At 53.1% G+C, this 69,668-nt stretch overlaps 2 protein-coding genes across 3 annotated transcripts; both read left to right on the forward strand.

Moving 5' to 3' along the window:
• The first annotated feature begins 241 nt into the window (after positions 1-241).
• Positions 242-10,832, forward strand: CBX6 (chromobox 6). 2 transcript variants are annotated; one of them, XM_074391240.1, is made up of 5 exons: positions 242-437; positions 614-657; positions 801-866; positions 1,011-1,077; positions 5,256-10,832. In XM_074391240.1, exons 1-5 carry the CDS (start codon positions 369-371, stop codon positions 6,192-6,194), a joined length of 1,185 nt encoding a protein of 394 aa, XP_074247341.1. In that variant the 5' UTR covers positions 242-368; the 3' UTR covers positions 6,195-10,832. The 2 variants fall into 2 exon arrangements, with proteins under 2 accessions (XP_074247341.1, XP_039318975.1); XM_039463041.2 differs by having other exon boundaries at positions 243-437; positions 5,202-10,832.
• A 3,047-nt stretch (positions 10,833-13,879) lies between these two features.
• Positions 13,880-55,913, forward strand: NPTXR (neuronal pentraxin receptor). Its single transcript, XM_039462979.2, has 7 exons — positions 13,880-13,937; positions 28,617-28,789; positions 28,869-29,687; positions 46,286-46,511; positions 48,013-48,260; positions 51,136-51,315; positions 51,557-55,913. Exons 1-7 carry the CDS (start codon positions 13,880-13,882, stop codon positions 51,779-51,781), a joined length of 1,929 nt encoding a protein of 642 aa, XP_039318913.1. The 3' UTR covers positions 51,782-55,913.
• Positions 55,914-69,668: the final 13,755 nt, after the last annotated feature.

The raw sequence follows: 69,668 nt of genomic DNA on the forward strand, positions 1-69,668 counted from the left end.
GTGTCAGCGATCCCGCTCCCGCAAGATGGGAGAGTGGCAAGCGTAAGGCCGCAGCGCGCCCGCTAGCCGGGCACCCACCCGGTCTGCCGGCCGCGGCTCCCGCCCCTGGCGCGGCCCCTTTAAGAGCCAGCGCGCGCCCCCGCCCCGCGAGCGCCGACTTTCCCTGGCAACCGCCCCGGGGGAGGGGGAGGTCCTGGCAACCGCGCGCCGGCCGCGAGGGTCACGTGACGGCCCGCAGCTGGAACGCGAGCGCGCGCCCCACCGCGCGCCCGCCCGCCGGGGCCTGGGCGCTGCGGCGCGTGCGCGAGCGGTGCCGCACCGGCCGCGGGCGCAGGGAGTATTATGGGCTGTGGGTGCCGCTGAGCAAGATGGAGCTGTCTGCAGTGGGCGAGCGGGTCTTCGCGGCCGAATCCATCATCAAACGGCGGATCCGAAAGGTGAGCCGCCGCCCGGGGCGGGCCTCCGCTGTCCGCAGCCGGGGCCGGGGCCGGGGGCCCTCGGGGCGAAGCGGTCCCGCTAGCCGGGCTCCCTCGCCCAGCCCCGCGCCGCCGCCTCCTCGCGTCCCCGCATCCTCCCCACCCCCATCCCCCTTTTTCTCCTCTCTGTTTTTCAGGGACGCATCGAGTACCTGGTGAAATGGAAGGGGTGGGCGATCAAGTGAGTGTCGCGGGGTCCGGGGGCGTCGCGGGAGGGGAGGCAGCGGGCACCGGGGCCTGGGGTGGGGGTGCGCGCGCTTGCTCTCGCCGCGTGCTGTCCCTCTCTGGTCTTCATCCTAATTTTGTGCGTGTGTGACTCGGCAGGTACAGCACTTGGGAGCCCGAGGAGAACATCCTGGACTCCCGGCTCATTGCAGCCTTCGAGCAAAAGTGAGTTGTTGGGGAAGCTGGCAGGGGTGGCGGGGCCGAGGCTCATCTGGGGCGCCGCACGGGGAAGCGGGAGAGCCGGGGAAGGCAGCGCGAATGGGGCCCGAGAAGGGGCTCTTTTTAACCTCTCGTGTTTTTCGGCCACAGGGAGAGGGAGCGTGAGTTGTATGGACCCAAGAAGAGGGGACCTAAACCCAAAACTTTCCTCCTGAAGGTAACCTGGCCCAGCCCCAGCAGCATCCCCCTCTCGGGCCCCCAGCCCAGCACAGCACGGGGCCTGGAAGGGAGGGACAGATCGGCTGCCGCCCAAGCGGGCGGGCCTTTCCAGAGAGGCCCCAGCTGGGCAGGGGGTGGTTGTGAGCCCCCCAAGAAACCCCTGATGGCAGGCCTTAGCCAGCTTCAGCTTCAACAAGAGGGTCCTGAGACGGGATAATCCTCCCTCTTGAAAGCAGGGTCTGGGGGTGCCTGCAGGGCTCCAGGAAGGGGTTGCTGAGGCAGGTGGGTGATGGCGTGGGAGGGGGGCGTTGGTTTGAGCTATTAGGTCTGTGCTGGGAGTTGGGACCCAGGGGGAGAGTGAGTGGGGTCTCACTTCTGGGCAGGGCACAGGGAGAGGACTTGGGAGGACTACCTGCCTCCCTGCTCCTAGCTTCCCCCAGTCCCTGTCTTTCAGGATTTGTTCCGCCTGGCTCCCCTCCTTTCTCAGAGATCCAACTTGAATTTGACCTCAAATCACTTTAAGTTTATCGCCCAGGCTGGGCCACTAACTTTAGGACTCTGAGCCTCATTTTCCCCCCACTGCCAGCCCAGCCATTTCTGGAGGATGGGGGTGTGGGAGCGAGAGCATAGCATATTAGCCTCCGCTAGGGAGGGAAGAACTTCCAGAGGAAGCCATCTTGGAGGATCTGGGTTTTTATTTTATTTTGACAAGGAAAAGCAGAGTCTGGGAAAGGAAGGGCAAGATGACCCCAGGTGACAGGCAAGGCTGCAAGTGGGACTCACTGGGCCACCTGTCTCCCTGTAGTGCTACGGATGCCTCAGGCCCCCTCCCACCCGACAGCTGATGACTTTGTGGGAGGACTCCTTTTCAGAGAAGAGAAGCAGAAGTGAAGGAAATATTGGTTTCCAGAATTCCGTATTTTTATAATCCCCATCCCCAGGCGACGCACATCCTAGGGGATCCAGAGAGTAACCTTAACCCTGATGCTTCTCCTGGGGAGGGATGGGCGGAGCAGCTGGAAGCCTGATGGGCTGTGTGACAGCCTCTTAGTGCAGCTGGGGCACCCTCTAGCGGCGAAGCGACTATGACCTCGAGCATTGATAGACAAAACGCCTTTTTTCTTGATAGTTCTTTTCGTTCCTGAACTGGCTGTGGGCGTAATACAGTGCTGAGCTCCCTACATGGATTATCTTCTTTAATTCTCTCAACAGCTAGAAGAAGTAGGGAGTTTTATGTCCATTTCGCAGATTGAAAAATCAGGGCCCAGGAAGGGAAAGTGACATACCTGAGGTCCAACTTCCTGGCCTCATCCTGTCTCCTTTTCTTCATCTTGTGCCTTGAGGAGTCCATGTCAGGGTGAGGGGGTGAGGCAGACACACAGAGGAAACTAGGAAAGCTGCAGGGTTGGTGTGGCAGGGAATGGAGACGCAGATGGGAGGAAGGACATTTTTATCTGGACCCTAAGAAACAGGCAGCCTGAGAGTGACGTGGATATTTGTGAGGGGCTGTGGAGATTAGCTTGGGCCAAACCCATTGCTCTGCGACTCCCTGAGAGGCAGTATGGCAGAGTCAGCAAATTACACTCAGTGCTTTCTGCCAGGAGCTACTCTGAAGTGAACAGGAGCCCACGAGATAGCTTCCATCCTCCGTTTTATGCATGGGGGAAAAAGGCCTGAGGTATTCAGTAACTTACCCACAGACATGGAGAGAGGCCATGGTAGAGTCCAGGTGCTTGAACCTTCACAGCTTCCACAGTGCATGCCAAGCTGTGCCTGTCACCTGGTCAGAGTGCAAGAAACGTGTTGGCTACAGTTATTTTCAATTCACCAGGCCAACTTAGGTCCCTCTTTCAAAGAGTTCTCCATGTTGGGAGGAAGAGGAAGGGTGAACCCTTTTAAAATATATGCATATATAGAAAGTATAAAGTAAGGGATGTCCATGTAGGCAAAGCATACATTGGAAAAAGATCACTGCTTATCAGCCCACCACCCATGGGTAGGTCTGTTCAGTTATTTGCTGCATACCAGGCACTGTGCTGAGTGGGTGCCACGTACCCTCTGATCATCACAGGAGTGCCGTGGCAGGCCCTGTGATGGTCGTGCACATAGAGAAAGGAGACGCACTGAGCCAGGGTTGCTTTCCGGGCCTGCTGTTTGCCCCTCCCCCGGGACTGTCTGTCACCGCTGGACTCTTGGAAGCATAATTGCAGAAGTCAGGAAGCTCAGGCAGTATGCAGAAGGAGTAAATCCTAATCTCCAGAGAGTCACAAATTGTGGGGGTCCCCTAAGCTCCTGTGGGGTGCACCTGCAGAATGTCCTGTTTACCATGCCAAAAAAGTGTGGGCTTTTCCCTGCCTTTGTGTGGGAAGGGTCTGGGGGCCCAGTCCCTGGGAGCTCAGCTGGCAGCATTGGCATGGGCAGGTCTGGCTTCATGTGCTGCCACCTAGTGTCGGAAGGGACCGATAACCAAGCAGCCCCTGGAGGCCCCAGGCTGGGCTGGGAGGACCACGTGGAGTCACAGTCCCTTCTCCCATGGCGTGAAGGCCACGTTCTGAATGAAGACATCCTTGCTTACCCAGCAAACACCTCTCCTGGGAGTTGTGGTCAAATGTAATGTAGTCTTGTCTGAGGGGCATGTGGGCTAACTTCAGGTACTGGTTAAGTATCCGGTGCTGTGGGGAGTGAAGTCGAGAGACCTCAAAACAGATCCCACCGTCAGGGACCTCACAGACCAACCATGGGGATGTGGTCTTCTCCTTGGTCCCCACCATCTCCCACCTGGATTGAGGGCAGCCATCCCCTAACAAGCCTCCCTGCCGCAGTAGGAGCCAGAGTATCTGCAAAACCCACACCCCTTGTGGCACCACCCCACACACATCCCAGCCTCTGTCCCCAGCCCTTGCTTTCAGTCCCAACTCCTTGGCATCTTCTCACACCACTAGGACATTGCCCACAGGACTCTCTACCTGCATGCTCTGTCTCTGTCTTAGCCAGCTACCTCGGCCTCTGGAACTGTCTGAGGTGCAGTCAGGACTCTGTAAGGACCAGGATTTTCTCCTACTTATGTGTCAGGGCCAGGCTTCGATGTTTCATTCTCCAGGCCTGGGGTTTGTAGTTCTGTGGGCTCTGCAGTTCCTTTGCTGCAGCAAATTACTTCGTGTTCCTGCTGCCGGCCATCCTCCCTGTAATAGGGCGACTCCCTAGGGGAGAGGCTGTGTGTGTGCAGCTGTAACCCCAAGCAGCTGGTGCCTGGTGCTTTAGCACCTTCCTTAGTAAAGGAAGGACTGCCATGTAGATGGTTTACATTGCCGTATGAGTCCCTTACCCTCTCTCCATTTGGTGGCATCTGACAGCAGGTGGGTTGTACTGGAACCTGGGGTCTCTTGAGAGCCCTGCAGCTTTAGAGAGATTTCATGCCTGAAAGGACAGTTGGGCCTAGGAGCCTGGGACAGTATGCCTGGCTGCCCATAACCTTTGTGCCACCATCCTGCTCCAGACCATCTTGGCACAGAGAATAGGGAGTGGCCGGTCCTACCTCCAGCCCTTTTCCCACCAAACTCATGTCTGACTAGGTTGGATTCCAACCCAGGCTTTGAGATGCATTGGCACCAGTTCACTCTGAGCCAGGTCCTGGACAGACAAGTAAATGAGACCCACCCAGGGAAGCACAGCGGCTGAGAGGCTGGCCAGCTGGGGAGGCAGGCTGGAGCTGGAGCTCAGCTTGCTCAAAGACCAGAGAGTACTGGGCACTGTGGACAAGGTGGCTTAGCAGGTTTCTGAACAAAGGTCTGCCCTCCCCATGCTGTGTCCCAATTGTCAACACGGGAGCGTCAGCACGGGCAGCCATGGAGTGGCCCGGGGCCCTCTGTGGAGCTAGCATAGGTAGTAGGTCATAGAAAAACACTGAGTTTTGGAGTTCCGCCTGGGCCAGGGTGTCCTGACTCTGACCTTAGAGTCAGGCAAATTGCTTCATCTCTGAACCTCTGTTTCCACCAGGGCTTCTCTTAAGTGCCCTCAGGATCATTAGCTGAGAGCCTCTACTTAGGGCAGGCTGGTGCAGGGTATCCAGGGGAGGTCAGTGGACAGCCCTGAGGTCCCACCCACCCCTCCCTCTGCCCGCAGGCGCGGGCCCAGGCCGAGGCCCTCCGCATCAGTGATGTGCATTTCTCTGTCAAGCCGAGCGCGAGTGCCTCCTCGCCCAAGCTGCACTCCAGTGCAGCCGTGCACCGGCTCAAGAAGGACATCCGCCGCTGCCACCGCATGTCCCGCCGTCCCCTACCCCGCCCGGACCCGCAGGGGGGCAGCCCTGGCCTGCGCCCACCCATCTCACCCTTTTCGGAGACGGTGCGCATCATCAACCGCAAGGTGAAGCCGCGGGAGCCCAAGCGGAACCGCATCATCCTGAACCTGAAGGTGATCGACAAGGGCGCGGGTGGCGGGGGCGCCGGGCAGGGTGCCGGGGCACTAGCCCGCCCCAAAGTCCCCTCGCGGAACCGCGTCATCGGCAAAAGCAAGAAGTTCAGCGAGAGCGTCCTGCGCACCCAGATCCGCCACATGAAGTTCGGAGCCTTTGCTCTGTACAAGCCCCCTCCCGCCCCCATGGCTGCCCCGCCCGCCGGCAAGGCCGAAGCCTCCGCCCCCGGCCCCGGGCTGCTCCTGGCCGCCCCAGCCGCCCCCTACGACGCCCGCAGCTCGGGCTCCTCCGGCTGCCCCTCGCCCGCACAGCAGTCCTCTGACCCTGACGACACGCCCCCCAAGCTCCTCCCTGAGAACGTGAGCCCATCTGCCCCCGGCTGGCGCGAGCCAGAGGTGCTCGACCTGTCCCTCCCTCCGGAGTCGGCAGCCACCAGCAAGCGGGCGCAGCCAGATGTCCCTGCCGCTGCCGGCCCGGCGCCGCCCACGGCCCCTGAGCCCACCGGTGCCTCCTCCGAGCCCGAGGCTGGGGACTGGCGCCCCGAGATGTCACCCTGCTCCAATGTGGTCGTCACTGATGTCACCAGCAACCTCCTGACGGTCACGATCAAGGAGTTCTGCAACCCTGAGGATTTCGAGAAGGTGGCTGCTGGGGTCGCAGGCACAGCTGGGGGTGGTGGCGGCAGTGGGGCCAGCAAGTGAGGGGGCTCCACCAAGGAGGGGGTTTGGGAGGCCTCCTGCCGGAAGTCATACTCTTGCTCCCACCCCGCCCTTGCCCCCAGCCCTCTCTCCCTGTGCTTTGCTTGTTTCAAATGGCTCAGTGTTGACCCAGGGATGGGGCTGGGCAGTTGGGGGTCCCAGAAGGCCAGGGGGCAGCGGCCACCCTGGAATGGGGCAGGGGAAGGGCACATTCCCTACCCATGCATGGTGGGGCCCACTGGGTGGTTTCTGGAAAGCCCCAGAACCTAAAGTTCCCCTGCCCCTTCCACATCCCACCCATCTCTCTAGCTTGCTTTCTGCTCTCCTGTGCCACGTCTGATTTCTCGGTGCTAACCTGGCAGCTGTGGGGCCCTTAGGAGACCCCCACTGAGGGTGGGCACAGTCCTTTGCCTTCCTGCAGATGCGGAGGCAGGAGGAGGGATTTCCTGCCTGTTTGGCAAAACCCCAGACAGAGGCCAAGGATGAGGCCAGACTCGGCCCCTCCTTCCACATCAGCCAGGGCATCGGAAGTTGGGCCAGGGCGGGGTCTTCACTGCTTGATTCTGGATGAGGCCCAAGCAGACCCCCTATGCCCTGCCCCAGCCCTGTGTCCTTCCTAACCCCCTCAGCGGTGGGAGGAACTGGCAGAGGATGCACCTGGCCGCAGTCTCCCAGCATCTAAAGGCCCCTTCAGTTCTTGACCAAAGGTGCTAGAGAACCTGCCGTGGAAACTTCCGATTGTGCGTGTGCGTCCGCCCCACTTGGTGTGTTTGTCCATGGGTTCATACGTGCATTGGGTACTAGGCCCCAGGCTGTCTGGGTGGCACCCTTTACAGTTCTTTTGAATGGGGCATTGAAGGTCTGGACCTTCCATTGCCTCAGTGGGCCTGAGGACCAGGCTCGGGTCTGGAGGTTTTCTGTAGAAGTCACCAGGCCTCCCCTCCTGGCCCGGAGTGCTGGGGGCACCATGCCCCCCGTCCCCCTCGGGGTGGTCAGCCCAACCTGTTGGGCCTTCACAGCATGGTGGGGACCGAGATAGAGAGGGAGACCCACTCCAAGTTCTCCCTTCCTCCTGGGGTTAGGGGTGGGTGCCGAAGAAGCCATTCCCCCAGGGCCTCCCGGCTTCTCCCAGCCCTTCTTTTGCTTCTGACCACTGAGGCTTTCTCACAGCCCAGGCTGGACGAAGCAAAGGAGCCTCTAGTGCCCTGGAAGCTTCCATTTCCCTCTGCTGCCAGGGAGCCAAGGCACCCATGCCAGTGGCAGAGGCCACAGCCCCAGCCTTAGGCTGGGCCCTAGGAGGGCAGGCAGGCAAAGACGAGAGACCAGAGGGGCTGCTTTCTCCAGGAGAATGAGGGTGTTGGTCCCAGGATTGGGACCAGAAGCTCTACTGACCAGCCTGGGGCCACTTCCCGGGTCCCCACTGTGCATGGGTGGCATGTTCCGGGCGTAGCTGAAGCTGGCTTCCTGGCTGTGCAGCCATGGGCCCCTCCCTCAGAAGCACGTTGGCAGGAGGCCGATCAGAACATGAGCGCCTTTGGTCCTAAGAATGGGGAGGCCGCCTTCCTTCCCAATCTCCATGCCCAGGCCCATAGCATCGCCCTAGCCCTCCCCTCCCCAGGATGTAGAACGGGGACCCTCGCAGGGTCGGGGTGGGGGCTGGTACTCCTCGGCCCCTCCCTACCCTGCCCTGTGTGTTGGCTTTGTGGCCGTCCAAGTGCCAATTGGCTTTCCCCCCAAATAAGGGCTGGCATTTCTCCTCTGTCCTTGGAGGTGATTTCCCCCTGACACCCTCCCCCAGGTGAGCGACCACCTGGGTGCCAGTTACAGGTGTTTCCAGAGACCATAGAAATGTGTTTTCCTGAGAGTTTGTGTCATTCGTGACTTTTTTGTAAAGAAGTTGTGTTTTCAGAGGTGATTTTATGACAGGAAAGTGAAAGAATTAGTTTTGCAAAAAAAAAAAAAAACAAAAAAAGAGGAAAAAAAAGAAATAGAAAAAAATATTGTGGGGTTCCTATGGGGGGGTGGGGGGGAGAAAGAGATATTTAAAGAAAAAATAGTAACGCAGTGATTGCACAGGTGAGGTGGCAATGTCAGGATGGAGAGGAGGCCTGGGACCAGCTGGCAGCGCCCCCAGCGTCGCAGGCACTGTGGAGAGGGTCTGAACTCAGATCTCCACACCATTGCTCGCTCAAAGGGAAAGGCAGCAGCGGGTCCCTGGGGAGCTAGCCCAAGCTGCGGGTCTGAGGTTTGGGAGGTGGGGTTGTCACTGGTGATTTTCTCCAGGAGGCTGGTGAGTGGGCAGTTTGGTTTTTTGCTCCCTTCTGTTCCTTTGCCAGTCAATGGGCCATCTGGTTCCTACCACCACCACCCCATGGGGGACACCTCCCTCCCTGTCACCCTGAAGCCCCCAACCCCTCTGAGCCTCCCTGGTCTGAAAGGAGATGCAGGCTTCTGGAGGCAAGAAGCTGGGCCCTAGGGGTGGCTGGGGGAGGGAATTCATTTCCCTTCACAGGTGGTCTGCTTCTGCTGGCCTGAGCTCCAAGCGGAGCAGCCCGAGCCCAGCCTCGGTGCATGAAGAGGCATCAGGCACACCACCTTGAGTGCCCCTGGGGGCCCGAGTGGATGGGACCAAGGATGAGCGGAGGCCTCCTTCCCTCCCTCTCCGGCACCCCTGCCCCCCACACTTGCACGGACCGGCCTCCATGGGCCCCTCCTCCACCCTTGCTGCTTTCCATTTGCCTAATTACCAAGCAGAAGTTGCAATCTGGTTTGCTTTATTTTTATATGTGAAATAACCCCCAAAGCCTGATCTCCTCCCATGTTCAATAATGGTTGGGGCATCTGTCATCTCCCCTTAAGTGCGCCCCCTCCCCACCCAAGTATCAGAGGAAACAGGTGAGGTCTAGTGTGTCTGGTTTCAGCTGGAAACTTGGGACCCATCCCTGGCTCCGTCCCGGCTCTGATCTTTAGTTTGCTCTCTGTGAAATTGGTGTATTAGGCATCAAGGCCTCTTCACAAAGCGCTGCTGATGTCAGAGCAGCCACCAAGTACCAGGTGGGGGTCAAGGTTGCTGGTACTAGGACCCCTGGCTGCCCACAACCCCTCTTTGTTCTCACCCGGCAAAGGGATCAGGGTCAAAATGAGCCTCATCCTTCCTATGATCTGGGAAGAGGTGATGATCCGGTCCCCAACTTCAGCGTGAGGTGGGCAGAGTTGGGGGGATGGCCCCTTTTCAGAGGTGGAAATGGTTTTGGAGAAGCCCAGCTGCTTCACTGGAGGAATGCGGCAGGGACAAGGGTCCAGGATGCTTTCTTTGGCCTTTGGGGAAAAGCCCTTTAAAAGGTAGGGTGCAGGCCCTGGAGACAGCACCAGACTGGCAGCGAGCCCCTGAGCCAGGAGGTCCTGGAGGAGAGCCAGGCCAGTGCACCCGCCCAAGGCTGGAGGGTCAGCCCCAAAAGGGAGCTGGGTTGGCCAGGGGACTGGGCTGCTACCAGCCTCTCTGGCCTCTGGGGACCCGAGAGGACACACCCCCACTTTGCTGTGTCATTTTGTTTCGGTTTGTGGTGGTTTTTTTCTTTTTCTTTCTTTTTTTTTTTTTTTTTTGCACTTCGCCCACATGGGACAGTGGAGCCCCACCTGGTCAGTTCCACTCGGGCTCCCATGCACTTGCCCAAGGCAGCCTCTTTAGGGCTGGTATGGTTTGAGGAATCACTTTTAAAGAAAAAAAAGATGTTGAAAGGTTTTAGTTTCTTCCCTGTCTGCATGTCCTCTCATATAGAAAGCCCAGAATTAGGGGCCGGAACTCCAGGAGAGGGTCTCCCAGACTCATCTCTTGCTGACAGTCACCAGGATGCAGAAATAGGAAGATGGTTAGTGGGGTCTAAAGATGGCCCCTCCCAGACCTTCGCGGTTCCCTCCTCCACCCTCTGTGATCTTTGGAGGAGTCAGTGCCTCACTCCAGCAGTGAGTGCCTACTGTATGCAGGAAGTCAGCCAGGCAAAGGGGAACTGACAGTCTCATGGGGGAGCCCACTTGCCGCAGGCCAGGTAGCGGAGCGAAGGCTGCCCTTGCTGCTGGGTGGAGAGGGAGACTTCTTTTTGTTGGTTTTAATTTAAAAACACAAAGGCCTAAAGAAATACGTATCTTATAATTTTTTTTAATTTTTGAGAAGTTCATTTAATGAATTGTGCACGAATGAATTCTATATATATAAAATATACATATATAGCTCTATATTTGGGGAGGGGCACTGTCTCTTTTTTCTCATTTTTAAAATGAAGTGTTGTTGCCTTTGTATGTGGTTCAACCATCCAGCTCCCAGCTGGCTAAACTTTGCCTCCAGTGGTCAAAGATGGGAAAATAGTGGGGTTGGCAGGAGATGGGAAATGGAGGTGCTGCCCCGGCATGGGGGGCAGGTCCCCCAGTCCACCCTGCCCCTCCTCCGATGGAGAAGATGCCTAATTGGGGGTGTGGGTTTGGGCTCCATCCTGGATTCGGTGGTTCCGGGGGAGGGGTGGGTCTGTGCCGATTACTCTGTCTTGTACGTTTGTTCTGCTGCTCTTCAATATTGTATCAACGCCAGGAAAGGGGGGTGAAAAGCCTCTTTTACCCCCCAAATAAATTGTCACATTCCGAAGCTGAGGCCTAGCCCCTAGGTTGGGGTGTGTCTGTCTCTTCTTCCAGTTGTGACTGGTTTTTCAGAAGCAGCAGGCCTGTGCCCCTCTAGTGACAGGTGAAGACGGGGAAGCCCTGTCCCACCACTGGCCAGAGGTGGGCCAGCACGTGCCTGCTTCCGATTCCCATTTCCCACACTCCACCAGCTCACACGTGCCTCAGCGGGAGAAACAGATGCCTGCTGCTTCTTGGACCCTTGAGAATAACTAGTAGGGGCAAGGAATAAGGTGGAGGTCTCACCACTGCCTGATCCTCAGTGGGAATCATAGCACCCGAAGAGAGGAAGGGGCCTCTAGGGTCATGGTCCCAGAGCCCAGGAGAGAGAGCAGGCCAAAATGAGGACATGGGCTGCTTTTGCCATTGGATCCCACGGTTTGGCACCACATGTCCCAGTCATGAGAATGTGGTCTTTGGGTTTGTTTTCTGGGTGTCACGTGCCTTCTCTCATGAGATGAGGCACCCTCTCCCCACATAGGTGGGCCCAAAAGCAGCAGCCCCAGGCAAACTTCTCTCCCTGTCCCAGGTGCCTGGCATTCTACCTGCAAGCTCCCGATGCCTCCCGTGGCCGCCTGTGTCCCAGGCCTGGGACAGGGGGTGCTCTCGTCTCCCCTTCCTCACCACCACACCGCCTGTCTGGCCTCTCTAGTGTCTCCCCGCCCTGCACCCCAGGGTCCTGAGCGCTTCTGCTTTGGCAGCGGCTCCTGCCTGGTCCACTGGTCTCCATCTTGGGCTGTACCTGGCCCCTGTGTCTTCCACACCAGTACCATAGGGGTCAGGGAGCCCACCGCCTTCAGGATCATGCCCCGGCACCACGGCCTCTGGGCAGGCAGGAATGTGATCTGTTTCCTTGCCACACCTAGTCCTGGTGTTGGGGATATTCAATGCAGACAGACACTGCTGTTAATTTCCAGGCTGCAGTGCCCAGAGCCCCACAGCCTATGTGCCATCTGCAAATGGCTGAGGTGCAAAGTCTCCCCCAGCCTCCACCTCCCTGCCCCTCTCCTCTTTGCCTCCCTCTGCCAGAAGCCCCTCCCCTGCCACCTGCCTGCCCTGGCACTTCTGTCAGTATTGACCTACAGTTTTGTCTGTCCCCCTCCCCAAGGACAGGGCTGAGTCTTCGTCCCCTCTCTGCCCACACCTCAGTGCCTGGCACATGGGAGGCCCAGATCATCTCCCTTATCAAGCTCAGTCCTCCTCCTATACTGACGGGGACAGTGAGGCTTGGGAGTGGCTGAGAGGTAGACCTGAGATAGTGCAATCAGCCAACTGCCTCTGAACGCTGCCAGTGGGCCTGGCCCGGGCCAGCCAGGGGCCAGCAGGACAAACGGGAGTGTGTCCCTGTCTCGGATAAGGAGCTGCCACTGGGCAGGCTGGTGGAAAGGGACCTACAGTGAAGCACTGACAGGGTAGGGGATGCCAGCCAGTAAGTCAGGACTGGTCCTGCTCAGTGGCATTGCTGCTCCTGGCCACCTCCTAGTCATCTTGAGCACCTACTTCAGTGTTACGCTCCCAGAAAGCCCTCATTCTTCCTTTTTTTTTTTTTTTTTTTTTTTTTTTTTTTGAGGCAGAGTCTCGCTTTTGTCCCCCAAGCTGGAGTGCTGCAACCTCTGCCTCCCAGGTTCAAGCAATTCCCCTGACTCAGTCTCCCGAGTAGCTGGGATTACAGGCACCTGCCACCATGCCTGGCTAATTTTTGCATTTTTAGTAGAAGCAGGGTTTGGACCATGTTGGCCGGGTTGGTCTTGAACTCCCGACTTCAGGCGATCCACCCGCCTCGGCCTCCTAAAGTATTGGAATTACAGGCATGAGCCCATACTTATTATTTCAAAACCCTGAATTATCAGCGCACCTACTATTGGCCAAGCTCTGGTGAGCACGTCACTGGCCCTAGTCTGTGTCCCTCACCCATGCCCAGTAAGCCCATGAGTTATAAGCAGACATCATGGGGAGGAGGAGGCCAGAGAGGCGATATCATCAACTTGTTCATTTGCCCCAGGGGGCACGCTTGTAGAAGGGGAGTCGGCATTCACCCCAGACCCATCTGTTTGCACTGAACCCCAAGCTCTTGGGAATGTGAATACGAGGCAGCCCATGTGAGGCAAGCACATGCCAAAATTCGTCACTGTGTCCCTGATCACAAGTCCTACCATTGCTAAGCAGGTAAGTCTCCTTATTAGTTGAGGGTTAATGAGTGAGGAGGCTGTGGCAACTTGAGGAATTAAAAGAGTTTGTGATGAAGACTGGGTAAAACCAAGCAATTGCCTGAGAGCGAGCTGACTCAGCGAGAGAGGAGGGCTGCCCAGCCTGGCCCCCACCCCTTCCTTGTCCTATTCCTGGACCTCCTCCCAGGGACTAAAGGGCAGCGTTGGGGTGAAGCTAAGGGCTGGGGCAAGCTAAGGAGTGGGGGATGGGATGGGATGGGATGAGGATGACTATTTTTTCAAAATTACTTGGTTGCTTTTTAAAAGCAAAAAGTTGAAATTTTTTGGCCCATGTCAAGCCATGCCTGGAGTGAAGAGGGAGGTGACAGAGGCCGCATCAAATCGCCCAGTCCCCCCGCCGCTCCCACAGGCCAGCTAATAAGCCTGCAAGCTGATTCTGTGCCCTCTTTGTTCAGGCTGCTGGCTTCTGAGAGGACAGACTTCAAAAAGGCCTGGTGGCCTGCAGAGGCCAAGCACAAGGACACCTGATCCACAGCGGTGGGGTCACAAAGGAAGCAGCAGGGGAGTGGCCCTGTCCTGGCCTCCAGACATCCACATGCTCTGAGCATCAGCCAGGGAAGCTGTGAGCTCAGGAGGGAGTCGCAGGAGGGACAGAGGCCACTCTAGGGTGAGAGGCTCGAAATGAATCTGGTGAGGATAAAGAGGCCTGAGGCAGTGGGGACAACAGGAAGTGGCCAGAGCGGAGGGATGTTTGGAATATTTAGGATTTGGTGAGGGACTGCCTTTTGAGAGCTTGTGAGAAAGCCTCTTGGAAGAAGCACCTGGGTATGTGGTGCAGGCAGAGGGGTAAGAATGCACTGCTCTCGGATGGAGAACCTGGTGGAGACAGCTCGCAGAGAAGATGAGTTCGGTTTGGGACACGTTGGGAGTAAATCAGCCATAGGATCCTAGAGGGATTTTCACTTACGGATTTGAGGCTCAGAGAGAGCTCCTGCCCATCCAGGCACTGCTGGAGAAATCTGTTGAAGGGTCTTGTCCCTGAGTGCACCTCAGCTCTGAGATGACTGGTCACCAGCCTTCCTGGAAGCACCACCAAGGACACAGGTGCTTAGCTGTGGAGGCCACTGGAAATTCCGGGGGTTAATGTCCAGTCCCTTATCTCCCACCTCTACCTCCCCAATCTCATTACTTTTATCTCCATGAGGCGAGGCTGGGGAGTGAGCAAGCCCATCGGATAAGTGCAGAGGCGAGACCTGAGAGTTGTGGGGTGGGGATGCTTCACATGCTTTACAAAATCACTCAGAGGCAGAGAGAATGGAACCCAGATCTGGGGTATGAAAGGATAGATCTTTCTGTCCTGCTAACCTTCTGTCTATACTTAAAGACTGGATAGGCCGAGTGTGGTGGCTCACGCCTGTAATCTCAGCACTTTTAAGGCCGAGGAGGGCGGATCACCTGAGGTCAGGAGTTCAAGAGCAGCCTGGCCAACATGGTGAAACCCCTTCTCTACTAAAAATACAAAAAGTAGCTGGGCATGGTGGTGGGCACCTGTAATCCCAGTTACTCGAGAGGCTGAGGCTGGAGAATCACTTGAACCCAGGAGGTGGAAGTTGCAGTGAGCGGAGATTGTGCCACTGCGCTCAAGTCTGTTGACAAGAGCGAGACTCCATCTCAAAAAAAAAAAAAAAAAACAGAAAAAAGGCTGGGTAAAACAGAAACATTACTTCAAATACCCAACTGAGTTTCCAATATTAAAAAAAAAAAATTCCCAGAGGCCAGAAAACAAAGATAAAAGCTAAATATCAGAGTGACAAGCAGATATTTATTCTCTGACTGTCTGGCAGGGTGGACTGATGGGTGGCAAAGGGAGGCAGGAGATGGGGGTGGGAGGTGGTGGCCTTTGCTGATGTTGGTAACCAAGGAGCTTGGGTTTTATACCTGTGGAGGGAGGGATAAGAGACAAGGCCTGGAACCCTTGCCAACAGAGGGAAGCAAGGCACCGGAATAAAACTGAACCCATATCCTCAATGAAAAAGCGAATGGTGGGGAAAGATCACCCTTCACCCTTTTTTTTTTTTTTTTTTTTGCTCTTGTTTCGCTCTTATTTCCCAGACTGGAGTACAATGGTGCAATCTCAGCTCACTGCAACCTCCACCTCCCAGGTTCAAGCAATTTTCCTGCCTCAGCCTCCCATGTAGCTGGGATTACAGGCATGTGCCACCACACCCGGCTAATTTTGTATTTTTAGTAGAGACGGGGTTTCACCCTGTTGGTCAGGCTGGTCTCGAACTCCCGACCTCAGGTGATCTACCCACTTCAGCCTCCCAAAGTGCTAGGATTACAGGCATAAGCCACCATGCCCAGCAGATCACCCTTTTACAAAGGGAGAAGAAAAGAAGTTGTCTGTTTCATTTCTGGCTCTGTTGGAAAAATTTTAAAAGAATTATCTCTTAAGAAATTTTAACTCTAGACCTTCACTAACTGAAATTTGAGGTTTGAATTTGTACTATCCACATGGTCCGAGGACTCCCAAGTACAGAAATTAATATTAGAAAAAAGCCTGGGGTGGGTTACACCACAGGCATGTGGCTACTAATAGCAAATGCAAGCCTCCGTGGCTGGTCCTACCCACAATAAAGGCCACACAAGATTCTCATAGATAAAACCCTTGTAAATGTGAGTTCACTATCCAAAATTACAAAACACACAAGCCACAAAGGCAAACAGCAAAACAACAAACGGCACATACAGAATCCTGCACCCAACACATTATTTTCAAACATGCATTGAAGATTTCCTAAAATGGCATAGTGATGTGTACCTGTAGTCCCAGCTACTCAGGAGGCTGAGGTGGGAGGATCGATTGACCCTGGGAGGTCAAGGCTGCAGTGAGTCATGATCATAACACTGCACTCCAGTCTGGGTGACAGAGCAAGATTTTGACTCTAAAAAATAAAAAGAGTGGTTAAGATGGTAAATTTTGTTATTCAAATATATTTTACTATGATTTAAAAATTGAAAAACAGAATAAAATCAATAGTGAAAAGATAACTAAAACCCCAGACTTCATCTATCCGTATAGCAACCCAGCGCTGTCTTTCTCCTGCATCTTGCTTCCTCCCTAGCCTTCTGAAATCTTCAGGACAATGAGATTAAAGGATGAATGTGAACATTCCTAATGGTGGGTAGACGCGGGGGGCGCACAGCCAATCTAATGTAAAGCTGGATGGGAACAGGTCCCCCTCTGATCCCTCTAGAGGGGATATGGTCTTCATTAGAGCAAATTGGTACCAAAGGCTTTTCTGTCTTTTCCAAAGGATGAGTGAGCTCAGAGCTTGACAAAGACATGAGCCTCCATTTAAATGACAGCCGCCAGCAATCAGCCTTTATGAGCACAAGGGCCTGGGAAACATCGGTGCAGAGCCAGGGTAGGCTGATGGAAATAGAACAAAGCCGGGTGGCAGGGGTCCTCAGTCCCATGAAACAAGGACAAGCCCCCCACCAGCTTCTCCTGCCCATCACGCCTCAGGGTCTGAAACTGCAGCGCCAGCAACAGGCTCTTTCAGAGTAGATCTGGATATCCCTAGGAGTTCTCAGTTCAAGCTCAGATACTCCCAGCAGTGAGCAAGCAAACAGGACACAGTTTGGAAAAGACATATGTGGACCTTGTCCCCCAAGAGGACTCATTAAAATGATCGTTACTCGCTGGGTCCCTTGGCCATCCCTGCTGGCAAGCACAGCTTGGTCTCCATGCAGCGGTGTCCTCATGGAAGGCTTCTGCTCTTATCATCTCTGGTTCCCTCGGGGAAGCTCATCTGCTGCCTTTTCTGCCTGCCTTTATCTGCCTGCCTTTCAAACTCGGGCACCATAAAGAGACCCTTGTCCATGAGACCGGTGGCCTGGTTTGAAGCCTCTCGGCAACTTCTTCTCCTCAAGCCTCAGTGCTCCTCAGCTGGGAAGGAGACTAGGACCCCCTACTTGGCAGGCTTATTTGGATTAAAGGAGGTGATGGGTAAGAAGAAATACCTTCTAGATCTGTGTCCAGATGTGACCACAACTCTGACTTCCAGTATGGCGTCCCAGCTATCTGCTCAGTAATTCTCGATGTCCTCCTCCCATGTAACAGCTTGAGGTGAGAAGGAAAACAGTAGCTCAAGACCCAGCTCTTCCATCTGTGTGACCTGAGCCTGGTCAGTCACCCTCTCTGGGTCTCTATATCATCTCCTGTAAAGTGGGGGAGGGGGCTCCCTCTATCCTTTCCAATTCATAATTACTCTCAGGATAGCTAACACATACAGAGTGGACTAACTGATTCATTAAATCCCCACAACCCAGATATCTAGTCTGTTTTCTGTTGCTTCCAGCAGAATATCCGATATTGGGTAGTTTGTAAAGGAAAGGGACTTATTTCTTACAGTTATGGAGGCTGAGTAGCTCAAGGTCAAGGGGGCTGTGTCTCATAAGGGCCTTCTTGCTGCTGGGGACTCTGCAGAGTTGTCTGCAGGTGGCACGGGGCATCACAGGGTGAGGGGGCTGAGAGTGCTACCTCATGTCTCCCTCCCACTTCTTATAAAGCCACAGTCCCATGCCTATGATAACCCATTAATCCATTCATCTATGAGTGGGTTAACCCATTCATGAAAGCAGAGCCCTCATGACCCAATCATCTCTTAAGAGCCACATTTCTCAATACCCCTGCATTGGGGATTAAGCTTCAACATGAGTGTTAGACAGGAGAACTATTCTAACCATAGCACCAGAGAACACAGTACCCACAATCTACAGATAAGGGAAGTGAGGCTCAGAAATGTGATTACCTGCTTAGAAATTCTGGAGTGGGAGAGCCAGGATTTAAATCTACACATCATCCTTAACCACCACGCCAACACCCTTCTGTGCATAGCATGGTGGTTAAAGGCACAGTCACTGGAGCTGGACAGCACAGCTGTACAGGGCCCTTGGAATATACGCATATCTGTTCTGTGCCTTAGTTTCCCCATCTATGGAATGGGAAAGGATAGTAATACCCCCTTCCTCTTGGGACTGCAGGGAGCTCCGCTGAGCGCTCCATGAGCCAGGCTCTGAACTACACACACACTTGCATTTCACTCTTGCATAAATCCTCCCATGGTGCAGCCAAAGAAACCAGAGAGAATGGCTGAATCACTTGCTCCTGGTGACTCTATTAGAAGGTTGTGCCGCTGAGATTAAAATCCAACTCCTTGACTTCAAAGTTCCTATTTCAATTACTCCACTCCACCTTGATGCCATGCCTTCAAACTCCACATTTAAAACCAGTCTCCCAACTGCAAAGTGTGCCCCCTAATGAGTGTCTGACTCATTTCCTTCCCCTGATGGGGCCTGAACCCCAGGCCTTGTCTTTGACTCATTCCTTTCCAGCCAGCCACCAGAATTTGTGACTAACTGACCCCTGCATGGAAATGTCACTCAGATCCATTTCTTTCTCTCCAGCCCTGCTGTCTGCCTCCAGCCCAGACCCCTAAAGCTGAGAACAATAGAGACCAAGTATCCATTCCAAAGGGAACACCAGAGAACCAGAATGCATGGTGCATGTCCGCTGGAATTTGGGAGATAAGGCAAGTAAGGGACAAGGCTGAGAGTCTGCCCCATGTCCCTGAGGCAGAGCCTGGGCATCTTTGGGACCAGCCCACACTCCCAGCATTTTGTGGGGCTGGGTTGCAAGAGTGTTCCCGCATCCCCCGTGCGAGCCTTGCAGAATGTGTCTGGTTTGAGGGTTATTTTGAGATAGGAAAGAGGCTCATGAGGCAGGAGTTGGGGGAGAGATAGACAGGGAAGGAACAAGCAGACGTCCCCCTCCCAGAAGAAAGGTGCTGAAAGAGAGTTGTAAGCAACAAGCCAGCCAGAGGAGGCTCTACCCAGGTAAGAATTGCAGGTGGGAGATGCCTAGTGATGGGGGTCTCGGAGAACCTACAAAATGTCCCCAGGGAGAAAGCCAGTTCCCAGGCACTTGGCCTATCTGAGAGCATCAACCCTCCTGAGAACACCCGAACCAGCTAGGTCAGACCTACCCTGCCTCTTCTCTCTCCTCCCTCCCCAACACTCCAACCCTGGAGGATCCAGACATACCTAGCAGGGGCTGGGAAGGAAATCAAGCTGAAGTCTTAGAGGAAAAGCCCACTGTGTCTCCTTCCTCGTGACACCCGTCTTTGAGCCTAAGGCAGGCTTGAGCAGGGGAAAATGAGAAGCTTCTATTCGAGTTTAAAGCTTTGCTGTCAGAATAGACTATTGAAATAGCTAAATATCAGGTAAAACCCAAAAATGACTGAAAAAGCTATGAGATGTGACTGAGATTTCACCCAGAGGTGGGAGAGATGAGATCAATAGAACAGGCTAAAGAAGTGGCCACTCAGATGCCTGTAATCCCAGCTACTTGGGAGGCTGAGGCAGGAGAATCTCTTGAACCCGGGAGGTGGATGTTGCAGTGAGCTGAAATCACACCACTGCACTCCAGCCTGGGTAACAAGAGTGAAACGCCACCTCAAAAAAAAAAAAAAAAAAAAAGAACCAAGCTGGGAACGGTGGCTCACGCCTGTAATCCCAACGCTTTGGGAGGCTGAGGCAGGTGGATCACGAGGTCAGGGGACGGAGACCAGCCTGGCTAACACAGTGAAACCCTGTCTCTACTAAAAACACAAAAAATTAGCCGGACATGGCGGCAAACACCTGTAGTCCCAGTTATTCGGGAGGCTGAGGCAGGAGAATCATTTGAACCCAGGAGGCGGAGGTTGCAGAAGCAGAGATGCCACGCCACTGCACTCCAGCCTGGGCGACAAGAGTTAAACTCCATCTCAAAAAAAAAAAAAAAAAAAAAAGAACCGGACACCAGGAAAAAGGAAGGGATTTCTGCCAGCAGCCTGCCAAGCACAACTTACTCTGTGTCTGTGGCTGCTTCAGCCTCCTAACAGGCCCTCTTAACTTCTATCTGACGTTCCTGGTCAGCCCTCGAATCCCATTCCAGTCCCCCAGGGCTCAGGCCTGCCACATCAGCCTTCCCTGCCCTGGACTGCCATCTAGAGAGACCGTCTATCCTGCAAGTCACAAGCTTGGATGTCTGGCTTTGAATCTCAGCTCCTCTACTTCACCACTGAATGACCTGAAGCAAGTTGCTTGGTCTCTGTGCTTCAGCGTCACTATCTGTAACATGGGGTGGGTGGTAACAGCACATCCATTCCATCAGGGTTTGCAGAGGCTTAAGTGAGTTACATGTAAAGCACCCAGGAACAGTGCCCAGAGCACAGTAAGAGCCATCTCAGCAGCAGCATTCATCCTTGTCACGTGACCCCTCCTTGCCGTGTAATCTTAGGACAGTCCCTTTGCCTCCCCACTTCTCAGTTTCCGTATCTGAAAAATAAATTGTATGTGGGTTACTGACCCCTGAGTGGAAATGTCACTCTGATCCACTCTTTCCTCTTCAGCCCTGCTGTCCCCCTTCAGCCCAGACCCCCAAAGCTGAGGACAGTGGAGACCAAGTACCCATTCCAAAGTGTAGTCTTGCAAAAGGGTTGAGCAAAATAAAAAATAAAAATGCTCCTGGTCCCTCACCCCTTCAAGGCTGAGTGGCTAGGGAGCCACGTGTGTGCTGGGAGGCTGGGGAGGGAGGGGTCTTTGTGAGTGGCTGTGGCCAGTGCTGGTGACAGGCAAACTTCAGAGAAGAGAAAGAGCCAAACCTGGACCTGGCCCAAGGTGGGCCTGCGGGCTGGCAAGCTCAAGGGGCAGGAGCAGGGAGGGGCCCAGCTGGCAGCACTGCCCAGCCAACCCCAGCGTCATGTCCAGTCCCTTCTTCCAGCCTGCAGAACCTCTCCACCTGCCCCCCACTTCTATGGCTCACCTTGTGTACTTGAGCTAGACCAGGAGACAGATGGTATTTGAGGTGGAGCTGCCAGTGCCAGGCACCCTTGGTTTCTCGCTGGACACATACAAATGGCCACCCAGGTGAGATCCCAAGTGCCCCTACCTCCCTCTAGGCAGGATAGTTCTATGTGTACCCATTTTACAGACTAGAAAAGAAAGTTTCCCTGAGCCCGAGGACTCAGCTTCCCTGCCTCCAAGCACAGTGGGCTGCAGAACCCTAGGGGCCGCCTGACAATGCCTCTTCTTTTTTTTTTTTTTTTTTTTTTTTTTTGAGACCGAGTTTCGCTCTTGTTACCCAGGCTGGAGTGCAATGGCGCGATCTCGGCTCACCGCAACTTCCGCCTCCTGGGTTCAGGCAATTCTCCTGCCTCAGCCTCCTGAGTAGCTGGAATTACAGGCACACGCCACCATGCCCAGCTAATTTGACAATGCCTCTTCTAGAGGAGCTGCAGAGGAGGCCACCATTCCTTAAGGTCCACTGGGCAGGAAGCAAATGTACCCTGGACATGCCCTGGGCACCAGTGACCCACATATGAAGAACATAAGGTTTGAGGCCTTGAGGAATCCACAGCCTCATCGGGGAAACACGAGTTACAGACAGTGCAACAGAAACTGGTGCTGGGACCACTAGTGAGCCAAGGAGAGGCCGTGGTGGCTGTTTTGAGATGCGATCCAGAGGTGGAGGGGGAGAGTACAGGGAGGAGGGGGATTTCCAGGTGGACTTGGCTACCTCCTTACTCAGCAGAGGCCAATCCATGGACCCTTGGAAGGGGAGCATCAGAACATAAGCTGGGGAACTTCAGAACATAAGCTGGGAAGCCTGGGAATGACAACTTCTGGGTTGAAATGCCAGCGGTACCCCCACAGACCAAGGGGCTCAGGGCAAATAAGTGAACCTCCCTGAGCTTTGATTTTCTCATCTGTGACATGGAAAGACTATACTGTAGAGTTCCAGGGCTACCATAGTTGAGAGCCCAGTAGAGTAAGAAGCAGCAGGAGGAATGGACCAGCAAACAGGGGCTGCAGGAGGCCCTTGAGTCAGCGAGGGCACCCCCACCCCGCCCATGCAGCATCCTTGGCTGGCCACACCTTCTGGTCTTTCTTTCCTGGGCCTGGACTCGGGCACGCACTTTCCAGCCAATTCCAAGGCTCCCTGCAAGGAGGACACACGTTTCCTCCTTGGTTATCAGCCCCTCCTGAGCCTGTGTGGGAACAGATGCCCTTGCTTCCTGCCCAAATCTGCAAGCTGGGTTGGCTCTGTTTGCTGCTTCCAGGGAGGCAGAAACTCTGGATGGAAATCTGTGGGCTTCCCCAGAAAGGAAAGCTCTATTTTCCCTGGCTTCTGCCCTCCTCTCTGGTCCGGGCTCCCAATCCCAGCATCCACTACCAATATGTGAACACTTCTGGGCCCCAGCCAAGCCCTGAACCCCGCTTAGTCAGACTGGAATGTGTTGATTGAATACACATGTGAGCCCAGTAATCCTGGCACTTTGGGAGGCCGAGGTTGGGTAGCTCACCTGAGGTCAGGAGTTTGAGACCAGCTCGACCAACATAGAGAAACCCCGTCTCTACTAAAAATGCAAAAATTAGCCAGGCACGGTGGTGCATGCCTGTAATCGCAGCTTCTCAGGAAGCTGAGGCAGGAGAATCTCTTGAACCCAGGAGGCGGAGGTTGTGATGAGCCGAGATCGTGCCATTGCACTCCAGCCTCAGCAACAAGAGCGAAACTCCATCTCAACTTTAAAAAAGAAGAAGAAATGAATACACATGTAAGCCTTAGTCTGAATGATTCCCCAGCTCTGCTCAGAATGGGGGCGGGGGAACCAAACAAGGGCAGGGCAACTAGGGAGTAAGCACAACAGGCACCTGGGAAATCAAAGGCAAAGACATTGAGAAGGGAATTAACATTTATTGAGCACCTAATATCTGCCAGGAATAAGAAAGGTATAGCAAGTACTGGGTCTTGCCCTGGTAATACACGGTAGCATGGTAGGAAATGGTCCCCATCTTGAATTCCTAAGAGAGATTTTACACACACCTCACCTGGCTTCATTTCTTTCCCATTGCAATCCTATAGATAGGTACCACCACCATACACAGTGGCTCACGCCTGTAATCCCAGCACTTTGGGAGGCTGAGGTGGATGAATCATGAAGTCAGGAGTTCAAGACTAGGCTGACCAAGATGCTGAAATCTCATCTCTACTAAAAATACCAAAAAAAATTAGCCAGGCATAGTAGTGGGCACGTGTAATCCCAGCCACTCAGGAGGCTGAGAGAGAGAATTGCTTGAACCTGGGAGGCAGAGGTTGCAGTGAGCTGAGATCACGCCACTGCACTCCAGCCTGGGTGTCAGAGCGAGACTCTGTCTTAAAAAAAAAAAAAAAAAGATACCACTGGCTCCACCTTACAGATAAGGAGACTGAGACTGAGACCGGACCTAGATGGAGACTTCAGGATGGACACAGACACTCTGTCCTCAACCTTTTTCCCACCCCCTGGGGAAAAGAACCTTTGTTCACCAGCAAGCCCCAGAAAGTACAACGTTTTCTCAATAAATGTTTTTTGAGGCCAGGCGCAGTAACTCACATCTGCAATCCCACCCATCTACCCAAACTCCTTCACTGGGAGTTTGAGCACCCACAAGTGCCAGCCCTGGAGTCACAGAGAGGAGGGTGCTGCAGCTGGTCCCTTACTTCAAGGAGCTCACAGTCTGCAGGCAGCAGGGAAAGAGGGAGATGCTAGAGGGGAGGGAAGGATGGGGGCCGAGGGAAGAGAAAGACAGGTGTGTTTCATTGCTATCTGATATATACCAGCACTGAGAGTGTGTGGTGGGAGAACGGGTTTGATGATAGCCAGCGTGACCAACTGTCCCTGTTTGCCCAGGACTGAGAGGTTTCCCAGGATGCAAGCACTTTAGCGTTGACACTGGGAAAATTCCACGCCAGCTGGGATGAGTTGGTCACCCTAAGCCTGTGTTCAAATCCTGGCTTTGCCACGTGCCTGGTGAAACCACCAGTTACCTAATTAACACCCAATCACCCACCTTTTAGAAATGACTTGATTGCCGTCTGAAGGCCTTCCCTGAGCAATTCCACTTTCTCCCTCCTCCCGCTTTTAAAAGTGTATCTCAGTTCAAAAAACTTTTTTTTTTTTAATTGGGACAGCGTGTCGCTCTGTCACTCAGGCTGGAGTGCAGTGGCATGATCACAGCTTTCTGCAGCCTCAACTTCTTGGACTTAAGAGATCCTCTTGCCTCAGCCTCTCGAGTAGCTGGGACTACAGGTACGTGCCATCAAGCCCAGGTAATTTTTGTATTTTTTGTAGAGATGGGGTTTCACCATGTTGCCAGGCTGCTCTTGAACTCCTGGGCTCAAGACATTCTCCTGCCTTGGCCTCCCAAAGTGCTGGGATTACAAGTGTGAGCCACCGTGCTTGGCCTCAAAATCCATTTATTGAGAAAATATGTTGTACCATGGGCTTTCCTAGACTCCATGTTCTTCCCCCTTTTATCAGCAGAGACAATGACTGGGAGAAAGGTTAGATGGACAGAGGAAGAATCCATGACACCAACTGCAGCAGTGGGGCAGTGGGGCAGTGGCGGGGGGGTTGCGGGGTGGGGTTCTTCCCACTAACCTCCCCTTCCAAGTATCTCCTCAGGAAGAGAGGCCTCGGGCATTTTGGAGGAGCTACCCCCCCGACCATATAGGAGAACTAGATCTTGGTGTAAGGAATGGACCATGGCAGCCATGGAGGGGCTCCCCCAGCTCTCCATTCAACAACAGATTTGCCTCTCAGCAGCAGGTGGGGCAGTTAGCAGATGGCTCTCCGACTTCAGGATCCACCCCAGCTTCTGAGCTGAAGCCCTGCTCTTCTGGGGCAGCTCCTAGCCAATAACTCAGGGTGAAAAGGGCGTCATAGGGACAGGCCACTTGTGCCTGACACAAAAGCTCCCTCATGGGCAGTCTCAGCCCCAGAGCTCCCATATTGCTGTGCCCAACACTTTGTTCGATCAGCACTGAAGCTGGCAGCTCTCCTTGCCTGATTCTGTTTCTAGCCCTCTTATCTTTCCCGGGACTTCACCCCCAATAAAGCACTTACATTTCCAACCCCATCTCAGTGTCTGCTTCCCTGAGGACGCAACTGACAAAAACTACCTGTAAAACAAACCACAATCTATTCACGTCTCTCCGCCACCACCAACTCCAAGTCCTCATTCCTTGGAGAAGCACCTGGATGGCGCATACCCCTCAGTTGAGCCCCCCACCCTGCTTCCTCTTGTTTTTGTTTGTTTGTTTTTGTTGTTTTTCTTTTTGAGACAGGGTCTCACTCTGTTGCCCAGACTGGAGTGCAGAGGCGCCATCTCGGCACACGCCACCACGCCCAGCTAATTTTTGTATTTTGAGTAGAGACAGGGTTTCACCATGTTGGCCAGGCTGGTCTTGAACACCTGACCTCAAATGATCCACCTACCTTGGCCTCCCAAAGTGCTGGGATTATAGCCAGGAGCCAGAGCACCCTGCCCTCTTTTATCGCTTTGTAACCCAGTCTCCAGACAACTGCCAGAGTGGTCTTTTAAAAACACAAACTGGGCCAGGTGTGGTGACTCACACCTGTAATCCTAGTACTTTGGGAGGCCGAGGTGGGTGGATCATGAGGTCAGGAGTTCAAGACCAGCCTGGCCAACGTGGTGAAACCCCGTCTCTACTAAAAATACAAAAATGAGCCAGGCGCAGTGGTAGGCGCCTGTAATCCCAGCTACTCAGGAGGCTAAAGCAGGAGAATTGCTTGAGCCTGGGAGGCAGAAGTTACAGTGAGCTGAGATTGCACCATTGTACCCCAGCCTGGGTGACAGAGTGAGATCCTGTCTCAAAAAAAAAAAAAAAAAAAAAATACAAAACCCAGGTGAGACCACTTTCCTGCTTAAATCCTCCAGTTGGGCTTTGAATCAGACCCACTCCCTTACTGGAGCATGTAAATCTCTACATGGCCCCACCTACCTGTCCAGCTTTCTCCCTCCCCTACATCTCACTCTGCTCCAGCCCCACTCTGTTCCTTCTGTTCCTGAAACATACCATGCTCCTTTCTGCCCCAGGGCCTTTGCACTAGCTGTTCCCTCTGCCCAGAACATACCATATTTCCCCAGACTTCTGCATGGCTGGTTTCCCAGGTCATTTAGGTCTGAGCTCCAACGCAGGCCTTTTCTGACCCCCTTATGAATAATGCCCACCTCCCAATTCCCCCCTTCCTACTTCCTGTAACTTTCTATAACATCACTTTAAAACTTTTCTTTGTCATTCTCATCATTATTGGAAATTAACTTGTTTACTTAGTTATTCATTCGTTTACCACCAGCCTCCCCACTGGAATATAAACTGTGTGAGCCTGTCTTGTTCCCAGCTCTCCCCAGTGCTTGGCACTATGCCTGGCACAATGTAGGTCTCAAAACATATTTTCTAAAATGAATTCCTATATTTGTTATATGTGGCAGAATTCCCTTACCCTAAGAATGGAATGAAAGTGAAGAAGAAGAAAAAAAGAAACTAGGAGTCATGACAATTCAAAGGGAAAATATAGGAACTATTCCAGTTTTAGGGAAGTTTCCCCTAGAATACTTCCCTGGCCATCCCTTGAGGAATCCTGTGTTAGGATTAAGGGGGATCCCTCCCAGAACCCCACTCCGTCTTTGGGCTTTGGGACCTGTCTTCTAATCCTTCCTCTGCCTCCAGCAGCAGCATTAGGAAACTACTTCAGCAAACATTCACCGAGAAGCTGTCCTGGGCAGGCTTCATGCTGAATGCTGGGGTAGAGATGGGTTAAGGAAGAAGGGAGAAGCTGGGCGTGGTGGCTCATACCTATAATCCCAGCACTTTGGGAGGTCGAGGCAGGCAGATCACCTGAGGCCAGGAGTTAGAGATCAGCCTGGCCAACATGATGAAACCCTGGCTCTACTAAAAATGCAAAAATTAGCTGGGCATGGTGGCAGGCATCTGTGGTCCCAGCTACTCAGGAGGCTGAGACAGGAGAATTGCTTGAACCCAGGAGGTGGAAATTCCAGGAAGCTGAGATCATGCCACAGCACTGCAGCCTGGGTGACAGAGTGAGACTCTATCTCAAAAGAAAGAAAGAAAGAAAGTCATTCTAGGGGATAAACAGACTGGTTTAAACAGGATTTGACTCCAGCCTTCGGACTCATTTGTCCAAACTGTCCCCAAACTCTCCTAGGGCAGCGCAGGTAAAGGTGGCACCATTTGGTGCCCAAGTCACAGTGGCTCTGCTGTTATTGGCAGTAGCCCTCTCTCTTGGCATCTTCTGTCCTTCCCTGAACTTCCTATGACAGTTTCTCCTGGGGATGCTATCTGTGTGTTTGTCTTCACAGAACACATGCAGATGTACCAGGAGTCCCCATGCCTCATGCACCCCCAGGACTGTAGCAGGACCGACTGCTAGCCTTCGCCTTCCGAGAGCCCAGCCCATCTCTCTGTCCATGAGATGCTTCCTCCAAGCCCGACCGCCTGCACTGGGTTTAGAGGTCACCGTTTCAGTGAGCGCTAACGCACATCCACACACACACAGCACTCAGGTTCCTGGCTTACAGCGCTGGTGTTTGCTTCTCTTCTCTTTCACAACTCAGGTGTGGATGAAAATCTCTGGCTCCTACAGATGGGTGAACAGGGTGGACATCCTAATGTGTGTGGAGGGAGGCAGGTGGAGCACATGCCTGGGGACACTGGACAAAATCCCAGTGCTGGACAGTGTCCCCCAGGGCTGTTGCCTCTTGGGAAACGTTCCTATCTCTCCAGACCACCAGCACTATGTGAAGACCACTTGAAGCCACAATGGTAGCCATGGTGGTCCAGAAATCCTGGTTTGAGCCTTCCCTTCAAGTCAAAAATGCAGGCTTGGAAGGGAGACATGGGCTGGGAATGGCCACAGCACTCCCAGCCCTGGGAATCCATATTGGTCAGGAAAAGCTTCATGGAAAACTGGAGATAAATTGTGGAGGATAGTAGGACTGTTTTTAAGTTCTTAATTGCAAAGTTAATTTTCAACAAAATATATATAGATGTTTTTGACAGGAGAAAGTAAAAAGCTCCTCCACCACCTCCACAGCACAGCCCACTCCCATTCCTGCTGTTCCTTCTGGGCCTGGTCCACATGCCCATCAGGCACGTGGCACCACTTGCCAACTAAGGCAGACTGCAGTGGGGGTGGGGGGTTCCTATCTGGACCTGTGATGCTCTAAGCCTCCAAGGAGTCAGAGGAGAGAATTTCCATCCTCTGAGATCACAGAAGGGTTTTGTATTGCGGTGGTGGGGAGTGAACTCTGCTCTTTCAAAAGGTTGGAGGTGGGGGTGACGGGCAGGTGGTCACAGTATAAAGAGAAGTTAGGTCAAAATCCGCGCCCCCCGCCCAGCTCCCAACACTGGCCTCTTCCCCTCCTCTAACCGCTCCCACCCAGTCCCATCCACAGTCTGGTCCAGTGAGACGTGCCTGAGCCCACAGGCTGCTCCAACGCAGCCAATGGTGACCTTGAACAGCAACCTGACCTCCGGGGCCTCAGTTTCCTCATTTCTATTGTGAGCCTGTCCAGGGCGAGGCTCAATTGCGACCGAGCATGTGGCGCGCCTAGCGCAGAGCCCCACCCGAAGGGAAGCTCCCTCCGGGATGGCTATGAGCATAACCCGCTTGGGTAGGGGGCCGGAGCACGGGAGGGCTGGCATGGGGGTTAACCAGGAGCCCCGCCGCGCAGCCCTCGGGTGGCCGCCCCCTGCGCCGTGACGGCGGCGAGATAAGGTGCCGGGCGCTGCCCTCGCTCCCCGCCGTTATCTCCCGCGGCGCCCCCAGCCCGGCGCCCGGCACTGAACGGGTGCGGGGCTGGGCCAGGGCCGGCCCGGGGAAGCGAGTGGGGCGGGGCTGCCGCGCCCGCTCCCCCTCCCCGCCGCCAGCCGCCTTCTCCTCCTCCCGCCGCCCGGGCTCAGAGCGGCGGCAGCAGCGGCCGCGGCGACAGCTCCAGCTCCGACTCCGACTCCGGCTCCGGCTCCCGCGCCTGCCCTGCTCGGCCCCGCGCGCCCGGGCTCCGCGCCCCGACCCCGCCGCCGCGCCTGCCGGGGGCCTCGGGCGCCCCCGCCGCCCGCCTCACGCTGAAGTTCCTGGCCGTGCTGCTGGCCGCGGGCATGCTGGCGTTCCTCGGTGCCGTCATCTGCATCATCGCCAGCGTGCCCCTGGCGGCCAGCCCGGCGCGGGCGCTGCCCGGCAGCACCGACAACGCCTCGGTAACCTCGGGCGCCGCCGCGTCCCCAGGTCCGCAGCGCAGCCTGAGCGCGCTGCACGGCGCAGGTGGCTCGGCCGGGCCCCCCGCGCTGCCCGGGGCACCCGCGGCCAGCGCGCACCCGCTGCCGCCCGGGCCCCTGTTCAGCCGCTTCCTGTGCACGCCGCTGGCGGCCGCCTGCCCGTCGGGGGCCCAGCAGGGGGACGCGGCGGGTGCGGCGCCGGGAGAGCGTGAGGAGCTGCTGCTGCTGCAGAGTACGGCAGAGCAGCTGCGCCAGACGGCGCTGCAGCAGGAGGCGCGCATCCGCGCCGACCAGGACACCATCCGCGAGCTCACTGGCAAGCTGGGCCGCTGCGAGAGCGGCCTGCCGCGCGGCCTCCAGGGCGCGGGGCCCCGCCGCGACACCATGGCCGACGGGTCCTGGGACTCACCCGCGCTCATCCTGGAGCTGGAGGACGCCGTGCGCGCCCTGCGGGATCGCATCGACCGCCTGGAGGTGAGCGCCGCGCGCCGTCGGGGGAGCCGCCGGGGTGGTGGGAGGGACCGCCCGGCCGCCGCCGCCTCAAGGTCCCCGAGTCTCCGGTCTCCAGGGACGATCGCGCCCTCCTCGCTGGCGTGATGGAGGGATTCCGATAGGGAACGCGGGCAGGCGTCTGGCACGGTGACTGAGGCACAGGGGGCGCGCCAGAAAGGTTCGCTCCTCACCCTTTTCCCTCTCCAGGCACCTCTCTGAGCCTCAGTTTCTACGTCTGTAAAATAGGTATAACCGTGTCCACTTGTAGTGTAAATTGAATGACATATAGGTGTGTGAAAATGCTTGGCACGTACTAGGACCTCATTAAGATGTCCATTTCTTTCCTTCTTCCGGACACCCCCAAATCAGCACCAGCTCCATCCTCACACTCTATGGCTAGGAGATGGATGCACTGTACCAGGGCCTCGGGGTACTCCCCTCTTTACACAGAGCCAGGAACAGAGTGCTCCATAAGACAAACCTGGGTGTCCATCACCGCCTCCCTACCCTGAATCTCCCACCCTGGTTCAGGTTGTGACCCAACTGCAGGAACTCAGGTGCCAGGCACCCAGCCTCACACACCTGGAAGCTCACAGCTCTTGGGTGGGAACTGAATGGAGAACAGGGCCCCACCGAGCTTCCCCTCCTGCACTCACCTTTTCCAGGCGTTCCTGGACCAGGCTTGGGGTCAGACAAAAGGGGTCGAGCATGGGAGAGCTCGCTCTTTGCTGTCACATGACCCTGGGCCAGTCATTTCCTCGCTGGAGTCCCATGGCCACCTTCCTCCCTGTAATAATGAATTTGGGGTTCCCAGAAGTGCAAGGCAGGCAGACTGGGCAGGACAAACATCCGGGACACATTCACCACCCCAGCTATGAACTGACTTCCAGACCACAAGGAAGTGAGGTAAGCAACAAAATCAGATCTGTGGAAGGAAGAGGGAGAAAGAAGCCAAGGCACGCGCTGTCCCTCTGCTGCCTCCCCACAGGCAGAGTGCAGCAGGCAAGTTGGAGGGAGGAGACAGGCCGGGAGTAAACATAGGGACCCCTTAAACAGGGGCTGTTTAACTTAAATCCTGGGCAGGCAGTACTGGTGATGCCCATGCAGAAGGCTGAGGATGTCGTGGTCCAGCAGCCCTCCAGGACGTCTGTACTGGTGTCAGTACCCTCCCCACAGGGTGTCAGAGTGCAGCCAGGTGGCCATGGTAGCCAGCCCCTCACCTTATAGATGAGAAAACTCAGCCCAGAAATCTCTTAGGAGGGGTGGCAGAGGCAGGGAAAAAGCTGGGCCCGTCCCACCTCTTCCCCTACTCCAGCTATGGGGGATTTCTAGGACAAGAAAACCAAGACCAGGAAAATAATAAGGAAAAACCTGAAAGTATGCAATGAAGGGAAGTCTTAGTCTTCTCACCTGTAAAATGGGGATAATGATAGCAGCTACCTCATTGAGATGTTAGGAGGATTAAGTAGTTTATATGAAAGGCCAAGAAGAGTCCCTGGCACACAGGTATGTTCAATCAATTTCAGTGATCACTATTTTTAGCATTAAGCTATAATATTACTCACTTTTAAAATACAGCCAAGGGCTAGGCATAATGGCTCACACCTGTAATCCCAGCACTTCAGGAGGCAGAGGCGGGTGGATCACCTGAGGTCAAGAGTTCGAGACCAGCCTGGCCAACATGGTAAAACCCCATCTCTAATAAAAAATACAAAAATTAGCCAGGCATAGGGGCGAGTGCCTGTAATCCCAGCTACTCGGGAGCCTGAGGCTGAGTATTGCTTGACAAGGAAGCAGAGATTGCAGTGAGCTAAGATCATGCCATTGCACCCTAGCCTGGGTGACAGAGCAAGACTCCCTCTCAAAAATAAAATAAAATACAGCCAAAACTCAAAATACGAACAAACAGGTTTTAGGCAACAGGTTTTAGTCATGTAAAAAAAATTTTTGACTTTCATTAAATACACTTCCTCATGCCTGCCATAGCCCCTGCCACCATGCCCAGATGGCACAGGTGGCTCCTCCCACATTTGGGGCTGGCAGGCTTGGACCTGCCCTGGACCTGTGCCCTCAGCACCTGCAGCACTTTGGCAGGATAGCCTCCCTTCCGGTTGGCCCACAGAGGTTGGGGGGATCCTGGCAGCTGGGATCTGGCAAGAGGTCAGCCTTCCAGGCTGGGGGAGCCCTGGCTGCTCCATGTACACCTTCTCCTCTTTTCTGAGTGCAGCCGCCATGGACAGAGAAAGGCAGGGGCCTGCTTGGCCACCAGGCCTGCCTTCTGAGCATGACAACGGCCACAGCTAGTCTTTCGGCGGGGGAGTTCTGGGAGGGGCTGGGGCTGAAGCCCAGGAGACACAGGGTGAGACCGTTTGTCTCAGCAAGTCCCATGCACCTGTTAGCCACTGTCCATTCTCTCCCCTCTTCTCATCCAGTATCCTCAAAGTGCCCAGATTTTCAGAGTCTCCTTTTTTTTTTTTCTTTTTTTGAGATGGAGTCTTGCACTGTCGATCTCGGCTCACTGCAATCTCTGCCTCCTGGGTTCAAGCGATTCTCCTGCCTCAGACTCCCAACTAGCTGGGATTACAGATGCCCACCACCATGCCCAGCTAATTTTTTGTATTTTTAGTAGAGACAGAGTTTCACTATGTTGGCCAGGCTGGTCTCGAACTCTTGACCTCATGATCCACCTGCCTCAGCCTCCCAAAGTGTTGGGATTACAGACATGAGCCACCATCTCCCAGGATACACTGAAAGTGCTCTTGCTAATGTCCCAAGTTGATAAATGAGGACTTCTCAGTCCTTATCTTGGTGGAACCTCTCTGACATCTGAGCCTGCTGATCATCCCCTCCTGCAGGTCCCATGCCCTGGGCTTCCAGCCACCTCTCTCAGCAATCCTCCTCCCTGTCTGCTGCCTCTGACTCTTTGCAGGGTCCTCCTCCTTTAAGTGGTGTGCCCTCTTGGCCCTCACTTTCCCTGGGTGCACTCAGCCATGCCCAGAGGCTTCCCACACCTATTCCACGGAGGGAGGGGCCTCAAACCAAAGCTGTGTTCAGCCTAGGTTTCCTCCCAAGCTCCAGACCAAGACACAGGGGCCTCCTGAGCACCACCCTCTGGCTATCCCATCAGCCCCCAACCCCACTGTGTTTCAGCTTGAACCGGGTACCTCCCCGTGCTGAGAAACCATCCTGGGCCCCTCCGTCTTCCCCCGGTTCTGATTGGCCTCATCTCTGTGCATGCTTGCAGCAGCCTCATCTCTGGTCTCATGACTCCAGGCACACATCTCCCTCCACCCTCCTCCAGGCAGCCCCAGGGGTCTTCCTTAAGCCCACCATGGGGCTCTCCTGGAGTGCAAACTCCTCGACCTGCTCCTAAGTTACCACTTTGGATCTGGCCCCTCTCTCCTGACCCCTCTTGCAGTTCATTCCTGCTTCTGCCTGGATCATCCCCAGCACATCCCTGCTCCTCATCTTAGAGTCTGCTCTGAGGACACCTCCTCCCAGAAGCCATCCCTGTTCACACTCTGTCCCCTTCCTATCCCCACCTGGGCTTCCATAATCATCACACTTCCTTGCTGGTCCCCGCCTGGCACATCCCTGCATTACCAACCCTCCTACAAAAGGGAAGGGAAGGTCTGCTTGGCTTGTTCTCTCCCCAAAGCCTCAAGGTGGGAGCCACATTTGACGGCTTAGGGGAAAGCCTCTTCTGTTTTTATTTGTGTTGTTATTGTTGTTCATTGAAACCCATCAAAGGTTATGGGGGAAATACTGCATTTGACTGCGTCATTCTCTCCCTTTCTGCAGCCCCCTTTCCATCCTTATCCATATGCAGCCATTGTTTGAGAGCTGCTGTGTAATTACCATTTTAATGATGCTGTAATATGCTCGGATTCATCTGCAGCTCCAAATCCATCAGTCATTTGACAGGCTCCTGTTACTGGAGATGTAGGTTGTTTCCAATTATTTTTCTTCCAGACATTCATTGCAGGATCCATTGCATGCAGAGAACTGTTTGTTTGTTTGTTTTTAAGTCTGTCGATTTCTTTACGCTGAATTCCCAGGAGTGGTATTACTGGGTCAGAGGATATTGACTTTTTTTTTTTTTTTTTTTGAGGCAGTCTAGCTGTTGCTCAGGCTGGAGTGCAGTGGTGCAAACTCGGCTCATTGCAACCTTCACCTCCCAGGTGCAAGGGATTCTCCTGCCTCAGCCTCCTGAGTAGCTGGGACTACAGGCATGTGCCACCACACCCAGCTAATTTTTGTATTTTTAGTAGAGATGGGGTTTCATGTTGATCAGACTTGTCTCAAACTCCTGACCTCAGGTGATCCGCCCGCCTCAGCCTCCCAAGGTGCTGGGATTGCAAGCGTGAGCCACTGCACCTGGCCAATATTGACTTTTTATGGCTGAGGCCAGGAACCACTTTCCAAGAGTTGGCCCACTGATTCAGCTACAGGCCTGCATGCATGTTCTGGTGTTCCATTTTTGTGCTAATTTAATGTATGTAAACAATGGAACTTCAAGATTAATTTCAACAGCATTTCCTTGGCATAAACCACATCCTTATCCCAGCCTGGCAAGCTGGTTGCCTCCTCCCATCCTGAAGTAGGAGCCAGATAACCATTATAGCACACACTTACTGAGCACTTACTATGCGGCAGGCACTGTGTGTTATCTCATTTAATCCTCGTGAAATCTCTATGAGGGAGGTACAAAGAAACCAAAGTTCAGAGAGGTTAAGGCAATGGCCCCAAGTCAGCAGTGGAGCCCAGTGTCTGCTTCTAGAGCCCTTGTTCTTCATCATCAACTCTAGACCCTTCTGCAGGGGTCAGACCTCACTCACCTTTAGGAGAGTGAGAAAGACAGGTTAGGGCGATCCCTGTGCTAGTCACTGTCCTGGACCATTTCTGCCTCAGAGCCCCAGATTGAGAGGGATGGAGGCCAGTCCTCAAGGCTTGTCCTGCTGACCGGCTAGTCAGGAGACCTGCTGCAAGACCTTCACTGCTGCCGATGATAATAGCTAACACTCATTAGATACTTACTAGATACTTATTAGCCTATTCAGTCTTCAGTCCTATGATGGAGGCTGCACGCATTCACCCGTCTTACAGGTGAGTGAGGCTCAGAGACAGTAAAGGACACAGACCCAGGCGAATCCCTGCCCCCACCTTCAGCTTCATTGCCGCCCCCCCAACCCCTGCCACACACCCTACAATGGTACAGAAGGCCAGATGCTCCCTAAACACACTTCCAGCTCTAAAAAGTCTCTGAAATAGGTCAGGCATAGTGGCTCACACCTGTAATCCCAGGACTTTGGGAGGCTGAGGCTGGCGGATCAGTTGAGGTCAGGAGTTTGAGACCAGTCTGGCCAACATGGTAAAACCCTGTCTCTCCTAAAAAATACAAAAATTATGGCTGGGTGCAGTGGCTCATGCCTGTAATCCCAGCAATTTGGGAGGCTGAGGCAGGCGGATCAAGAGGTCAGGAGCTCCGAGACCATCCTGGCTAAAACAGTGAAACCCTGTCTCTACTAAAAATATAAAAAATTAGCCGGTCATGGTGGCAGCACCTGTAATCCCAACTACTCAGGAGGCTGAGGTAGAGGAATCGCTTGAACCCAGGAGGCAGAGGTTGCAATGAGCTGAGATCACACCCCTGCACTCCAGCCTGGGTGACAAAGCAAGACTCTGTCTCAAAAAATAATGATAATAAAATAAAAAATTTGCCAGGTGTGATGGCACATGCCTGTGTTCCCAGCTGCTTGGGAAGCTGAGCCAGGAAAGTAGCTTGAACCTGGGAGGTGGAGGTTGCAGTGAGCTGAGATTGTGCCACTGCACTCCAACCTGGACAACAGAGCGAAACTACTTCTAAAAAATAAGGAAACACAGAGTTGAGTTCTTGCTTGTGACTTTAGACTCATCACTTTCCTTCTCCGTGCCTTGGTTTTCTTGTCTGTAAAACAAGCAGGAGGAGGAGCTAAGTCCCTGCCCCCTTAGGCTCTACATTCTGAGTTCTTGGACAGATGGCTTCTAAATAGGGATTGCGTGGGTGTAGGTGTGTTTACGGGGGGTTATATATGTGTGCCGCCCTGAGCCCCTTCCACCCACTCCCAGAACGATGTTTCTCAGGGAAATCTGCAGATAAACACAGCAGCTTCGAGGATCTCTTGGTGTCTTTTCGAAATCCCATTGGTTGCCTTTACTTTTCTCTGACTTTGCCGCCCATTTAGAAGCTTCTGCCCAGCCGGGACTGGTTCCCCTGACCCTGCCTCTTTGGCAGTGAAGAGGGCTTGGGAGAAGAGATGGCTGGGAGCTTCGGAATGTGGAGAGAGGGCTTCTGTGGTTGGCCTTTGGTTGGAGGATGTGGACTCACAGTGCCTCCCCTCCCCCAGTGTCCCCTCCAGCCCCAAGAGGGCTGCAGTGTGGAACATGCTCTTAGTACAGACTCCAGGGCCAGATCACCTGGGTGCAAATTCCAGCTGTCACTTGAGAGTGCTGTGACCTCAGGCAAGGTGCTTAATTTTTTCAGCCTCAGTTTCCTGTCTGTGAAATGGAGATTTGAAAGCCCATGGGGGCTTGGCACAGTGACTCACTCCTGTAATCTCAGCACTTTGGGAGGCAGGTGGATCATGAGGTCAGGCAATTGAGACCATCCTGGCTAACACGGTGAAATCTCGTCTCTATTAAAAATGCAAAAAAAAATTAGCCAGATGTGGTACGCTCATGCCTGTAGTCCCAGATACTCGGGAGGCTGAGGCAGGAGAATCACTTGAACCCGGAAGGCGGAGGTTGCAGTGAGCCGAGTTTGGACCACTGCACTCCACCTTGGGCAACAGAGTGAGACTCTATCTCAAAACAAACAAACAAACAAACAAACAACAACAACAACAAAAACACACAGAAAAAATAAAGCAAGCCCATGGGACTTGTTTATCTTACATTCAAGATACATAAGAGGTCACAGATCTCACTTAAACAGACACAAATCTTAAGTGGACATCTCAATGAATATTTATGGATGGATACACCTGTGAAAGCACCAGCCAGATCAGGAATCAGAACACTTCTAGCACCCCCAGAAGGCTCCCTTGTGTCCCCCAAAGACAGCAGTCCTCCAAAGGCAACCGCTATTCTGGCTTCTGTCATCGTAGTCAGTGTTGCCTGTGTTTCAACTTTACACAAATGGACTGAGACAGCTGTGCCCCCTTCTGTCTGGCAGTTTTTCATTCAATGTCATGTCTGTGACATCCAGGCTTGTTGCATGTACCCACGGAGGACTGCTGTTTTCATTGCTGTGTGGTGTTCCGTTGCACGGACGAACCTTAATTCATTTGCCCATTCTTCGGTGGATGGACATATGGGTTGTTGCTGATTTACAAATAAGACTGCTGTAAACATTCTTGGGATATCTGTTGGTGGCTGTCAGCCCTCATTTCTCCTGCATCGAGCCACAGGAGTGGGTTGCAAGAGGGGCATATATTTAGCGTCGGAAGGTACAGCCAAACATTTCCCCACAGTAGCTGGGAGAGTTTACACACCCACCCGAATGTAAACCTCACCAAACTTGGTATGGTCATTTTAAAAACATTTCCGTTTTGGTGGGCGTGTAGTGCACTCACTGAGGTTTAATTTGTATTGCCCTGATGATTCATGATGTTGAGCACCTTTTCCTATGTTTGTTGGCCATTTTGTAAATCTCTGCCTGTAGGAGGTGGAATGAAGTCAGAGGTTGGTGCTCCTCACAGAGTGAAGAAGGTGGGGTGCGGCAGGGGCGTCTCCCCAGGACAGTCTTGGGCTCATCATACCCTTGGAACTCTGGGAACAAGGATAGAAGCAGCCAACCCAAGGTGGGAGCACTGATGTGCTTCCATAGCCCTCGCTTTACTGCAGGGGAAGCTGAAGCTCAAAGAGGTTGAGGGACTTGCCCACAGCCACAGGGCCTGAGCCAAGACCAAGCCAGGATTTCTCACTGAAGTGGGCTAGGGGTAGGGGGTCTTCTATCTGCTAAGGATTTGGGGCTGGGGCCCAGAAGGGCCTTATCTTGAATGTAAGATAAACCTCAAAGTAAACAAGCCCCGCAGGCTTTTTTTTTTTTTTTTTTTTTTGAGACAGTCTCGCTCTGTTGCCCAAGCTAGAGAGCAGTGGCGCAATCTCAGCTCACTGCATCCTCCGCCTCCCAGGTTCAAGTGATTCTTCTGCCTCAGCCTCCCGAGTAGAAGGCGTGTCAGCAGGCAGGGCCTGCACAGAACTCCCAGCTGGGCTTCTGAAAGCAGCAGCTTCACAGAAGGGACTTGAAGGGAGGAGCAAGGGGCCTGGTCCTTAAGCACAGTCTAGGGCCTCAGACCCAGGAGATACACGGCCAACCCCATCCCTGCTCCCTCTTCCTCGTCCCCCTCCCTGTTTGTCTTCTTTCCTTCAGCTCCAAGTTGGCCTTAGGAGATGAAGAAGATTAAAACCACCCTGTCCTCTGCCCATCACACACCTGCTCCCCGCCTAGGTGAGAGGAGCTGGGCCTGTCCCTGGAGAAAGGCAGCATGGTAGCATGGGGCTTCTCTAAGAAGGCTTCCTGACCCCAAACTTCCACTCTGGCAAAACCCGGTGGCCTGACCATCCCAGAACAGCCTCTGACTCACTGCCAGCCGGGAGCACCACCGCCGGTGGAGGTACAGGGCCATATTTGCCTTTGGGGCCATAGCACATGCCACTTGGCAAGAGGCAGCAGGGGTGAGCTCACCCTCTGCACCAGGCCCCTCAAGAGCCTTACAATTGAATCTCACAAGAACTATGGGACTATTACTGTCTGCGTTTCACAGATGAGGAAACTGAAGCTCAGAAAGGTTCAGAAGCTTGCCCAGCTCACTCATTTGGCATTTCCACCCAGGCAGCCTGGCTCCAGGCCCTGTACCAGGACGCACTCAGCTCTCCTGCCTCTCAAAAATAGCGAAGAATAATAGTAATGGTGACAACCATGTGCGACCTCTTATGGTTGGCCACACTTCATACTTGTTCTTTCATTTCATCATTATTTGTATCTCCAAATGTAGGTACTATTATTACACTCATTTTACAGATGAGGTCATTGAGGGCCAGAGGAGTTAAGCAGCTTGCCCAAGGCTACAGATCTAGTCAGCAAGGAGCTGGGAAATGACACTGGCCTGTCTAACATGAGAGTTTGTGTCCGATGCCATGTAGCTGCGGCACACATCGATGGATGGATGGATAGGTGGATGGGTGGGTGGGTGGATGGATGGATGAATTCATGGGATGGATGGATGGATGGATGGATGGATGGATAGATGCATGGGGATGGATGGATGCATGCATGGGGATGGATGGATGGATGGATGGATGGATGCATGGGGATGGATGGATGCATGCATGGGGATGGATGGATGGATGGATGAATGCATGGGATGGATGGATGTATGCATGGGATGGATGGATGCATGCATGGGGATGGATGGATGCATGCATGGGGATGGATGGGTGGATGAATGCTTAGGGATGGATGGATGAATGCATGGGGATGGATGAATGGATAGATGGATGAGTGCTCTGCAGCCCTGCCAGAGAAGCTCTCAGGGCCCTCTTCTCTCTCTACAGAGCATCTCGGTTTAGACATCAGAGAAGCTGCCATCTGGAGGGTGAGCAGGCATTGGGCAGAGGAGGAGTGGGGGTGGGAAGAATTTTCTTGGAGAAGGAACTGCATATGTGGAGGCCTTAGGATGAGAAGGAGTTTGGGGCAGTTGAGCAGCGGAGGACTTTCATTGGGCGTGACCTATGTCCTATCAGGGTGAGGACTAAAGCCAGAAGGACAGGGACTTGATTGGCAGGGAAAGTGGATTGTTGAAGGATTTTAAGCAGGCCAGCACTGTGGCTGGACTTGCCTCTGGCCGCTGTGTGAAGGGTGGAAGTGGAAGCTGTGACAGAGTCCAGGGGCAGCAGCCAAGACTAGGGAGAAGCTCAGGAGCTGAAGGAAGCTCTGGGTAAGATGCAGGGTTTCACTCAACCATGAGAGTCTCTACTTTCCGATTTTTTCCTTGTTTTTAAAAGAAAATCATTGTCCAGTGTTTTTAAAAGAAAACTATTGTCCAGTGTTTCAGATGGACCTAAGTAAATACTACTACCCAGGTCCCTGCCCAGGCTCCAGAACCAAACTTTTCCAATCAGCTGATTCCCGTCTAGAGTCTCCCAAATGCAGCCACAACCACACACCCTCAAACGGCCAGCACCGTCCCGGATCAGTGTTGATCTCTCCCACGCATTTCTCATTTCTCATTTTTTTACCTTGTCATGTGCCTTTTAAACCACACGGTACATCGAGTTGAATGTTTTACAACTTTATATCAATGATATTCAGCTGCTCTGTAACTTGTCTCTTCTCTCAATATAATTATTCAACAAAAAGATTTCAGGCTGGAGATGGAAAAAGGTGAAGTCCTTCAAGAACTCTTTAAAAAATGTTAGTCACTGCCGGGAGTGGTGGCTTACTGTAATTCCAGCATTTTGGGAGGCCAAGGCAGGTGGATCACCTGAGGTCATGAGTTCGAGACCAGCCTGGCCAACATGGCAAAACCCCATCTCTACTAAATATACAAAAATCAGCTGGGCATGGTGGTAGGCACCTATAATCCCAGCTATTCAGGAGGCTCAGACAGGAGAATGGCTTGAACCCAGGGGGTGGAGGTTGCAGTGAGATGAGAGCATACCCCTTCACTCCAGCCTGGGCAAAAGAAACTCCAACTCAAAAAAAAAAAAAAATTGTTAGTCACGACACTAATAGTAGACATGCCTGTAGTGCTTCCTATGCCTACAGCACACTAAGAGCTTTCTATCTATAAACTCAGTCAATCCTCACCACAATGCTATGAAATTTATTATTTTACCCTTTTGGGCCAATGAGGAAACTGAGGCACAGCACCCTTACCTAACAAGGCCACTCAGCTGGTAGAGTCTAGGTGTGAGTCCCAGCAGGACTCAGAACTTGGGGTATGGTTGGATGGAGGAGGCGAGGAGCCGTGGTCCACACTGCTCCCCCTCCTCCTGAAGGCTGCTTGTTTTCCACCTGGTCCTGCTGCCCCTGGGATCTGCCCCTGGAGAGGAAGGCAGGGTGGCAGGATGGGATTTCTCTGAGAAGGCTTCCTGACCCCAAACTCCCACCCTGGTAAAACCTGGTGGCCTGGCCATCCCAGAATGGCCTCTGCCCCTCACCACCAGCTGGGAGTACCACTACTGGTGATCTTGGGCAGGGGCAGCTGTGCAGAGGGTAGGACCCTGACCCTCAATGGACCCAGACCAGCAGTGTAGGTCTGAGGAATGGGGACAGGTTCCAAAATCAGGAAGGCCAGGTAAGAGTCCTGGCTCTGCAGTGTCGCAGTCCTCTGCACAGTCTGTGGGTGGTGCAGAGGGTGGGACCCTGACCCTGGGGTCCTGCACCTGCCTTCTGCTCCCAGCAGCAAGGGAACAGCCCCTGGGGCTAAGGTGGTTGGGGACCTCCCTGCATCCCCCCAGCCTCAGTCGCTCCACACTGGCCGGACCCTCCTACCAGGCTCCCTTTGTGAAGCTATACTGCACCATGGTCTGACACAACCTTCTGGACCTTCTAGACTTCCTGTGACCATTAGAACCTCTCCTGCTTGCCTTCGAGTTAGGCAGGGCAGCTGACACTGGGCCCACTTGGCCGATCAACAAACAGACCCAGGCCATCTGTGTGGGCCTGAGGAATGAGCACAGATTCCAGGATCAGGAAGGCCAGGCTGGAGAGCTGGCTCTGCAGAATCACAGGTATGTGAGCTCAGCCAGGCACTTTCACCTCTCTGAGCCTCAGTTCCCTCCTATCTAAGGGGCCTCGCTACTTCCCTAGGCTGTTGAAGCGGCCTAGAACTGTTTGCACAGAGCTTCCCTAGTGCGGGGTCTGGCGTGCGCGGGTGCTCGGTGCTCGAAGGAGACAGCTGCTGCTGTTAGCATTCTGATTGAGTGCTAATGAGCCCGGCACATTAGTGGTTGAGCTGGGCCTAGAACAAGGGGCTCTGGCTGTAGGCCCAGCACACTTGCGCCAAACCCCACCCTGGACTCCCAGCGGGACAGGCCACGGGTTCCCAGCCTCCACCTTCCTGCCCCAGCAGGAGCTGAGTGGGGGTGCTGGCGTCATCCTTCCCCCGATCATCTTAGGTGAGGGGCCAACTTGGCATCAGGCCGGGAGCCCACGCGGCACAGCCTGCACCCACAGCAGATGGGAAGTGGGGGTGTGGGAGTCGTGTTCTTCTGATTCAGACACTGGGACGAGGAGGGGCTCACACACGATCCGCAAGCCCACCTCCTCCGTGCCCTTCCTGGCCGCTGCAGAGCCAGGGGCTCTGACAAAAGAACAGCTTGAGCGCACGCCTCCCCAGCCTGCACGTTTTCGCCTTGAAACGTCGGCGTCTGTTTAAATAGCCTTGACGGCCTGTTCTTGCTGGCAGGTCTTCCTCCCTCTGTTATTCCTGGCAAGTCTTCCTCCCTCTCTCCTTTTGCTGGAGAGAGGCAATGCTGGCTCCAGGTGTATCGGCTTGGCTCAGCCCCATTGCCATAGACAATTCAAAAGGACTCCTGCCTCAGTTTCCCATATGTAAAATGGGGATACAAAGAGTGCCAGCCTCAGGGAGTGGCTGTGAGGATTCATGAGTAAACACATGTCAGTGCCAAGGTTGGGCCTGGTGCACAGCCTCACTCAGCACGTGCCCCTCTGGCCTCATGCTTGGCATAGAGAGGGGTAGGGAACCGAGGACAGAACAGTGCCAGGGACCAGGAAGGCCCTACCCTGGCCATTCCAGCCCTGAGATAAAATATACCCTGTGAGCTGATTGCCTCAGTCTAAGGCTTTTTGGAAGTCCATCAGTCTCAAACCCAGTGGGTGGCTGAACCTGTCACCCTGTGGGCCATCCAAGTCACTTGAAAGCTCTGGAGGTAATGAGCATCCGCATCAGCTAATGTAGTCAAGCCCCACAGTTGGCATTATGCTTTTTTTTTTTCTTTTTTTTTTTTTTTTTTTTTTGAGATGGAGTTTTGCTCTTGTTACCCAGGCTGGAGTGCAATGGCGCGATCTTAGCTCACCGTAACCTCCACCTCCTGGGTTCAAGCAATTCTCCTACCTCAGCCTCCCGAGAAGCTGGGATTACAGGCACGCGCCACCATGCCCAGCTAATTTTTGTGTTTTTAGTAGAGACGGGGTTTCACCATGTTGACCAGGATGGTCTCGATCTCTTGACCTTGTGATCCACCAGCCTCAGCCTCCAAAAGTGCTGGGATTATAGGCGTGAGCCACCGCGCCCGGCCCGGCATTATGCTTTTATAGTCCATGAGGGCCTGTCACTTGTCCTCCCATCCTTCCATCTGTCCTGGGAATGGACAAGAGGAAGCCTGTTTTACCCCCCACACCCTTTTTTTTTTGAGACTGAGTTTCGCTTTTATTGCCCAGGCTAGAGTGCAATGGCATGATCTGGGCTTGCTACAACCTCTGCCTCCCGGTTCAAGCAATTCTCTTGTCTCAGCCTCCTGAGTAGCTGTTACTACAGGCACGTGCCACCATGCCCAGTTAATTTTGTATTTTTAGTAGAGAAGGGGTTTCTCCACATTGGTCAGGCTGGTCTCAAACTCCTGACCTCAGATGATTCGCCCACCTCTGCCTCCCAAAGTCCTGAGATTACAGGCGTGAGCCACCGGCCCACACTTTTTTTTTTTTTTTTTTTTTTTTTCGGTCTCACTCTGTTGCCCAGGCTGTAGTGCAATCATACGATTATGACTCACTGCAGCCTCAGCCCCCCAGGCTTAAGCAATCCTCCTGCCTCAGCCACCCAAGTAGCTGGGGCTCCAGGCATGCACCACAATCCCCGGCTAATTTTTGTATTTCTTGTAGATACGGGGTTTCACCATGTTGCCCAGGCTGGTCTCGAACTCCCAGGCTCAAGTGCCTGTCTTGGCCTCCCAAAGTGCTGGGATTACACACATGAGCCACCATGCCCAGCCTGTCCCCATTTTAGAGGAGGGGAAACAGACTTTGCAGTTAGTCTGCACCAGAGCCAGAGTTTGTAGGCACCTTGACAGAAGAAGCCCTCGGGATTGCAAAAATGAATGTAACTGGGGAGGCCACGTGCACTGTGAGGCTCCTACATCCATCCCATGCCTGCCTTCACCTGGCCTCCACCCCAGCCTGGTGGGCCAAGTCGGCATCCGCGTGGATGGGCAGCCATAACTTCTCACACAGGACGTGGAAGGGGATAATGGTGTCCAGAGTCCCCCTCTTCCACTGCTTCATGGGTCTTCCCAGAGCCAGCCTGGATGACCTCAGGGACTCACCCCATCTTACAGCCTGGAATGGAGAGAGGTTGATCCTCAGCCCCTCCCCACTGCCAGCAGAAGACAGGGGTTGCTGAGTGTGAGTGACACCAGAGCCCCTGCCCTGTGAAGCAACCTCACCTTTCCCGTGGGAGCCAGGGGACCCTTGGGACAGAGAGGGAATTGGGTTTCTGGAGAGGCTGCCTGGCAGGTGCCAGGAGAGGCTGCATGGCAAGTGATGCAGAGGGGGCGGGCGAGCCGGACTGCTGGGCTCAGATCCCACTCTGCTGCTGCTCCTGGCATGATCTTGGGTGACTCACCCCAGTTTTCCTGCCCCTGAAATGGGGACACTAGCATGTGAAGCAGATTCAGAGACAGAATGTTTGCAAGGTGTCTGCTGGGGCTCAGCCAGCAGTAAGAGCATCCCATTCAGTCTTCCCACCTACCCTATGCACCCAAAACCCTGCCCTTGGCTCCTACTGAGGGCCAGGCTCTGGGCACTTCCCCTACACACCATCATTTAATGCTGACCAGTCCTGGAGGCTGAGCATTCCAAGTGCCCATCTTATAGGAGAAAAATGATCCTGGAGGTGTTAGCCCACCTGCCCCCATTCTTATGATACAGTGGCAGAGTTAAGGTCCAGTCCCTCCAACTCCTGAATGCAAAGTCCCATTACTGTCCACACTGGCAGCTCCCAAGTCTCAGGCACTGGGCATGGCAGTGGTCCTTTGCCCCCCAGCACTCTGACACAGGGGACACACTTCTCCCCTTGTCTCATGGCTAGAAAACAGGCTCAGAGAGGTGAAGGAGGAGTGCGCAGCTCAGAAGGAACATGCAGCCCTCAGTCAAGCAGCCGCCAGCAGTGCCCAATGTCACCCAGCAAATGACTGACAGAGCCGTCGGCTGAGCAAGGGATTCTATGCTTGTCCCAAGCTGCAAGGCCATCCCCTTGCAGCTTAGGAAGCTCAGAAAAGGTGGGGTTTTTGGTTTTTTGTTTTGCCTCCAGCCTCGACTTTAGCACCTGGGGCAGTGCCCGGCACAATGGGAGTGCCCTCTGAATGTTTGCTCAGTGATGGAATCACAGAATACAATGAGTTCTTGTCTGGGGCCTAAGCTGGGAGCAAGGAACTGATTAAGCAAAAACTTCCCAGGCCTTTGGGGAGTTCACAAGGATCAGGCCTGGTAGTGGGGACCACGGAGGATGGGGAAGCCAGGAGATGGTGGAGGATGGTGAAGGTTTAATTTAGCTCCTAGCAGCTCATTGAATTATTAATCCTCTACTGACGTTTCTATGACGTCTGCCACAGACTGTCCCCTTCAAGAGTCTGGGCCTGTGGCCTCACCTGCCTCCTTCCACCCCAGAAGGGCCTTCTTCTAGCAGGAGATGGGGAAGGAAACCCTCCTGGCTCCTGTCCCAGTTCTGCTGCCCATGGGATCTTAAGATAGGTCTGGCATGTGGTGGGGAACTCTAAACACTTGGACCTCATCCTGGGCTAGATGAGGGGTGTCAGAGCCTACCCTGGAACACTCTGCCGTAGACAACAATTGCAATAAGCAGACTCTTGTTTATTGATATTTACTACTTAGTCTTCCTTACAACTCTCCAGATAGGTGCAGCTCTCTTTTGAGAGTTCAGAGAAGTCAAAGGATTTTCTGTGAGTCACATAGCAGATTGGTTCCCGAGCTGGTTTTGAACCGTGGCCTGTCTGACTCCAAAGTATGTGATTTTAGCCACCTGCCACCCTGTTATGATCAAGCCACTGGAGCCTTGCTCCAGAAGTCCCTGGTTCACACCACAGGTGGGCCCAGTAGCTACACAGAGCCTTTTGCAGAGGACCATTCTAGGAAGCTTGCTGAGTGAGGGAACAAAGACTAAGACAGTCCACCCCTTTACCAGCCCATCAGCATCTACCCTTACTGCTATGAAGGGCTAGGGTGGGGCACTCAGCTTCAGCTGTACCCTGGAACCATCTGGAGGACCTTCACAGCACTCATGGCCAGGCCCCACACCCCCGCCATGGGCTGAGCTGTCCTCGAGAGCAGGGGCCAGCTCTGCCTGCTGCTCACCGTCATGTACCAGCACTGGGAACAGAGCCTGCCAGGCACCCAGGATGCATCTGTTGCCTGCTGTTGGCATTGTCATCCCCATTTTGCATACTGGGGAAACTGAGGCTCTCCTGCAGTCACCGATCAGGGATGGCAGCCATCTGAGTGTTCCAAGCCTTTCCTTTCTCCCCCTCAATTGACTTCTCTTTTTCTGCCCCATGAACAGCAGGAGCTCCCGGCCCGTGTGAACCTCTCAGCTGCCCCAGCCCCAGTCTCTGCTGTGCCCGCCGGCCTGCACTCCAAGATGGACCAGCTGGAGGGGCAGCTGCTGGCCCAGGTGCTGGCACTGGAAAAGGAGCGCGCTGCCCTCAGCCACAGCGGGCGCCGGCAGCGGCAGGAAATGGAGAAGGAATTGGATGTCCTGCAGGGTCGTGTGGCTGAACTGGAGCACGGTGGGTCCTGGGTCCTGGATCTTGCAGAAGGCATTGGAGGGGTCCTCAGAATGACAGATCCACTCAAAAAATATATCCATGCTCCCCCAGAGGCTAACACGGACAGACGGGAGGGTGGGAGGAGGCTGTGGAGCACAAGATGAAGAGAATCATTCAGGGATATTATTATAATTATCAGCATTATTAACAGGTCTCCTTTCCTGGCACTTACTGTGTCCTGGGAATGTGCTAAGTACTTGACACATCCGCTGATTTAATCTTCACAGTTTTCACAGATGAGAAAACTGAAGCTCAGAGAAGTCAAGTGTCATGCTCAAGGTCACACAGACAATAAGTGGTGGGTCTAGATCTCAAACAAGGTCTGACTCCACAGTCATACATTTAACCACCCACGAAATACCATTTTCAATGACTCAGTCAGGATTTTATTTAACACCTGTGCTTGGCACTGCCATGGGGTCAGAGAAACATAATGGGCAGGGTACAGGTATGAGCATTAGGAGACCTGGCTTCTGGTTGCATATCTGTCTCTGGCTTGCTCTGTGACCTCAGAAGGTCACATCCTTCCCCAGGCCTCAGTTTTCCTCAGATCTCATGATTTCTCAGGAACCTTTCAGCTTTGAAGTCTTGTGAGGACCACCCTTAAGAGGCTTACAGACAAGTTGGGGAAAACGGGGGAAATGATGAGCAGTTAGCTGGGACCCACTTAGATGTGGAGCAGGGGTTCAGGAGAAGAAAAGACAGGGCTGGGTGCAGTGGCTAATGCTGGTAATCCCAGCACTTTGGGAAGCCGAGGTGGGCGGGATCACCTGAGGTCAGGAGTTTAAGACCAGCCTGGCCAACATGGCAAAATGCTTTCTCTACTAAAAATACAAAAATTAGCTGGATATGGTGGTGCATGCCTGTAATCCCAGCTACTCAGGAGGCTGAGGCAGGAGAATTGCTTCAGACTGGGAAGTGGAGGTCGCAGTGAGTCAAGATTGCACCACTGCACTCCAGCTTAGACAACAGAGGAAAACGCTGTCTCAAAAAAAGAAAAGAAATTCAAATCCAAGCTGCTTCTTGGAGGAGGCAGCCTCAAGCTACTTCTTAAAAACAGAGGTGGGGAGCAAATTTCAGAATGGAGGGGCCATAGCAGGGGCACAGCTGCAGGGGAGGGACAGGTCTGGTGGCTCAGGGGCCAGCATCCCGGCTGGAGCACAGAGACAGGAGAAGCACTCTCCAGCCCTCCTCAGCCCTGCCTCTGGCCTGTCTACCCTGGGTTTCCCAGGGGGCCAGGGGAAACAAATTTAATTTGTTGAAGGTCACGTGGCTGGGAAGTGGGGGAGGCAAGATGTGGTCTCAGGACATCTGAGGTCTAAAGAGCAGAGAGGCCCCGAAGGCACTGGGCATGCAGCAGTTACCCTACGAGCTTGTTAGCCTTTATTCTGAAGTGTGCCCTGTGCACCCACCCTTTTCGGCATCTACTGACCTCCACCACGTCTGCCTCGCCCACCCTCAGGATCCTCAGCCTACAGTCCCCCAGACGCCTTCAAGATCAGCATCCCCATCCGCAACAACTACATGTACGCCCGCGTGCGGAAGGCACTGCCCGAGCTCTACGCATTCACCGCCTGCATGTGGCTGCGGTCCAGGTCCAGCGGCACTGGCCAGGGCACCCCCTTCTCCTACTCAGTGCCTGGGCAGGCCAACGAGATTGTGCTGTTGGAGGCAGGCCATGAGCCTATGGAGCTGCTGATCAATGACAAGGTGGGTGTGGCCAGCGGGGAGGGCTGCTGGGGGGATCGAGGAGAGCCCTCTCCACACTGGGCTCTCATTCTGTTGCTCATTCTCCTGCTTCGCATATTCAGCACACATTAAATGCCCACTGTGTGCTGAGCTGGGCTCTGGGAATATAAAGACAAGCCAGACATGGGGCTGCCTGAGAGGCTGTGTGTTTACAGAGGCTCTAAGTGTTGTTCTATTTTACAGAGGAGGCAAGTGAGGCTCTTGGAGATCCAGTGACTTCCCAGTGACTCAGGGCTGGGGCAGGGCTGAGGTATCTGCCTCCAGGGCCCTGCTCATCCTCCTGAATTTAAAGAGAAGGGAGGTACACAGATCTACCTGGGAATCGAGGGAGGAAGGGAGTGCCAATGGCCTCCTCATTCCTTCTACTCACCTGGAGCCAACCCCTTGGGGCCTCCCCGCTATGGAGAGTAGAAAGGTGTTATGCTCAGACTCTGGGGCCCTAATGCTGGTTTGAGTCTTTCTTCTGCATCTTCACCACTGTCTACTAGTCGACTACCTGCCCTGTGCCTCAGTTTCCTTATCTCTAAAGCAGGAATGATAAGAGCCCTTGCCTCTTAGGGTTGTAGTGAGAAGTGGCCTAACTGCACGTGGAGGTCTTTGAGCAGAGCCTAGCATTGAGCAGACATCAATAACTGTGAGCTATTTTTATTATACTGAGCACTACGCTAATAAGCAGTTTACTCACATTATTACCCTTGACCTTCCCAACTGCACTCATTATCCCCATTTTGCAGATGGAGAATCTGGGGCTCAGAGAGGGGAAATAATGCACCCTGGCTACACAGCTGCTGGGGTGTGATGTGATTCAGGGTCTTGGGCTCCAGAAACCACCTCTTAACCCCTCCCCTGTTCTTTCCTTGGCCCACCCATCTTCCTCATGCCCAGGCCTCCCTCCCCAATCCCCGTCCCTCAGACTGGCTGGAAGGCAGGACAAGGACAGGCCTTGGCTATGGAGAATGATGTGGCAGGAGCATGGTGATTGAGGGAGGAAGGAGGGGAGCATCTTATCACTGTCATCCACTCCTAAAATTCCTCCCTTGCCTGCCACATTGCTTTGGGCCTTGCAGACATGGTGGTCTACTGAGACCCCCCGTGGAAATGCAAATACCATGTATCATACCCACCTGTGACCAGCCCACAACACATAGAGCCGTTAGGAGTGGTTGACAACCTATCAGAACCCAGCTTAGCAGAAGGTGCATTTCATAGCGTTCTGGAGCAGGAGGAGGAGGAGGAGGAGAAAGAGGAGGAGGGAGGGAGGGAGGGAGGGCCCAGGGAGCAGTGACTTTCCCTTGTGGCCCAACAAACCCTGTCCACCACTGGGGCAGCTGGACTACATCTAGATCCTGCTGCCCTTCATCACCCCCTGGCTGCCATCCTTGGCCTTGCCCAAGTTCAGCACTCAGTTCTCATTAGAAGAAATTCAGCACCCTGGACAGGGCACTGCACAGCCTTGTTTCGGGACTCTCTGGAGTCCTGAGAGCCAACCTCACAGACTGCTCACTGTTCCCCTTTTATTCCAGCCTCTAAGCCTTTACTCCCGCTGTGCCCACCACTTGGTTTGCCTAGCAATGGATGGTGGCTCCATTGTCCTTCCAGACGGGTTTCGACATGGCTTCTATTCCCATATCCCCTCTTCCTCTGGGCCTCGCAGCCTCTGTACCTCCCATATGGCCTCCGTGATTTTGTCATATAGCATTGCCCCGAAGTCCCTCCCTTCCTGAAGACTCAGCTCATTTAAGGCAAGAACCAACTCCACACCCCTAGTGTCCACAACAAAGCCAGGGACCATGTAGGCCTCAGAGAATGTTACATTAAATTGTGATCTCAGCCCAGGCAAAGTGGCTCATTCCTGTAACTGGGAGGCCGAGGCGGGTGGATCACCTGAGGTCAGGTGTTCACCAAGTTGACAGGCTGGCCAACATGGTGAAGCCCTGTCTCTACTAAAATTACAAAAAAAAAAAAAAATTAGTCGGGCATGGTGGTACACGCCTGTAATCCCAGCTACTCGGTAGGCTGAGGCAGGAGAACTACTTGAACCTGGAGATGAAGTTTACAGTGAGCCAGGATCACACTACCACACTCCATCCTGGGCAACAGAGTGAGATTCTATCTCAAAAAAAAAAAAAATGTGATCTCAGAAATCTTACCAGATGAGGGAGCCCTTTGGGAGCACCAAATCCACTGACAGCAAGTACCTTTCATCTTACAGGCCAGCTGTAATCCATCAGCAGTGGCTTCCCAGAGCCCTGAGCTCAATCAAGGCTCATGATTGATTGGCTATGTCTGGCCTGGGTCAAGGAAGAGGCAGAAGCTATAGATTTGCCATCCCTTGTCTGACCTTTTCACTTTACAGATGAGGAAACTGAGGCCCAGCGAGGAAGGAGCAGCCTCCCCAGGTCACACAGGGGTTGCTAGCAGAGCCAGAACCAGATGCTGGAGCCTGGCCTCTGAGTCTGAGGTTCATTCTATCTCTACTAGTACTTCTTGAGCCCCAGCTGTGTGCTAGGTGCTGTGTGAGGTATTCAGGGGAGGCTGGGATTCTGAGACATCTCTCCACCCCAATGACCTTAATAGGCCTGCTGGAGAGTGAATGAACTACCTAGTGGCAACTGAAAACCAAAACCAGAGAGTCCCTTGTGATCTGGTTTGGTCTTTGAGGAAACAGGAGAGAGGAATCGAGGAAAGACACTGGGCAGAAGGATGGAGAGGGTCAGGCCTGGGGTCAGGCCGTGAAGGGATGGACGTGGGTCTCCCCAGCCCCACCCCACTGCCTCAGCCTTGGGCCTTGGGCCTTGGGGCACCTCTGACCTGGGGCTGGGGGACCTGTGTCCAGGTGGCGCAGCTGCCCCTGAGCCTGAAGGACAGTGGCTGGCACCACATCTGCATCGCCTGGACTACAAGGGATGGCCTATGGTCTGCCTACCAGGACGGGGAGCTACAGGGCTCTGGTGAGAACCTGGCTGCCTGGCACCCCATCAAGCCTCATGGGATCCTTATCTTGGGCCAGGAACAGGTAAGACTCAGGCTAATATTGGGGCTGGACCTCCCCATTGTGCAGATGGGCAGACTGAGGGCCAGAGAGATCAGAGACCTAAGGAACTAGAATCTTGGAGGTGGGGCTAGAGCCTTGGGGGCGGGGCTTCAGTGGGGACAAAAGTGGGGCTTCCTCAGGCACAAGAGCCTGACTGAGCCACCCTGTCTTTTCTCCTCCCTCACTCCACATCTTTTCTTTCTCTGCTGCTGTCTTGGCTCAGGATACCCTGGGCGGCCGGTTTGATGCCACCCAGGCCTTTGTGGGTGACATCACCCAGTTTAACCTGTGGGACCACGCTCTGACTCCAGCCCAGGTCCTGGGCATTGCCAACTGCACCGCACCACTGCTGGGCAACGTCCTTCCCTGGGAAGATAAGTTGGTGGAGGTCTTCGGGGGTGCAACGAAGGCCGCCTTTGATGTCTGCAAGGGGAAGGCCAAGGCATGAGGGCCACCTCATCCAGGGCCCCTCCCTTGCCTGCCACTTTGGGGACTTGAGGGGGGTCACATTCCCTCCTCAGCCTGCCCACACACTGGCCTTCCCTCCTGCCCCACTCCTGGCTGTGCCTCCCATTTCCCCTCACCTGTACCCACACCTCCAGAATGTCCCGCCCTGCGAGCGTGTCCCCTGTCCCCACCCGGGTGGAGAGGAGCGTCTCAAGGAAACAGTGGGAGCCTGCCCTCCTGGCATTGCATTGGAGTTTTCTCTTACCCCACCCCTCCCTGCCCATCAATTGCATCTGATGTCACTAATTCTGACAGCACCCCCCGTAGGGTAGGGTTGTGTATGGGGGGCTCCTCTATTTCAGTGGTGGGAGTGTCTGTCCACCCCCTTGTCCTCCATGCACCAGGCCCAGCAGCTTCCTCTTCAGGGCCACAACAGGCTGTAGAAGGAGATGAAGAGGACAGTGGAGGTCACACTCACCCTCCTCCCTCTTTCCACCAGCTGCCAGTCAAGGGCAGTGGGATCTCGATGGAACCTCCCCAACCCCGCCCGCACCTCCCTCTTCCTCCTCTTTCCTCCTTTGTGTGTAGTGGTTTGAATGTTGGTTCCATGCCTGGCCCAGCCCCACCTCAGTCTTAGGGACATTCCTTTCCCAGCTCCAGCCTGGAGGGAAGGGGACAAAGACCCCAGAATGACAAAGGGCTGTAGTCACTCCTTGTGCTCACCCATATCGATGGCCACTGGTATAGTCACCCCTTCCCTTCTGTGCCAAGGATGGGACCTGGGCCACTTCAGGCTGGGCTGGGAGTGGCCCTAAGGCAGAGGCCTCATTGCCCAGGAGACCCCGCCTCTGGCAGAGCCACATTACCTACCCCGTGCATGGTCCTGGGGCAGGAGGGAAGAAGCTGAGGGGGTGGGAAGAAGCACAAAGCAGAGGGCAGAGCACTGGGTGAGAGAGGGGAGCCCTTGGTTCCTAGCCAGCCCTCCTAATGTGCTGTGTGGCCTTCTGTACGTTCCTGACCTCTCTGGGCCTGGCCTTCCTCATTCCTGAGCTGAGGCTCTCGCTTTGGTCATTTGCTGTCCAGACTGGGTGTGAGCTTCTCTGTGATTCCAGGTGAACAGGTGGGGAACGCCCTGGTGATCCTGGGCTTAGCAGGGGTGGGTCCTGGGACTCAGCAGTAGATGGGATGAAGCCAGTCAGGGGTTAGGGTCAGCAGAGACTCAGAGTCAAGGGCAAGGTTCAAGGCCAACTAACCTCATGCGTGGATTGTAAAAAACCAGCTCCCTCTGGATCATCCCAGCCTGGCACCCCTTGCCTGTCTGAGAGTGTCTCAAAGAGCTAATGGCTTCCTTGACCCCTTGAGGCATTGCCAGCTTCCTCAAGAGAGTATCAGAATCTTAGAGCTGAGAGGCCAGGCGCAGTGGCTCATGCCTGTAATCCCAACACTTTGGGAGGCCAAGGTGGGTAGATCCCTTGAGGTCAGGAGTTCAAGACCAGCCTGACCAACATGGTGAAACCCCATCTCCACTAAAAAATACAAAAATTAGCCAGGTGTGGAGGCGGGCGCCTCTAGTCCCAGCCACTTGGGAAGCTGAGGCAGGAGAATCGCTCGAACCCGGAAGGTGGAGGTTGCAGTGAGCCAAGATCACACCATTGCACTCCAGCCTGGTCAACAGAGCAAGACTGCATCTCAAAAAAAAAAAAAAAGAATCTTAGAGCTGAGAAAAGCCACCCTGTCTAGCACCACATCTGCTTGTGAGAAATGGTTCAGGGAGGACACGTGACCTGCACAGGCTCACAGGGCACGATGGGGCAGAGCCAGGACTAGAGCCCAGGGCATCTGACTCCCTCTTCAGTGCTCTTCCCCTTCCATGCTACCTGGCCCTGAGGGTCTTTGAATTCAGTCTACACCTCAGCAGGTGGACACCTGAGAGGTCAGATGCTTTCCAACATGACATCCAGAACATCTTCCTTTACGCAACACCCAAAGATCTTGGCATCCCCACACTTCCTGGGGTGTTATGATCCCTGGGCACTTTGGCAGAATGGAGACCTGAGGTGTCCCTCCCGTGCTAGTTAACCTACCAGGTGTCTGAGCAGCTGCAGGCTACCTGGCTCAAGTGGGCACTGGTACCTCTTGCGTACTTTTTTGTTCCCTGTCTGTCTCCACTCCCTGAGGCCACTTAGCCTGAGACATGACGCAAGAGCTGCAGGCCGGGGGGCTCAGTGCCATGGAAGCTCCTCTAAGACACATTGCCTCCGGTGCCCAGATGCTTGCTTCCATTTCAAGAACATAAATAGATTGCCAGCCCCTCCGGTCCAATCCCACTGGAAGAAAAGGTGATGTCGGGCTTCCGCCAGACCCGCTGAGACCTAGGTTGCCACGGTAACAGCCAATGACATCAACCCAAGTGCTGGGTCAAGTGTCTCATCATAATGGCACTGTTGCTGGGGTGATGGCAGAATTCAGAACCTCGATTTCAGTGACGCCAGGCTTGATCTGTTTCTGTTATTGTCTCGAAGAAGGTAGCTCTTACTGAAGGACATGGGAGAAGGATAGGGTCTTAACTAGGAGGTGGCGGCACTTGCCAGGTCACTTGGGCCCACCCAGACGCACGACCCCATGTCCTTTATGCTTGTCTCAGTGAAGATGAGGGCTCTGATGCCTGAGCCTTGTTCCCATGCCACATCACCCACTCAGCCTCCCAAAGGGAACAGGAACACGTTTCACCAGCGTGCCACTCTTTGGGTCCCACTTTTCCTATCTCCTGCTGCTCCTGAGCACATCCAAGCAGACAGAGAAAGAGGAACCAGACATGGCACCTAGTCACATCCTGTGTGCTCCTGGCTGATAACCACAACTGAGCCTATGTTTGTCCTGCCATCTGGCACAGCACCGAGTGTGGCACGGGCACCGTACTGATGATCCTCACAACACGGTTCTGAGTCAGGACATTCTTGGCTCCATTAGACAGGTGAGGAAACGGCACAGAGAGGTGATATCATCTGCCTGGTGTCAATCAGCTAGCGAGTGATGGAGCCCAGATTTCAAACCACAGGGGGTTTGAAACCAAAGGTCCAGGGGCTGAGTAGCCCCTTACCTGTGTAGAGGGTCCATCTAGGCACCATTGCTCTGACGTGTTCCGACCCCGTTCTCCAGCCCACAGGGCTTGAAGTGGAGGAACAGAGGCAGGGGGTGGGTCAGCCCCAGGGTCCCCTCCGTGAAGCCGTGCCAGGGGGCTCATTTGCTTCAAGGAATGTGTCCCTCCCACATCTGGGCCAGAGCTTCAGCCTTTCTCTAGCTCAACTGGAGTTCACAGGAGAACCAAAAAAGAAAAGGAAGCTGAGCATCTCCCGAGGGTCCTGGGCAGGGAAATTGCTGCTCCTCCAACTCCTGCTTGGAGCTAAGCCCTGCACCAGGTGCTTCCCAGCTGTTATCTGCCAGATCTTCCCATCTTGTGGCACGAGGTGCCCCCACCAACATCCCAAGGGGACCAATTCCCTTGCCACAACTTTGCGTGACCTGGGACCACAGATTTGGTCAGGAAGGGCTCCAAGAGAAGGCCGAAGCCCTCGTTTTTACAGATGAGGACGCTGAAGCCTGGGGAGGGGAGGGACCCTCAAGACCACCCAGCTGGACACGGGAGACGAGCCCAGTCTTCTGTGTTCAGCCCTCTCTAGGACACAGTGGCCTCTCCCCAGCACTGAGTCGCCCTTTCTCTGTGCGTCCCAGCACCCTTGGCCTGAGAAAACTGGGAAAGGGGCTCCCTCCCAGAGATGGGATTACTCTCTTCGCCCCTTTATTCCAGCTGCCTGCCACCCAGACCCCACCTCCCACCCTGATCCTCTGACCCCTGGGTGGGGAAGGGGCTCACGTGGGGCCAGGCTGAGTGTGAGTGAGCATGTCAAGTTGTCTGACACTGTGACATTAATGCACCCTATTGACAACTCCTCCCCAGCCTCACCCCTTTCTCCTCTCCCTGTTTTGTACATAAATTGACATGAGCCGCAACGTGTGTGCGTGTGTGTGTGTGTGTGTGTGTGTATGTGTGTGTGTGATCTGTGTCATGGTTTTGTTACCTTTTTGTTTTTGTAAATTTGAATGTTCAAAATAAACATGCTGTTTACTCTGAGGCTCTTCTTTGCAGGGATGGGCCTGCCCTGTGGGGGAGGTGAATGGCAAGGAGGGGGATGCTTTGGACAGGGCAGCAGGGAAAGGCAGAGGAGGTACCTGATCCTGGAAGGACCAAAGCCACACGCACCCCTAAATAGGCCCCCAGCTGACAAGTTCTGCCTGTTCCAGGCTCAGGCACACCCCATTTCCCAGGATTTATGCAGGAAGGATGTAAAGAACACAAGTCCCACATGGAACGTGTCCCAGTTCTGATAATTGGGCTTCGGCCTCATTCCCAATACCCCGTCCACACCGTGTGCTCCAGTTCTGGGATCCAGGTCCCTGACTTGCTTCCTGGGACCCAGTCTGTCCCAGTCACTCGCCTGGACCCCCAGAGCGTTTCATCTCTTGGAGTCCTGGGGAGGGGGGCATGGGTGAGGTATCCTGGTTGTTGTATTTCAGCCGCTCCCTTCCCCACACTACTCCGACTCCTCTGATATGTTTGGCCTCTAGACTGGACTCTAAGACCAGCATCAGGCTCGGCTACCCCACTCCACCCCTGCAGCACCCACCCCATCCTTAAGAGGGTCGTGAACTAGTCCCCAGCCCATCCTGCACACAACATCTTAGAGGCACAAAGGCTTCATCCTCCTCCTCTATCAATACTGCCACTGTCTTGGTTGGATGTTGATCTCAGATGATCATGGTGAAAAGTCAGGGTGCTGGCCAGGGGTGAGGTGATTACACTGGCAGGACAGGGCTTTCCAGACTTTTCCAAAGCTTTCTAAACTTCCAACAAGAATAGATTCACCACATGAAGACCAGGGTAACCCTGGAAGTGGCACTTCAAAACAGGGAAACTGCACTTGAAGTCTGCTAAATTATCTGAAAAATTCATGCACTTTTTCATTCTACTCCAGAATGAATCCAGATTTGTTTTAAAATAAAAATATTTTAATTACCACTGAGCGCAATTAAGCTGCAGGCAGCTACGCCTTGTTTATCCTCTCTTGCACCAGTTTACTAGCAAACACTCTCCGCCTCCCTCTGTCCCACTCAGCTGGCCGGGTCCAACCCTGGTGAAAGTCTGCTGCCCACCTGCTTCGTGCCAGCACCTGCACAATTGAACACAGATGTGAAAAAGCATGGGTTTTGGTGTGCGTTGAGTCTCATTTTCTTTTTCTTTTCTTTCTTTCTTTTTTTTTTTTTTTTTTGAGATGGAGTCACCGTGTCACCCAGGCTAGAATGCAGTGGCTCAATCTCGGCTCACTGCAGCTTCCACCTCCCAGGTTAAAATGATTCTCGTGCCTCAGCCCCCTGAATAGCTAGCTGGGACTACAGGCACACACCACCATCCCTGGCTAATTTTATTTTTGTTTGTTTGTTTGTTTTTTAGTAGAGACAGGGTTTCACCATGTTAGTCAGGCTGGTCTCAAACTCCTGACCGCAAACCTCAAATGATCCATCCGCCTTGGCCTCCTAAAGTACTGGGATTACAGGTGTGCCTCACTGTGCCCAGCCTGACTCTTATGTTCACTCTTGCCAGAAATCTCCAACCCTGCCCTGCAATCTCAGTACACATTCCTTGCTTGGCATCTTGCTCTCCAAAGTGACTGTATCATATCCCCTCTCCTCTACAGCCCTCCACTCCCAGCCCTGCACACTCAAAGATAGCCTTGCCTCCTAGTTCATTAAGAAAACCATTAGTTCAGTCTTCCCCCAGCACCCCACCACCAAGTCTGCCTGCAAACCCGCACTGTACCCGGATTTTCTGGCTTCCCCCAGTCACTCTGAATAAACTGTCGCTGCTCCTATCGGAGGCACTGTGTCATGGACCCCTTCCTCTTCATCTTCTCACCAACGTTTCCCCTGCATTACCAACCTATCCTTATCTACTTTCTCATTTCCGGCAGGCCTGGGATTCTGGGCGAGTATCTCTTCTTACACAGAATCCCTGCCTTGAACCCATACCTCCTGCAGCTGGCACTCATTCCTTTTCTCCTTTCACTGCAAAACTTCTTTAAAACTCAGGTATATCAAGGGTTCCCCAAGACTGCCTTCGGGTTTGATGATTCACTGGAAGGACTCACAGAACTCAGAAAAACTGTTAAAACTCGTGGTTATGGTTTATGACATTGAAATGATATAGATGCAAAGTAGCCAGGGAAAAAGGCACATAGGGTGGAATGCAGGACAGGCCAGGACCAGGATTCCAGTTGCTCTCTCCCAAAGTCCTGCGGACAGCGCGTCTCTCTCCAGCAATGATGTGTGACGCACGCATGAGAGGCTTGTCCATCAGGGAAGCTCACCCCAGCCTTATGTCCAGGGTCTGTACTGGGGGTCAGTTATGTAATGGAGCACTCGTGTGACTGACCTTAACTACTCTGTCTCAGGACCCCCTCCAGAGGTCAAACTGATACGGGGTGACCAAGGGCATTTGGCACAAAAGACTTTGTCAGCATTAAATTATCTGGCATGGTCCAAGGTAAACAAAGACAGTCTCATCAGGCAGATGTTCCAAGGGCGTAGAAGTTACCTGCTGGGGAGCTGGTCCAGGCCCAGTCCTTTCTTTGGAATGCACAGGTTTGATCAACCCAAGCCTGCTAAGTTAATCCTTTGCTAGACAGTGGGCCTATAGTTTTTTTGGGGTGTTTTGTTTTTGTTTTCGTTTTTGAGACAGAGTCTTGCTTTGTTACGCAGGCTGGAGAGCAGTGTCACGATCCTGGCTCGCTGCAACCTCTGCCTCCTGGGTTTAAGTGATTCTCCTGCCTCAGTCTCCCAAGTAGCTGGGATTACAGGCACATGCCACCACGCTCGGCTAATTTTTATAGCTTCCGTAGAGACAGGCTTTCACCATGTTGTCCAGGCTGGTCTCAAACTCCCGAGCTCAAAGTAATCCTCCTGCCTAGGCCTCCCAAAGCGCTGGGATTACAGGTGTGATCCACCGCAGCTGGCCAGGTCTACAGTTTTGATTCCACTTCATCTCACTTTCATTTACATCTCGTCCAGTTCTCATAAGGCTGCTGCTCCCCACCGACCCCGCTACCCCTTCCACTGAAGTCTCACCTGTCCAGGCCAGCAATAACATCCATGTTACAAAATCCAATAGCTAGGCCTCTGCCAACATTTTAGCCACACTCTCAGCTGCATCTAACACACTCCTTCCCTCTTGAAAAATTTATTCTTGGGCTAGGCGCCGTGGCTCACGCCTGTAATCCCAGCACTTTGGGAGGCTGAGGCAGGCAGATCATGAGGTCAGGAGTTCAAGACCATTCTGGCCAACATGGTGAAACCCCGTTTCTACTACAAATACAAAAATTAGCTGGGTGTGGTGGTGTGTGCTTGTAATCCCAGCTACTCCAGAGGCTAAGGCAGAGAATTGCTTGAACCAGGCGGGACCCAGTAGGCAGAAGTAGCAGTGAGCCAAGATTGTGCCACTACACTCCAGCCTAGGCTACAGAGTGAGACTCCGTTTCAAAAAAGAAAAGAAAAGAAAAATTTATTCTCTTGCCTTTGAAAACACAATCTCTCCTGGTTTGTCTTTCACCTCAGTGATTCTTAAACTGTAGCCTGCATAACAATGGCCTGAATCGAGTTAAAGCACTGATCGCCAATCACTGGGCCCCACCCTGGAAGTCCTGAAGCAGTGGATCTGGGGTGGGACCCAACCGTCTTCGTCTCTAACAAGTGCCAGCCAATGCTTTGGCTGCTTGTCCTGGGATCGCACTTTGAGAACCACTGCTCTATTTCATGGGTAGCTCCTCATCTCCCTGTCCCTAAATGCTGCAGTACCCCAGGGCGTAGTTCTGGGTCTCTATTCTTTCCACCTAGACACTCTCCCTAGGAAATCTCATTCAGGCCCATGGCTTTGACTCCCTCCTAGATTTTTCCCTGAACTCCACATTTGCATATCCGGATTACCCAACAGGAGTCTCAAAATGCATATATCCAAAACTAAGCACTTGATCTTCCTCCCCTTGTCCCCGCTTGCCCCCATCTCAATAAATATGCTCAAATAAGTAGACTCGATCTTGGTTGCTCATTGACTTCTTTCTTTCTCTCATCCATCTATTCCATCTGTCACCCACTGACTCAATCACTAACGCATATCTCAACCCATGCTCACTTCTCTCTACTCTGCTACCACTCTGTTCCAAGCCACCACTGTCTCTTGAAAATGCAGTTTCTGGTCAGGTGCAGTGGCTCACACCTGTAATCTCAACACTTTGGGAGGCCGAGGCCGGCAGATCACTGAGTTCGGAAGTTTGAGACCCATAAGACCAACATGGAGAAACCCCGTCTCTACTAAAAATACAAAAAAATTAGCCAGGCGTTGTGGTGGGTGCCTGTAATCCCAGCTACTCAGGAGGCTGAGGCAGGAGAATCGCTTGAACCCAGGAGGTGGAGAATCACTTAAACTTGGGAGGCAGAGGTTGCAGTGAGCTGAGATCGAGCCATTGCATTCCAGCCTGCTGGCGACAGAGTGAGACTCCCTCAAAAAAAGAAAAAAGAAAAGAAAATACAGTTTCCTCTCTTAAAATCCATTCTCTGGCTGGGTGCTGTAGTAGCTCACCCCTGTAATCCCAACAGTTTGGGAGGTCAGGTGGGAGGATTGCTTGAGCCTGGGAGTTCAAGACCCGCCTAGGCAACATAGTGAGACCCTGTCTTTACAAAATATCTTTTTTTAATTAGCTGGGCAGGGTGGCGTGCACCTGTAGTTCCAGCTACTCGGGAGGCTGAGGTGGGAGGATCACTTGAGCCTGGGAGATAAAGGCTTCAGTGAGCCATGACTGTGCCACTGCACTTTAGCCCAGGTGACAGAGTGGGACTCTGTCTCAAAACAAAACAAAACAAAAATTAGTTCTCCTTATGACACCTACAATGACCGTTGCAATCAAAATATTGTTACTCCTCTCTGTAAAACTCTCCGAAGCCTCCGGGGCGCAGTGGCTTGTGCTTGTAATCCCAGCACTTTGGAAGGCCAAGGCAGGTGGATCACCTGAGGTCAGGAGTTTGAGACCAACCTAACCAATATGGTGAAACCCTGTCTCTACTGAAAATACAAAAATTAGCCAGGCATGGTTGCATGCACCTGTAATCCCAGTTACTCAGGAGGCTGAAGCAAGCGAATCACTTGAACCCAGGAGGTGGTGAAGTTGTAGTGAGCTGAAATCACACCGTTGCACTCCAGCCTGAGTGACACAGCAAGACTCTGTCTGAAAAACAAACAAACAAACAAACAAAAACACCTCTCCAAATCTTCCCAGTTTGCTATCCAGGCCCTTGTGGTGACTCTCAAAGCCCTCTGGGATCCTGTCCCTGCCCACCTCCTGGATTTTGTGCCGTCACTCTCTCCCCTCTGCTCATTCCACTCTGGGACACACTGGTCACCCCCCACCCCTAAACATGCCAGATTCAGAGAATCTGCAGGTGTGGTTCTCTCAGCCTAGAACGTTCCTTCCCCAGGTCTCAGGGGACTTGCTCCTTTCAGTCATCCAAATCTCAGCTGTCATGCAGCAATCACAGAAGTGTTTGCTGACCGCCTGGTCACTCTCTGTCATTTGTCATGTGCCTAGACCTGGGAACCAAGCCCTCCCTTCTCGACCTAGAACCAAACCTCCCAGGGTGCCCTGCTCTATCGTCCTTTTTAGTTCTCACCACAGCATGCGTCTCTCTTTGACAATGATAGTTTACTAACTTCCTACAAGTCACCGGAGTGTCCTCCTGAATAAATTGTCAGATCTACGAGCGAAGGGACGGTATTTATCTTTTTCACCAGCATATAGATCTAGGACCTGGCACTTTAACTGATGCGCTGAATACTAATAACTGATATATATTGAGTGCTTATTATATAATAGGCACTCATTTCTCTGAGTAGTTGACATATATTAGTTTATTTATTCCAAGGAGGCAAGTACCATAAGAAAACTGAGGCCTGGTGTGGTGGCTCATGCCTGTAATCCCAGCACTTTGGGAGGCCGAGGCGGGTGGATCACCTGAGGTCAGGAGTTCAAGACCAGCCTGGCCAACATGGTGAAACCCTGTTTCTAAAAAAAAAAAGAAAAGAAAACTGAGGCCCAGAGAGGGAGATTTCACCAAGATAACATGGCCTGGGAAGTGGCAACACTAGATTTTTTTTTTTTTTTTTTTTTTTTTTGAGATGGAGTTTTGCTCTTATTACACATCACCCAGGCTGGAGTGCAGTCTTGAACCTCCACCTCCCAGGTTCAAGTAATTCTCCTGCCTCAGCCTCCTGAGTAGCTGGGATTACAGCTGCCCACGACCACTCCTGGCTAATTTTTGTATTTTTAGTAGACACAAGGTTTCACCATGTTGGCCAGGGTGGTCTCAAACTCCCAACCTCAGGTGATCCACCCGCCTTGGTCTCACGAAGTGCTGGGATTTCAGGTGTGAGCCACCGCGCTTGGCTGCAACACTAGAATTGAATCCAGTCTGACTCCCGAACAAGCACCCAAATGCTGCCCAGTGTGGTCTGTGATTAAGGAGATCCCCTTAGTCCCTCAGGGATGCCAAAACATCAGTGTTAGGAACAAAGACTGGTGCAGACTTCTGTTGCAGACCAGCTCTCTCACTGAGAAAACCTAGAAAGCCAAACTAACATATTTAAAACATCCAAGGAAAAGACCGGGTGTGGCGGCTCACGCCTGTAATCCAAGCACTTTGGGAGGCCAAGGCAGGGTGATCACTTGAGGCCAGGAGCTCAAGACCCTGTGTGTGGGTGTGGGTGTGGGGGTGTGTGTGTGTGAGAGAGAGAGAGATTTAGTTGTAAGCAATTTTATTACATGTGTGGGTCTAGTGGCCTTAAATAAAAAAATCCCCCCTCTGGATTTTCAGTCATTCAGTTTCATTTCCAGATTATGTCTGGTAATTTTTTTATTGAATGCCAAACTTTGTGTAACAAAAATATAATGTGAGAGTTTGGATGGAGAATTGGATTGTGAATTCAACATGGTGAAACCCCATCTCTACTAAAAATAAAAAAATTAGCCGGGTGTGGTGGTGCATGCCTATAATCCCAGCTACTCAGGAGGCTGAGGCAAGAGAATTGCTTGAACCCAAGAGGCAGAGGTTGCAGTGAGCCGAGATGGCACCACTGCACTCCAGCCTGGGCAACAGTTGAGACACCATCTCAAAAAGAAATAAAAGAAGGCATCCAATGAAGACATTGGAGAACTATCAAGACAAGTCAGAGTTGAGGGACAAAGATCCCAGGGAGAAGAGAAGTTCAGAGAGGTGAGCCTGGATTCTGGGGCAGCTGCCCTCCTCTTATAGCCCCTATCCACTAACAACAAGTGATTAAGTTGAGCAGCCAGTTAGTATGTTCAAGAAATTACATGACAATGAGAACTACAGCCTCCAGCTAAAAACTGAAGTTTAGGATGAGGGGTTCTGGTAAATGACCCAGGCTTTTAGTGGGTTACACACTCCAAGTAGGGAAATATTCCAGCCTTCCCACACACAGAATGGCAGCTTCCAAGCCTCCCATTCATTGATTGGATTAAGGTGTCTGCCTCTTCACCAACAGCTTGCCAGAAGCCAAGTAAATTCTCTGGAGGAAGAGAACAACGCCATCCAAACTCTCACATTATATTTTTGTTACACAAAGTTTGGCATTCAATAAAAAAATTACCAGACATATCTGGAAATGAAACTGAATGACTGAAAATCCAGACAGAGGGGGGGACATATTTTTAAGGCCACTAGACCTACACATATGATAAAATTGCCTACAACTAAATCACACACACACACACACACACACACACACACACACCCCTACTAGTAAAGCCAGGGAAACCTAAATAAGACTGTATCAATGTTAATATCATCGTGGTGATGTTGTACACTACTCTTGTAGGATGTTACCATTAAGGGAAGCTGGGTAAAGGGTACATGGGCTCTCTCTGTGTTATTTCTTATAACTGAGTGTGAGTCTACAATTATTCTGAAATAAAATGTTTAATTTAAAACAGGCCACAGTGGGCCTGTGATCCAGATAGTGGTGTTGTAAGGCACAGACTTGAAAGTAATTATCATTAATATATTCAGGACTTTATTTTGAGACAGTGTCTCACTCGGTACCCCAAGGCTGGAGTGACTCCATCTCAGCTCACTGCAACCTCTGCCTCCCAAGCTCCAGGAATCCTCCCACTTCAGCCACCTGTGTAGCTGGGACTACAGGCATGCACCACCACACCTGGCTAATTTGTGTGGTGGCACAATCTTGTCTCACCACAACCTCCGCCTCCCGAATTCAAGCAATTCTCCTGCCTCAGCCTCTCGAGTAGCTGGGGTTACAGGCATGCACCACCACACCCAGTTAATTTTGCATTTTTAGTAGAGATGGAGTTTCTCCATGTTGGTCAGGCTGATCTCAAACTCCCAACCTCCGGTCATCTGCCCGTCTTGGCCTCCCAAAGTGCTGGAATTACAGGCATGATTTTTTCAGTGAAGCTGAAAGAAGAGAAAGGGGCCTGGCATGGTGGCTTATTCCTGTAATCACTTTGGGAGGCTAAGGCCGGAGGATCACTCAAGGGCAGGAGTTCAATCGCAGCCTGGCCGAAAATGCAAGACCCTAAAGAAAAGAAAGAAGGAAAAGAAAGAAAGAGAGAGAGAGAGGAGGGAGGGAGGGAGGGAGGGAGGGAGGGAGGGAAGGAGGAAGGAAGGAAGCCTAAACTGTGGCTTATACAAGAACCTGGAGGTGGGCAACTTCAAGATTGATCAAGTCAACCACTCAAAGACTCCATCAAGCCAAGAACTCCCATCTCCCTGCTCCACCATCCTCTGCATTTGGCTTCCTGTAGCTCTGACCACTCATATTTGTAGGTTACCAAGGCCATTTCAGGATCATGTCATTGCCCAACTATCTCCAAGGTAGGAAAAAGGGGAGGTGATCACTTCATCACATCTCTTTCTTTATGAGGGAAGAAAACCCTCTGGAGAGCCCTTAGCAGGCAATTACGTCCATTATCCAGAAGTAGGTCACGTGCTCACCCCAAACCCATCTCAGGCAAGAAAAATGGGAGTACCATGACTGGCTTAAACTAGACAGGATTCACCCTTTGGGACTGGGCCCACCTTCCCTAAGTATGTGCTGCTCAATACCCACACACAACAGCAACTCTTGTAGCAAAGAAGCCTGGGAAGATGGCAACCAGGTGGGTAGGTAGACTCAGTGTCTACATTTCCCTGGTTCCTTACAAACAGAACCACAATTCTATTGAAGGCTGCAATATGCCCTGCTAAAAATAGATTTTCCAGCCTCCCTTGCAGCTAAGCACATCATGTGACATCATTCTGACCAATGAGATGCTAGAGGAAGTGTTGTTAAAGGGCACTGACCCAGTTAGCAATCATTAGTTTGTCCTTTGTCCTTCCCCCTTTTATACCTGAATGCAAGTGAGATGCTGAAGGTGTGGAGGTGTGGCTCTTATGCTGGCTCAGCTGGGTCCTTGATGAGACCATAGAGAACCACGCCTGGCAGCCCTGAATGAATTCTTGTTACATGAGAAAAACAAACACCTTGCATCGTTTAAGCCACTATTTTTCTAATCTCTGTTACTTGCAATTGACCCAGTTGCTGATTCCTGGGTGACCACCATCAGCCACTTTAAACAGGAAGAGCAGCCCAAGAAAGGGTGTGGCTGGTACCTAGGCTGAGTCTTGGAAATTACAAGAGCTGAGTCTGGGAGACGTAGAGTCTGATCCTCTGCATCTCAGTCGTTCACTCACACACTTATTCACTTATTGACTGGGCGCCAACTCTCGGTTAGGTCCTGTGTGGTACATGGGGTGCAAAGACGAAGAGGGCAAGGTCCTTGCTCTCCAGGAACTCACAAAGGGAGACAGATAATTAAACTCAAGTACAAAATGGTGAAGAAGGGCAGTGACAGGAACATGCACCAGATGAGACAGGAACGCAAAGGACTCTTCTGGCTGCAAGAGATGAGATCCCAAGTGTACAAGCTTAGGCCGAAAACTTATGGGCTCATAGAACCAAAAGGAGGGAGGGAAGAGGAGAAGGAGGATGTGAGCAGAAAGAATTCGTGAACAAAGGCAGGGAGGTGAGAAACAGCCTGGCGTGTGTGGAGAGCCACGAGAGTTGGTGTAGCAGGGGCGTAAAGAACAGGGGATGGAGCAGCAAGAAGATGGAGGAGCCCAGGGCCATGTGCTCTACTCAAAACCCATACTCAATAGCAACTCTTGTAGGGTTGGGAAAATGGCAACTGGCTGGGTAGGCAGACTCAATGTCTGCGTTTCCCTGCTTCCTTACAAACAGAACCACAATTCTATTGGAGGCTGGATGCAAGTGAGATGCTGGAGGTGTGGCTTAAATGCCAGGACAGGGCAGGTGAATGTCATCCTTAGGCAATGGGAAGCCGTGGAGGGAGAGAAGAAGTTACCAGACAGAGGAATGCAGAGGTGAGATTTGGGTTTTGACGGGGTCGTGTTGACTGTGGTATGGAGGATAAATTGGAGAGGGGCAAGACTGCAGCCAGGGAGTCCCACTAGGAAATTGTTGCACTCATGCAGACAGGATCGTGGTGTTGTGCACAGGAAGGGTACCATGAACGTGACCAGACAGGCTGTATCAGAAAACAGTGAGGAGTTGAAATTGGTACGCTTGTAATTGACTGGAAGTGGGCAATGGTAGTGGGAAGTGTGAAGGGCGACTCCCTGGTTTCTGATGGAGGCAACTGGGGTGGCATGCCCCATTTACTGAGCTGGTGTGGGAAGCTGTGAGCACAGGCCAAATCCTGGGGCCAAGAGAACCCAGGTGCCGCTTGTGGAAGGCTCAAGTCCTGATGATTCAGGTCCAGCCCGTGGACGGCACGAGGCTGGTAGCGGCACCTGGCACACCTGGCCGGAATTTTCCAACTGCAAGCTTCCTTTGCCCCGCCCCCCTGCCTGGCCTATTTAAGCTGTGAGCTCAGCAACAATAAACGAGACTTGATCAGACTCCTGTCTTGTCTCCATTTCTCGCGTCTCCTGCCCATCCATCCCCACTCCCTCCCTTCGGGCCCTTGTTGTCGTCCTGCAGGTCGGGACAAGCTGGGTTATGCAGGAAGAGCAGATTGGAGGGAGGTGATCAATTCAGTTTGGGACACACTGAGTTTGAAGGACTTGTGAACATTCTAGTGGACATGGCCAGGAGTCAGTTGAATATTTGGGTCCAGCACTGCACAGAGAGGTCTAATATGGAAAGGGAAATACAGGAGCCATCAGAATTTAGAAGGACATTGACGGTGGAAACCATCGGAGTGGATGAGACCCCCCCAAGGGAAAGTACCTAAGGCAGCAATCCTCAACAAGATATTCATCAGGTGGCATAGCTCCCTGGGACAGTGTTCAGAATCACCAGGGAGGCTTTTCCAAAACTGCATACCCCACCCTCAATTCCAGTAAATACGCCACGGAATGTGACTCAGGGGAACACTGTTACCGATGAGGAGGTGACCTCAGGTACTAAGAAATCTGAGAGTGTTAGTGAGAAGAAAAGGGGGTCAAGATAGGCACAGAGAGCAAAAAAAAGAATAGTCCAAGAAAGAGGCCGAGAAGGAGGAAAGGTTTGAGGAGATGGAGGAAAGTGAGGTTCCCTGGGTGTTGGGATAGAGCAGTCATTCTCTAGTGTGCACCAGAGGTGCTCATGAGAAATACACATCCCTGTCTTTCACCATGCTGGCACAGTAGGGCCCTAGAATCTGTATGGTAAAGCGTTATCCAGGTACCACCCATGGGGTAGAGAAGTTCATTTAGATGGGCATGGTCAACAGGTTCATGCCAGCAGTGGGGGCTGGGTCAGGTAAATTAAAGACTGAAGGGTCTATTGGATTCCACTCTTCAGGAGGTCACTGGTAACCATGGAGGAGGAAATTTCAGTGGTGTCGTGGGAGTGGAAGCCAGATTGCTGTGGGCTGAAGAGTGAATGGGAGGTGAGAAAGAGAAGACAGCAACGGCGGACCCCTTTTGGAAGAAATTTGGGTGAGAGGCAGAGGCGAGAGCATCCTCCCCCTCAAAGGCTACCTTCCGTCTCCTGGAGAAAGTTGGCAAAGAGGATGAAGAAAATCTGGAGGCTGAGTCAGACATTCCACCGACCATCAGAATGCATCAGGGAGGCATCTTGAGAACCAGCAAGGACCTAGCACGCTTCAAGCTGCCAAGTCTCCGAACCAAACCCACTGTGCCTGCCTCCTGTCTACCCACTCCAAATCCAGTCCACCATCTTCACCACCAGAGTGATCTTTCCATAACACAAACGTGACCACGTTTTGAAACCCTCCAACAGCCACTTTGCACATTCTTATCTCACCCCAGGGAGCACTCAAGTCCTTGAACCTGGCATTCAAAACCCTTCTGACTACTTTCCTACTTCCTTCAGCATCATCACCCCCATCACCTCCCACCTACACCTACATTCCACCCTCCACCCGGACCCCATGGAGCCACCCGAAGTTCCCCAGTGAAACCTGCTGTCCCACCCTCACTTAGCCCCTGGGGTCATCTTGGAGTCATGCCAACTCAAGTACCACACTCCGAGAGTTAGTTACTCCTTCCTTGGAGAGAACCAGAATCTTGCCCACACCTCTACCATAGCATTGGTAGAATGAATTATTCTGTATCCATTTGTTCATATGGCTGTCTGTCCACTGGACTGTGCCATCCATGGGATCAAGGTCCTCATCTTACTCTTCTCTGAATCACTAGCACCTGGCTAGAGCTGAGCTCCCAGTAGATGCTGTAACCGCCCAATGGATTCACCTTGCCCGCTGCCTAGACAGAGCTGATGTATCAAGACAGGGAAATTGCAATGGAGAAAGGTAATTCACACAGAGCCAGCTGTATGGGAGACAGTTTTATTATGACTCAAATTACTGAAACAGAGGTGCAGCGGTGAGATTTGGGTTTTGGCAAGGTCATGTTGACTGTGGTACGGAGGATAAATTAGAGAGGGGCAAGACTGCAGCCAGGGAGTCCCACTAGGAGATTACACTCGTGCAGATGGGATTGTGGTGGTGTGCACATGGAGCGTGCCACGAACATGGCCAGAAAGGCTGCATCAGGAAACAGTGAGGAGTCGAAATTGGCACACTTGTGATTGACTGAAAGTAGGCGATGGTAGTGGGAAGTGTGAAGGACAACTCCCTGGTTTCTGAGGGAGGCAACTGAGTGGGGGGTGGTGCCATTTACTAGAATGGGGAATGCAGGGAGAGCAGATTGGAGGGAGATGATCAATTCAATTTGCGACACACTGAGTTTGAAGGGCTTGTGGGACATTCTGATGGACATGGCTGGCCAGGAAGCAGTTGAATATGCTCCCAGGCATTCGGGGATAGGAGGTTTTAAAGATAATTTTGTGGTTAGGGGCTTGGCAAGCGAGGCGTGCTGACTGGTCAGGTCGAAGATGGAATCCTGGGGGTTGAAGTGAGGTTTCCTTGCTGTCTTCTCTTCCAGGGTGGGATCACAGAGCTGTTTGAGCCAAATTACTCGTCTGGGTGGTGTCAGCTGATCCATTGAGTGCAGGGTCTGCAAAATATCTCAAGCATGGATCTTAGGTTCTACAATAGTGATGTTATCTCCAGAAGCAATTTGGGGAGGTTCAGACTGTGGCAGCCAGAGGCTGCTGTGTGACCCCTAAACCATAATTTCTAATTTTGTAGCTAATTTGTTAGTCTTACAAAGGCAGACTGGTCCCAAGCCAGGAAGGGGTTTTTTGTTTTTTTTGTTTTTTTGTTTTTTGGGGTTTTTTTTGG

The sequence above is a fragment of the Saimiri boliviensis genome, chromosome 21 (assembly GCF_048565385.1).
Source record: "Saimiri boliviensis isolate mSaiBol1 chromosome 21, mSaiBol1.pri, whole genome shotgun sequence".
Classification (NCBI taxonomy): Eukaryota; Metazoa; Chordata; class Mammalia; order Primates; family Cebidae; genus Saimiri; species Saimiri boliviensis.

Excerpts from the sequence above, each read along its gene's own strand:
- NPTXR (XM_039462979.2), top strand. The coding sequence starts at position 13,880 with ATGCACTGCTCTCGGATGGAGAACCTGGTGGAGACAGCTCGCAGAGAA. Across the intron at positions 29,688-46,285 it reads ATCGCATCGACCGCCTGGAG|CAGGAGCTCCCGGCCCGTGT; the intron begins GTGAGCGCCGCG and ends CCCCATGAACAG. Across the intron at positions 46,512-48,012 it reads TGTGGCTGAACTGGAGCACG|GATCCTCAGCCTACAGTCCC; the intron begins GTGGGTCCTGGG and ends GCCCACCCTCAG.
- CBX6 (XM_039463041.2), top strand. The coding sequence starts at position 369 with ATGGAGCTGTCTGCAGTGGGCGAGCGGGTCTTCGCGGCCGAATCCATC. Across the intron at positions 658-800 it reads TGGAAGGGGTGGGCGATCAA|GTACAGCACTTGGGAGCCCG; the intron begins GTGAGTGTCGCG and ends GTGACTCGGCAG. Across the intron at positions 1,078-5,201 it reads CCAAAACTTTCCTCCTGAAG|GCGCGGGCCCAGGCCGAGGC; the intron begins GTAACCTGGCCC and ends CTCTGCCCGCAG.